This window comes from Hemicordylus capensis, chromosome 1 (genome assembly GCF_027244095.1).
Source record: "Hemicordylus capensis ecotype Gifberg chromosome 1, rHemCap1.1.pri, whole genome shotgun sequence".
In the NCBI taxonomy this organism is placed as follows: domain Eukaryota; kingdom Metazoa; phylum Chordata; class Lepidosauria; order Squamata; family Cordylidae; genus Hemicordylus; species Hemicordylus capensis.
Window position 1 is genome coordinate 318,250,788 of NC_069657.1, and position 72,089 is coordinate 318,322,876.

Consider the following 72,089-nt stretch of genomic DNA (forward strand, 5'->3'; position numbering starts at 1 on the left):
GTGAAGTCTTTTGAATATTCAAAAGAGTTATTAATATATTTTTATTTGTATATCTCTGACTTAGTTGCTGTAATGATGTGCAAGATAAATTAGAACCCCATAAATTAGAAACATCGGGAGATGGTTAATTCGTCTCATACAGGAGGGGTTTGTTCCATCAGCCCTGAAAGAGGTGGTGGTCTACCCTCTCCTGAAGAAGCCTTCTCTTGACCCTGACAATCTGGATAACTACCATCCGATTTCCAATCTTCTTTTTCATGGTAAGGTTTTGGAGAAGCTGGTTTGTGCTCAGTTGATGAGAGTCCTGGAGGAAATTGATTTTATAGACCCTTGCCAGTTGGGTTTCAGGCCGCAGCACTGCACTGAAACGGCATTGGGTGACCTTTATTGTAACCATGATATGAGAAGCACATCTCTCTTGGTTCTTCTTGATCTCTTAGCAGCTTTTGATACCATCAACCATGCTATCCTTCTGGAATGCCTAGGTGGGCTGGGCCTTGGGGGCACTGTTATTCAGTGGTTCCGGTCTTATCTCACTGGGTGATTTCAGTCTGTGTCGATTGAGGGTGAGTGTTCTGCACCCTGGCTCTTTTCTTGTGGGGTTCCAGAGGGCTCAGTCCTTGCTCCTATTCTCTTTAACATGGAGCTGCTGGGCCTGGTCATCCATCGGTTGGGGGTAAGTTTTCATCAGTATCATAAATGCTGATGATACTCAGCTTTATATCTCTGATCCTGGCTAAACAGATGATGCCGTTCATGTGCTGGCTCAGTGCCTAGAGGCTGTCAGGACCTGGATGGGTCAAAACAAGCTCAGGCTTAATCCCTCCAAGACTGAGCTGCTCTTGTTCAGTTTGCAATCTGGCCAATTGCCATGTGTGAGTTTATCTCTTGACAGGGTTGTGCTTCCCTTGAGAGAGATGGTTCATCAGCTGGGAGTCCTTCTGGACTCGTGGCTTCTGCTGGAACAGCAGGTGGAGGCCGTGGTCAGGGATGCCTTTGCCCAGCTTCGGCTGGTTTGCCAGTTATGGCCTTTTCTCGACCGGCAGGCCATGGCAATAGTAACGCATGCCTTTGTTACCTCTCGCTTGGATTACTGTAACGTGCTCTACCTAGGCTTGCCTTTGAAAATGTTTCGGAAACTTCAACTAGTCCAGAATGAAGTGGCCCACCCTCATGCATGGCTGTAGATTTGATAGCGTTACACCTCTTTACAGTCACTGCACTGGTTGCCTGTTCACTTCTGGGTCCAATTTAAAGTGCTGGTTCTCACCTACAAAACCCTCATGGCCTTAGCACCTGTATATCGCTGGGATCGCTGCTCTCAGCCAGTTGCATCCCATCCTGTGAGGTCTGCTTCATTGGTCCTCCTTAGTGTCCCGGGCCCTGGTGTAGTGTGTGGTGCCTGGGCCCATTAGTGGCTTTCAAGGCCCTTCTCAAGACCTACCTTTTTCGCCAGGCTTTTGCCCTTTCATTTTTTAAAAAATTATTGCTATTGCTATTGTTCACCACCCAGAGTCTTTGGAGGTGGTGGTATACAATACATTTTAAATAAATACATACTTACATAAATACTACTACTTAGCACCCATCCTGTGTTTTTACTGCTTTTGAACACATTTACTGAAGAGTAAATCTTATAGAGACTTAATGCAGTGCACAAGTGTTCAAAGTACTTTACATAGTGTGGGAATCCACACTCCCCTGGCAGGGTGAAGGGATGGAGAGAGTGGAAGACCATCTTGGGAGGTCACTTCTTCAGTCCTCCCTCTATTCAGCAAAGCCAGCAATCGAGGATGAAAGGGAGTGGGGGGGCTATTTTTACCTAAACTCCTGGATTTTTTCCTGTGGCTGTTGGTTGCTTCTGCCCTTCTCTCTGTGCTACCTCACAACCTTCTCCCTCTGTGCTACCTCACAACCTTCAACCTCTGTGACCTCAGAATTTGGGATCCTGTCTCACAAAATCCCAAGCTCTTATGAGACCCCAGTCTGCTCCTTCTTCCCTCACCCCTCTTCTGACTCACCAAGCATTTGCTCGGCCCAATACCCATTCTTGTGTCCTCCCATACTCTTCCTCACTCCTGGGTAAGCCATTGTCTCTATCTGCCATGGCCAAGCCTGACACTCAGATTCTCTTATAAAATCCTTATGACAAGCGTGTGAGGTAGGTCAGTATTACTATCAGGAGTCTATCTGAGGGTAAACAAGAGAAAATTCACTGCAGAAGTCAGATTTATTCTCCAGTATGTGAAGCAATACTACTGCTTAGAAGCAGCAAAAACACTAGATAGATGGTAAGTGTTATTAGGTTCTAATTTATCTTACATTACATCACTACAACAACCAAGCCACAAAGAACTGGGATTTCCTTATTTGTAACTCTGTCTCTAAGCCACTAAGCCAATGCTTTTTAAAATGCAATAAATATTGTGTTCCAAAATATATTTTCACTGATATTCTATTTTCGCTTTGAAATTGAATTGTATAGTCTTTAAAGGTATGGTCATTTAAGGTTAACTGATTAACCATATGAGTTTTAGTTGATTGATAAATTAATTACTTTGTCTAAATTGACATGTGAACAAAAACAGAGTGCTGAAGCAAAAGTCATCTTGAGCTCCTTCTTACCAAGCCCTATTGGAACAGTAATGCTGAAATCCACTGTTGGCCTTAAATCGGAGAGGGTTAATAATTGTCCTTGTCCTGTTGAGTCTCCTCAAGCCCGGAGAGAATCAGATGGCTGCATACTCCTTGGCGTCTTTCTACCATCTTCCTAATATAGCACAGCACAGTCACGCATAGCATAGTATCAGCTTTGTGTGAGAGGTTTCCATCCTCTTTCAAGAGTTCCAGATTATAGGTCCTACTATGAGTGAAGCTGTGAAGGTAGCTACTGCCATAGCTACCTTGCTGTGGCTCATCTTGAGCCTTCCACTTGCTTTCTTCTGTGAAGCAGCCTTGTGTGCCAACAGCTAACATAATGTTTTCCTATTTGCTGTCATTTTCTTGGCCAGCAGCCAGCCCTCAGACAGATTAGATTATGCATATGTGTATCATATGAGGCATTTTATATCTTAGAACAGGTGTATGAAAGAGAACATCTTAGAACAGGTGTATGAAAGAGAAGAGAAATTCTTCTTTTAACATGGTGGTTGTCACCTGCAATTTTTGTTTTTCTATTTAAAAGAGTGGGTAACATCCAAGCAGCGAACCACACGTGGGAGAATGTTGCACTAGTGCAAAGATGTTATGCTAAGCTAGCTAGTTGTGCTATATCAGGCATTTGTGTTCCAGACCAGTGTTGTGTAACTGCAAGCATGCCTCATTTGTTTTAATGGAATTTTTTGTGCAAAAGCTCTATAGCACTACAGCACAATTCTGCATTTTTCCTGCAGCTAAGCCATCCTCTTGTGCTAAAACAACTTTGCTCATTCCGTGTGTGTGTGTGTTGCTCTGGATCTCACCCAATATTTTAAAAATAAAAATCCAGTTGATATTAGTTAATCTTTTTTTAATCAACTAATCAACTGATTAATTGATTAAATGTTGCAGTTATTTCTCCCTGCCCCTGTTTCATTTTGGACTGGAAATATTGCTCACATGATTAAGTCCTGTATCAGTATTTTACTGAGCAGCTTCAGTAGGCAGTTTTAAAGAAAGTACTACCAGGTTTGGAGAAGCTTTCATAAACTTAACCTCCTTCCAAAATGAAACTCTATTATAATCCTTTAAAAATTGGGATCAAATGCATAGGCCAGCCAGTGCTTCAGCAGACAGTCCAACCAAATCATGGGGAATTCTAATAGTAATATTCCTGACATATTTACATGAACTAAGACAGAAAGACTGAGAGTTCACAATGAAACTCAAATCATTTTCACTAGACATTGGAAGTTCAATACTATACCTACTCAGGAAGTATAGATTAATAAGTACCAGTAGGAGGCAGAAATAAAAAAGTTTACACTACAATCAAGAGATGGAAGAGATGAGTTTTACGTCCATTACCAATAATTACACAAACCTGGTAAGATCTTTAAATGATAGTTTTTGTCAGTCTTGCAACAATACATGAAATCTATTTGCATCATATTATGACTGTTTATAGAAATTAAAATTTAAAAGATGGAGAACATGCTTATGTGAATAAGTAAATGGTCTACCTGGAGCTATGATGTGACTGACAAAGTTACAGCCATCCAAAAGCATGCATTTTGTTAATCAAAGGGCCTTCCATTGTCATCAGGCAGCTTAGAAACAAAACTCACTATGTATTTAATTGAATTTCCAAAAAAGTTAATGAAGTAGCAGGCTTCTCAGTCACAGCAGAAGACAAAGGGACAGCCAATTCAGATGCTAAATCAATAAAAGCAGACATGATTCATCTATGTTGCCCAGAGCTGCTGTTTTGTCTGCAAAAAGGAAATGATCCAAATAATGATAAAATGGATCCAGGCTTACATATCCTGTCAGTGTCCTCTCTGGGAATGGGCTAAACTCTAAGGCTGCACAAGATATGGTACAGCCCATTGGCACTGTCTTGTCAAAATAAAAATTGCCTTGAAGGTAGAAGCTAAGCAAATAAAAATGCTCCCCCACACCCCATTCTATTCCTTGGGTAAACAAATTAATTTAGCCAGCAAAGTCCCTGGTCCAAAGTTTCTAATCATGCCCAATGCAAAATCAAAAGACACATAATGAGCCAAACAAAGCACATAAGAGATGGCATCATTAATAAAAGCTCCCCGTAGCGTTTGCAAAGAAAGACCAGCAGCCATTTTAGAAGTACACAAACTGAAAAAGACGCCTTCCAGGAGAGACAGTACTTTCTTTATTCAACTCTACCTCCTAATATGGTAAACCTTTAACCCTTTAAGTGCTATGCCCTATAATGCCATATTCCTCTTTGGGTATATCAAATGTTGAATTCGGCAAAACTCATCAGGGGGCTTTCTGGAAAAGTCTCAAAAATGGGGGAGTGGGAGAGCTCAACATCAGAATGCCCTCAGTCATAACTGTATGCACAGCAGACTCCAAAATGCCATTGAGATAAAGTTCTTAGACATAAACTGAACATTATCTCATTTTTAAAGGTTTTAGAGGTTCTCATGACCAGCCGTACTAGGTAGGACAAGGCAATTCCAGGGAGGGCTGGTCATCTGCAGCCCCGAGATTGTCCCCAATCTCGCCGCTCCTCCACTGGGCAGCCCTGCTTGGCAACCCAGGCTAAAGGTGAGGCAGGAGGACAAGTGCACACACCCTCTCTCACTTACTGGTTGTTTGGAGCTCCACACAGCTGCTCCTGGTCTGCTGGCAGCCATTTTTATCATAGCACTGGGGAAAAGGAAAGGCCAGGAAGTGCGAAGCTCTCCCATTGCACTGCGCTGCTTGCATGGTGCATTGTGGAATATCTGGCGGCCCTGTCTTGCTTGCCCTCTCCCGATTGCTGTTGCCGTTGGTCTTGTCATATGAGTGCACAGTCGGCGTAGCCCAACGGAAGCTCCAATTGTGTGGGAGGGAGCAGGTAGTTTCCTGCCTCCCCCTGCCCTGGTTTGGTCAAGAGAATGACCTCTATATTTAACAATTATAAGTATTTTAATTGACTTAAGAAATAAAGGTAAAATGAATACAGAATAAAACATTTTCTTCTTTTAAAAGAAATGATAAAGCCGTTTTACCAAATCACTTAGAAAATATTTAATATCTAATTCTTGGGCGGTCGACAAGAATCTGAGATTTGCACTGTAAAATTTAATGCAGATAGTAGCCATTTGCAGCAGCCTGATCAAATCCAGGATTCCTCTCTTCATTTCTTGATAGATGGGAGAGTTTAGGACCCATAATGAAAATAGGGCTTTATCTGATATTGTACTTCCAAGTCTCTACAAGCCAATGTCTGTATTGCCTGTTAATTAAAGCTATAACACCCCTATGCTCCAAAACTAAGAGAGGAAAGATCTCCGTACTAGTCCCAATTTTCAATTGTTCAGTCGGTTTGTATCATTCTTAGAAGAGTGACTTACCCTGGATTCAGATCTTATGCGTGTAGTTTGTGATGATCTTCCAGGTTAAATTTAGGATGTGGTTATTGTTCAAGTTATGCAATTATTCTGATTCTTTTGTGTCCAATCTGACCTGAATAACTTTCTTTCAGGGGAAGGGCAGAAGAACTAGCTAGATGAACATACTCACACAGGCAAGGTGGACAGGGCTGAATGTACATCAAGTATGCAGTAAAATGCACAATAAAGTGTGGCTATCTGTCAGCACTGCATAAATCAATGGGATCCATATTCTGATGTGCATTGGAATGGTTATTAGCATAACTAGTTAAGATGTATGTGCCAGCCTGCATAATATCCATGAGTTTGCATCACTGCTTTATTTAGAGAGAAAGCAAACAGGAAGCCTGAACACCCAGAACTTACTCAGAAAGGCAAAGATATACCAGACACTACACAGATTTTCTGTGGATTTGTGAGAACATAGACTATCAAAGCTGAAACTGCAGTGAAAATTAAGAGACAGGTTTTGTACTAATAATGAATGTAGCAAGTTGCTGCTGAAAAATTTCTTCCCTGCACAGGAGTTCCAAACTGTTGTCTAAAGTTTGTAAGAAGCAACCACATTGATGGGATGGTTGATGTGGTAAATGTATACCATTGGCCTAGGCAAAGTTGAGTGTTAGGGCTGAAACTTGCAAAATAATATGCCTGATCCATGTGGATATTTTTTCAAAACAAGAAAGGATTATGCTTCATAATATTTTTTATTATGAATTTAAATTTTTTAAGGGACATTAAAAATGAGATACTTTATCTGGTTGCAAGGATTTGCAAACACATGAACATACTTTCTTTAGGAACTGATATAAACTGCTGTATCTCAGCCATTTTTTGATGGATCAGCACTGAATTTGGAGGGGTGGTGTCTCTTTTCATGTAGTTGATGTCTGCCATGTTGGTCAGGATGATTTGACAGATGGTTTTGATTGTTTGACCAATAAAATGTCAGGGCTTATAATGGCAGAAAGTTGGAACAACTCATCTTAACTACTGTGCCAGGATAATTTGGCATGACAGTCTGCTATTCAAAGGAAAAGGAAGTTGTCCAAAGGAGTGAGTGCAAGCTCTATGCATAACGCAGCTTTTTGAATCCTGGTCCAGCCTATAAAAAGCAAATTAAACTTATTTAAAAGCAAATAAATTTATAACTTGTGAAGGCAAAATCATGCCATCTGTAAAAGATGTTTAAGGGTGGTAGAACATACAACAGAAAATAAACGGTGTCCCGATCTCTACAGACAGCCCTGATGCCCTGAAATACCCTGTGGACCAAATTGTTCTTCGATGCCAGGAGCAACAGAAGGGTCTTACAAACAGAAGACCTTCAAGGTGAACTGGGAAGAATGGGACTGAGGGTGAAATATGATGATACATTAAAAGAAACATAATTTTCCCTTGGGAAATGACTCACAGTACTCAGAATAAGGAAGCTTTCCCTAATTAAATACAACAGTATATGTCTTTTGGCATTAAGGGGGAAAAGCTCTCAGACTCGGAGACTCCTTCGGTGGACTCATTTCTTTGACAGCCTTTGGCCTTGACTTTCTCTCCTCAGACATCCATTTCCAGCATCTCCTGCCAAACTGTCTTCTCTTCCTTCCTCTAGTTTATTTATCCTGTGCTTCTTTTGCCTGCCCTTTCTAACATTTCCTTTCCTTCCTGCTGTCAACTTGACAAACCCCTCACTCGGATCCTTCTCTTTGTTCCCCCGTATCCTTTTCTCAGCTTTTCTCAGCTTGCCTTCTCCTCCTTTGAAGCTGACATTGCCACTGAAAGTGATGCAGTGACTTAGGCCTAGGTATTGATACATATAAGCATCACATCAGTGCAGTAGCTGTATATATGCATAAAGATTCCTACCAAGCAAAAGGAATATTTCATTTCCTAACAAGAAATCACTGAAAAATCATTTCATGATTTTGATCTCAATCCTGCACACAGTTAGGCTATTTAAGTCTGATTGGCTCCAGTGGCATTTAAATGGTTTAACTCTGTGTGTAGGATTTCAGATGAAGTCTATAATTCTCCTTGGACTGAATGCTCAGAGGGGTGGGAAAGAGAAGCAAGAAATAGCATTTGATGCAGAATAGCAAACAATTCCATATAAATAAAAACTCAAAATTCCACCAGTGCACAAATTAAATCTTACTCAGCCATTTTGTTGTCATTCTTGATCAGGAACTCAACGTTCCATTATAATATATGTAATGAAAACACTGTACTTTTGTAACAGGCTGTTAGTATTCCACCAAGATTGACTAAATGAGCTAAAATTGGATGTCTTTGCTACATTTTATTTTCCAAGAAGTAGAGATGGGGTGGGGGAAAGGAGATTAGCAAGCTAGAGAGTCATGCTAGACATACGACTTCAAAATCATATTGTAGATTTGACCACATATTTGACACCTCATATACAAAACAAATTGCTTGACATATTGTACGTGCAGTTTTTCAGCCTTTTTTGCAAGGTTGTCACATGTGCAAACTCTAAAATGAGACTGAACAAGCCCTCAGCCCGAGGGCTCCAGAGTAGGCATGTGCCTTTCATTTTTGAAAGAATGGAAAGGGATACTAAAGGGACCCATTCATATCCATTTCCATTTATTTAATAACGAACATACCATGGAACAAATGACAATGACTGCAAGTTCTGTTTTTGGAAACATTAACTACCATTTGTTTCTGTTTAATAAAATAAAAGTGTTTCTCTTCTAGCAAGCACCTCACAACCCGCTGCTTACAGCAGCCATTTTACTCACACTGCCCCATGACAACACTGAATCACAGAGCACATAGGTTTAAAAAATGGCCTCTGCAGGAAGGAGGCTGCATGGTGGAGCTCCAGAACTTCTTGTTAGATGTAACAGAAACACAGTGGAACACAGAACAACACCAGCAGAATGCACAGTATGCACAATGGTTTCCTCCTCCATGAGCTTTCTGAAAATTCCATGAGCAGTTCCATGAGCTTTCTGAAAATTGCTTGCTGAGAGTTGGCAGACCCTCAGCAATGCTATGGGCTGCAGCACAGGCAACTGCAGAGAGGGGAGAGAGCTGAAAACTGGGTTGAGCTCAGCTTTCTCTCCTCCCTCTGCAGCCTCCCATGTTTCAGTGATGGTGTTGCTGAGGTCCCTTGACTCTTGACAAGGCTGACTCTTGACAGGGGTAATGGTTGTGTGGAGTTATGTTAGCCACTTTCTTTCCTTCTTTCCTTCTTTCTTTCTTTCTTTCTTTCTTTCTTTCTTTCTTTCTTTCTTTCTGCTTTAAAATGGAAAGGAAAATAAAAGAAAAGAATGAAATGAAATGAAATGAATATAAAACAAAAATTAAAGCAAAGTGAATTAAAACAATCTAAATATGAAAGCTGATTAAAATTAAAACAATTTTCTTCCACATGCCTTCGCTATGAAGCTGCATCTTCCTAATACTGACACTGTGGGAGAGGAGGGCAGGGGTAGCAGGGAGAAGGCCTGATGTATTCTGGGAGGAATTTAGCAATCTTGGAGGCCTCGAGAGTCTGGGATGTACTGGTACATTGTACCTATTTGTAAAGAAGGTAGACAATAGAGACAAAGTGAGTCCCATAGATGTTGAGTGAGGCATAGGTTGTAGGAAGGCCTTGGACATTCTTGTACAAGTGTGGTGTGGCCAGGATGACTGGAAATTAGCTGGTTGAGCCGGCTCGGTTTGAAGGTTCAAGCTCAAATTGAACTGGGCCCATATAGAATGAGGCCTATCCAAGTTTGAGCGTAGTTGAGCCAAGTTCGAACCAAGCTGGCTTGAAGGTGGCTCAATGGCTCGAGCTGCCATTTCGTGCAGGGTAAGTGGCTGTAGCCGTTTTGTGACACTATGTGTCACTTTCACAGATTGGCTGTCCAGCCTCTGCCCTGATTGGCCAGCAGTGTCTGCTGCTGTGGTTGGCTTGCCAATTGTGCCACTCAGATTGTTTTTGTGGCAACTGTGACCCCATTGGCCAGGGCACTCAGTGGGCACTCAGGTTACTTTTTGGGAATGTATGTGTATTGTAGATTCTCAGTTGTGATTCAACTTTTTAACATAGGGAATTTCTATGAAGAAGTTACACCACAACCAAGAATCTACACACAGTATTGATTCTTGGTTGTTAAATAACTTCTTCATAAGGGTTCCCTATGAAAAAAGTAAAATCACAACAGAAAATCTACAATACATAAACATTACTAAAAAATAACCTGAAATAATACTGCCTTGTGGGTTGGGTGGTAGTTGACACCCACCCATGTGGTCCTTCCACCAAACCCACTTTGGAGTACCTAGGTGCTACCCATGATGAATAATGGAGCCACTTCAAATCCCCATTATTCCCTATGGCAGAAAAAAGCCCTAAAACCTCAAAAAATCCTTAAAAATTACCTGAGTGCCCTACTGCATTGAAGGTTGGGTGGCACCCATAGGGGCGTACCACTAATCCCCATTATTGCCTATGGTTGAGCCTTTAGAACTGGCTCAAGCATGATTTGAGCTTGAGCCAAACCATGGGTCGGCTTGACCAAACCAGTACTCGAGCTTGGGCACCTGGTTTGAATCTGGTTCTAACTTGAATTGAACCGGGAAAACTGGTTTTGTGCACATCTCTACTGGAAATCATGGAAGCTGTATTTGTCATTTTGCTACCTCAGATGTACTGTAAATGGGCAGGAGCATCTTGGTTATGGATCCTGCTACCATCATTACTCACCTCCAGTAAATCATGCAAAGCAGTGACATTACTGTGTGTGTATGCTAGTGATTTGTCTATTTCAGTCCGTGTTGTATTCCATATAATTAGAGGACATTGCAGTGTACTCTAAAGTGTGTAGGTCTCCATGCACACCTAATTTCTTTATTTTAAAGCATTTACTCTTCTGTTTGAAAAGCACCCAGAACAGCATACAACAAGAAATAAGATTAAGGGCAACCAACTTTGTAGCAGGTGAAAAAGTCATTTATACTAAGTCTGAGGAAGTGATGACAAACTCCAGGGAATTTGGAATAATTTCTTAGGACTGATATGCAGTGTAACAGATATCATATGTTGAGATGAGAACTTTATGGAATTGGCAGATATCCAATGCCATAAATACTGGCAGATATCCACCCAGATATCCGCCCAGATATACTGGCAAATACTGGCAGATACTGGCAGATATCCGCCCATGTAGGAGAGAGGCATGTGCAGACTATAAGCCACTGTAAAGCACGTTCATGCTGCTTCTAATCTTAGGGCTGCTGCATGATACTATGCATTGCAAAGATGCAGTTACAACACTACTCTCCCTGGAAATGATGAGAGTAGCATTGCAACTGCATTTTCGCAATGTTTAATTTTACTGTTTAATGCAACAGACCAAGAATCAGAAGCAGCATGAGTGTGCTTTACAGTAGCTCTCAATCTGCCCATGTGCCTCTCTCATGTGCCTAAGTGGGTATCTGCATGGTATGTAAGTGGGTATCTGCATGGTATGTGGGTATCTGCATGGTATGTAAGCCACCATCGTAGACTTCTTTATCTGCAAGGTGGGGTATGAAAAAGGGAAATCAGAATAGAATCATCTATGTTATTACAAGAGCCCCCCCCCCAACAATGTGCTCATGTGTTAGATGAGAGCTTAAATTTGATATATTGTTTAAGGAGACAATTTTTAAAAGGTGAACGAGTAGGGGAAAGTAATGTTTTATTTATTTTTCCTCCATAAAGTTGAGTGGCCTGTGCGATGCTCAGGGAGATTTTTCTGCGTCAAAGAGCCCTTCTGGAGCAAGAGGAGAGCAACAAAAATGTCTGTGCTCTTGTGGACTTAGGAAGCATCGAGGTTAGCACTGCATGCATGCAAATGTGCATCTTTAGGATGTCAGGCATTTTTTTTAAATACTGTATTATGGAAATAAATATTGAATAAATTGTTAAACAAAAAGGAACAACCAACACAGCAAAATAATCCTGATGATGTAATTTGGAACCTGACGGTGTACCTGGGAATACATGAGGACTTCACTGGTTCTAATCTTTTTTTAAGGATGATTTTTTAATATATCTAAGAATCCTCTTTGTTTGTTTTTAAATATAGCATCTGGGACAGAGAATTGGGTCTGCATAGCAGTAGTCAGTCCAGATGTGTTGCACAAGGTACACAGAAAAATACTACTAATAAACTTCTTGTTGTTGATACTGTCATACCACTATATGGATTGGACTGTATACCCACTGCATATTAGACAACAATGTACAAACAAATGAGTTATCACCTTGGTCTTTGATAGCTTTTCACCAAGATGATACTCTGAGTATTGTGTGTATGTGTGTGTGTGTGTATACACACACACACACACACAGAGAGAGAGAGAGGACATCTGCATTAATGCCAAGAGTTCATTGTGATTCAAGTTATTAAAACAGCTGATGAATAAATTAATAAGGATTTACTATTTGTTACAGAGCTATTGAAACCCTTGAGGACTTAATATTTGAAAACTCCTGGGTGGTTGCTTCTTGTCAAAACTTTTGAATTAAAGGTATTAAATATAAACATTTGTTAACTCCTGCAAGGTTTACATTCCACATCTCTCTTATAAATGACATTCCTAACTCTTACTGCCCCTGTGGGACTTATTTAATTTAGCAGTTGCTTCAGAAGTACTTCATAAAAAACAATTATTGAATTAATTGTGATATTTCTAGCCTAACATTCATTTATGACATCCTCACCACCTGCAATCCGTTTTCCCAATTCCCTTACAGAGACAAAATTGAATAATTTCAGATTTGATTATGCTGTATATTATATGGTTATAGTAAAAATTCTGGCATTCATAACGTTCAGATCTTAGTCTATAGCATCCTGAGAATATATCATTTATTCTTTTCCAAGGTCTCACATTCTCCTAGATTTCTTTCACTTTCATTCTCGTAAGCATCTTTCAGTACTAACTTTAAATCTCTGTCCCCACCTTTGTTGTCATTATTGCATTTTTAACATTATTTTCTCACTCATAAATATTAGGATATTTATCATATATTGTGCATTATATCATGTATTGTGCAGCAGGCACAATACATGATATATAAGGAGTGTGTCATCGCAGGTCCAATGCTAACCCCATAGGGTATGATATGAGTAGCATCAGAAGTGTAATGATACACTCCTTCATAGCCACAGAGCAGCTTTGACATTGCAAGCAGTATGGGCAGGCTGCAGCGGAGTAGCTTGGAAGCAGCAAGCGTGCCCCTCTCTTTGATCGGTGGCTCGCTGCACTATATGTGAGCCACAGAAACAAGGATTAAACCACTGTTATCAGCATAGTTTCTGTGTAAAAACACATTATTCATAAAATTTGTATCCTTCTTCCACAGAACTAGAAGCGGCATACCCCTTTTTACCTTTGCAGCAACCCTGTGAGGTAGTAGTTAGGCTGAGAGCTAGCGATTGGCCATAGGTCATTCAGGAAGCTTGTGGCAAAGCAGGGCTTTGAAGCACATCTCTCCAGTGTTCACTCTAACTCTTAGATCGTGCACCCGACCATAATTGCTGGCAAGGGTGGAGGGCTGGGTCCTTACTAACTGGTTCTGCCTCTCATGCGGCACACAAGTCATGCCACAGTGAGCAGCAGAGCAGGGAACCATAGGAGGAAATCCTCTGACATCCCTCAATGCATCACACCTAGCTTGGGTTAGGCTGCTTGTGTGAATAGGCTTATTTATCACAGGCTAATCTATTGCAGGGAAGGTACCTAACAGCACAGTGGGAAATGGACTTTCCTAGCAAGCATGAGGTTGCTGGTACGAATCCCTGCTGGTACCTATATTGGGCAGCAGCGATATAGGAAGATGCTGAGAGGCATCATCTCATACTGCATAGGAGATGACAATGGTAAGCCCCTCTTGTATTCTACCAAAGACTACCACAGGACTCTGTGGACACCAGGAGTCGACACTGACTCGACTGCACACTTTACTTTAATCTATTGCAGGACTTAGACTAGACTAGACATGAATAGCAAGGGAAGTTCTAGGAGGCAGGATATCTTTCTCTGTATGCCACCTAATGGCACAGAGGAGAAGTAAATTGCATAGGGAGCAAGAGTTTGCTGGTTCGAATCCCAGCTGGTTTGTTTCCCAGACTATGGAAAACACCTATATCAGGGAGCAGTGATATAGGAAGATGCTGAAAGGCTTCATCTCATACTGTGTGGGAGACGGCAATGGTAAACCTCTCCTGTATTCTACCAAAGACAACCACAGGGCTCTGTGGTCGCCAGGAGTCAATGGTGCAACTTTACTTTATGCAAAGAAATAACCTGAATATTAAACCCTGCATGTGTTAAGACTATTCCACAGCCTCTTAACACTATACCCTTTCACCAGGGTAGTGGGAAAATGTGACAGTAAGACTTCCTGATTTCATGGGGAACATTGGAACCATTCCTCCCTCATGAAAACTGAATGTTCAGTTGCCAGGATGCACATTGCCAGTGGGTGCAATTACACATACACTCCCCCCCCAGACTGCAGGGTCTATCTGATTTTAAAACAACTATAATTTTTGATCTGTATGTGCAAAACTATCCATATGCTCCAATCAATATAAGTATAGCAGTTTATTGTTAGTTCCATTAACAACATGTGACATATAATCTACATTTTGAGTTAACCAGTCCCCATGTTTACTTTTAAGATGAATGCATATATAGTCATACACACAAAAATCTGTACATGTGTGCTATGTAACATGTGAATAGCTCTCATGTCTTTCAGCAAACCTGCATTTCCAAGCACTTATTTGTATACGTATAAAAGTTATAAGCAGTGTTTTATCCATCCTTGTGATTCAGTACATACTGTACTGTAACTAGTTTCATATAGGAGCTCACGTACAATGCATTGTTGCAGACATCACAGCCACATCCACAGAAATTCCAGGCTGACACTACTATGCAGCAGCCTATGGGAAGGTGTAAATCTGCACATACAGGCTACCACTGCTAAGTTCCCAGAGAGTCTGGTTGCACTTCCACATTGTGATCAACTGGGTTATAAAATTTAATGAAGTCATCAATTTATCAGTCATTGTGGCCATGAAGTTTATCAAATGCAGGGCCTTTTCTGACAACCTATTTCTGCTGGGATCCTATCCTATAAGATGTCCTGTATGGACAGCACTAATCGTTCAGATCTAACCTTCTGTTTCCCCTACAGTAGTTGGAAGAAGGTGTTTACAATTTATTTGCAAACATATACAGCTGAAGCTCTTTATTCACAAGGGACTACAAGTCACATTTCTGGTATAGAAATCATATTTTGATTGTTATTTACGTGTGTTGCCTCCCAACTTTGATTTTGTCTGAGTGTATGTAACCTTCTTTCTAAAATGAAGTGTCACCTCCCACATTACTATTCAATCAGATAGCATACTCTATTCAGCAGCACTTTGCTCAAACAACAGACAGGTGAAGGCATCAAATTAGCAGCAGTGGAATTTAGCATTCAGTTGTGCTTAAAGATGCCGGATACTCGGTCCTTAAATTTGGCTTTTAAAAAGCCAAATCTGGCAACAGAGGTCCTTAGCATGGCAAATAGACTAAGAATAAAGGACTGACAATAGAGAAGGTAAAACAGGGCTGCTTCCCCGCCCCCTGCCCCTGTGCATACCTGATACTACATTACCACAAGGATTTATCATATGCTAAAGCTCAATACATTATATAGGCAGCTTAACAAATGAAAAAAAAAAAGCACATTAGAATACCACTAAAATGTTCTTCAGAAGTTTTAAAAAGGGAGGACACTCTATGTTAGTAGGTTGTTTTAGATGCAGGGGACATTTCTGAAAGTCAAGTACACAGATTCACAGTGCTTATTGTCTGCAAGCTGCTTGGAAATGTGACAATGTCCTTATTAACCCTATAGTCTAAACGGCAGACCAAGGGACAGCAGAGTTAGTCTGGATAGCATAGTCCCTAAAGGACATCTGCAATACAAAATTTCAGGGGTAGTCGATACCTCTCTTTTCGAGCTTCTAGCTTAGTATTTTAATGTCAAATCATCCAGTTATCTAAATACAACTTCTTTCTAATTATACAGGAGGGGCAGGGAAGTGCAATAAATATATTCAAATCTGAGACATCTTGTTGTTTTTACACCCTAAGGGGATAGAACATGATGTATACTATTAATACATGAAAATGGCAGTTGATTATAGAGTATGGATGCCATTTGGGGGGGGGGAATGTAGCATCTTGTCAAATGCCGCTCAGAACAGTGTTTTCAAGAAGCAAAGAGTGAACAGCAGAAGTGTAGAAGTGGAATGGCCATTAGGCAGAGGTTGGGGAAGAGCGGGAAAGGAACTGAAGCAGAAAATTAAATGGCCAGATACTGATGTTAAATAATAGCTATGGGTCACCCTGAATCCTACTGGCATGGAAGGGAGCGCACATTAACATTCCTTAGTTGTGATCCATTTTTGATATGCCAGGTATTTTTCACAGTGCTCTTAGTTGAAGTAGATGGCTACAGCCGTTTAAAGTCACTTTGTTGATTATCTAATTTCATTTCATATCCTTTGTGAAATTTTGGATACTCCACCCTCCTTCCATTAATCCTTCTTAAAAAAATGGGGCCCCCTCTGGGCCCCTCTCTCATCAGGATCTAATTATTATTGCCATCTATTCTGGTTTGGCTGCTGAGGCCTAGCAATCTAAGATGGCCACATGGGAAATCAGTGCTGCTGAGATATGTGTTAAAGTTGCCAGATTCATGTCTGGTGGGAGGCTCTTTTTTCCTGCTTTCATTAGCTCTTTTACTTCTTTTTTTGTTTGTTTATTGTTAGTTGTTTCCCTGAAAGCAAAAGGTGGAAAAGATTACAGACAAATCCAAAAGGACTGCTCGCAGTGGGAGACTTGAATAGGACTTGCCATGATTTGAAGAACAGGGTTTCAAGCAATTTTGCTACCTTCTCTGTTCCTAATGACAATATGCCCAATGAAACCATTGCTTGCAATCAAGAATCTTACACTCTCAAAGGGCTGCCTTTGCTGGCAATACAGGGACAGGTTTTTTTAAAAAGACAAAATCCTCTTTCTTCCAAGAAAGAGGAAGAGGAAACGCTGATGTTCACCTGGCCCTGTCTTGGGTGTGGTAGATTGGCTTCACCCTTCCCTAGACACAGAGTGGGGAAAGGGCCAGCCATGATTGGCTGGGAGGTGGCAAAGAGGCGGAGTTGAGCAACACATGTTGTGTCAGTTCTGCTCCACCTACCATTCGGCCTGGAAACTGTATCTATCCCACCCACCCTAGAGTGTAGTGCAGCTTTGATGGGCATCCTTTTGGGGGCCCGGAAGTATTTTTTTGGCTCTCCGTGGATTGGCAGAGTTGGGGAGTCTTCCTTGCCTACTTTGCTGTATTCCTCTTAGTTAGTCAGGTCCCTCTGGTCACAACTGGCAGGCGCAGTGTGGGTTTCTTGACATTTAGGCTAAATGTTTGATGGGCACCATTAGGTACTCATAGGAAATAATAGGAGTCCCAGCCTAGACCTAAATACTTCACAGCTCAGGGAGTCCTGACTGGGGCGTCTTAACTGGGAAAGTTTGTTGGCCTCAAAGAATTACTGGCCTCAAAGGCTTTACAACTGGGGGCTGGTAATGTTTCCAACCTGCACTTTGACTGGCTCAGATGAGTGGCCTCTGACCTTATGGCTGAGATGTCACTCTGAGCCAGGTTGCATTTGCCCAAATAAATTAAGCAAGAGGGGGCCTTGACCCTAGTTTGGACCCATGCTGCTGGAGGATGGAGTGTCAATCCCCATGCTTGTATTTTTGTTACTAATTCAATAAAGCTGTGGCCCTTTCCTTCCTCTTTCCCTCTTCATGTCTTTATTGGGGCAAAGTCAGTTCTTCTGGGGTAACCACCAGCTCTCTTTCCTTGCAATTTTTTTGCTTATTTTTCATATAGTAGTGATAGAATAGAGGAAATAAATTCAACATAAAGAAATACATGAAATGCAAGAAATAAAGAAATATTCATCATACAGAATAGATTAGGGGAATCTTGTGACAGAACTGAATATGGGAAGCAGGCTTTAGTCCTATTCAAAGAAGAATTTTGTTCAACTTGAAAGCTTGCTTCTGTGTCTTCTTTTATTATCTTACCAACCTTTTATTATCCTGCCAAGATTTGGGTTTAATAAAAACGATTAGCAGAACCATCATGAACCTTTCTAATTCTGCATAGCAGCCAAACTTATCTAAAAGGCAAAATATATCCACTGTAAAGTGTCCCTGTTTTTATTTGTTGTTTTTAAAAAGGTTGAAACAACTTTAATAATTTGTTTTCTTATTTTCCCCACCACCTCTAAACTTCAGTTTTTACTTATCAGCATGCCCTTTGTACCATGGAGTACTGCCTTGCAGAATACGGAATGCTGACCAGCTGCAGTTTTGGGTGCTTTACTGTTCTCTTCAGAACTTCTGCCTTTTTAATTTTATTTTCTTTCCATCCCAATGAGAGAGAGATGGTGGAAGCAGAATGCAAATGAGAACTGCCAAGTGAAGAAAACTCAGTTTGTCATTTGTCACTGCCAAGATTCATCAGTAATGTGGTATCATGAGAGAGAGGGAGAGCGAAAGAAGACAATTTTACTTGAACATTTAAGCATTATATTGAAGTGAGATTTGGATAAATTCCCCCAAAGAAAACTAATGCTTACTTTGATAGTTGCTGTGAAGCAAAGACATGTAGACAGGGAGGCATCATTCATCTTCTTACTCTGGAGATTTCTTTCAGTAGCTTGCTTGACATTTTAAATTTCCACTTCACTTTGCATACCTGCTCATAACATTCTATTGAGCAAAACAGATGGGACCATGCAGTCGAGAGCTTTCACCAGGAAGCTCTCCTGAACATGGTAGTGCTCTTGCACAGCTCCCACTCCTTTCGGTAGGGCTTATGCAGTAAATGTTCCTAGTGGATTGTGTCCAAGGTTAGTAGGAGGAACTCTCATGAAACCTTTTGTCTCAGTAGATGATCCACTAATTTAATCATCTCCTTCCCCATCGAAGAATAATAGCTAAAAACTACTTCAGTTTATTTAATACCTAAGAAAGGTAGGTACAAATGAGTTGGGTAAGAAAGAAATATAATAGGCAAATAAGGCCTGAGTCCAGGGGTGTAACTATAATCGGGCAAGTGGAGACAGTTGTCTGGGGGCCCACTGCCTTGGGTCCCTCCCCAGAGGCAAGTCACATGACTGACTCCCCCAGCCATGCACCCACCCAGGCTTCCTTCAGTTGTATTCATCCTCTGAAACTGATGTGAGTGTTAAGACCTGGAGCTACCAGAACAGCATGTCTTTCTCTAGTACCATTAAATGACTTGTATCATCCACAGTTTACAAAACCTTCAGTGGAGGTGGGGGCGCATTTTAAAATATTGTATCTGGGCCCACTCCAACCTTGCTACGCCCCTGCCTGAGTCACTTTGGCACTTGAGCCAGAAAGTCCCAATGGTGCTCCTAAATCCTCATGGTGGTACAAGTATAACAAATTATAGTGCTATTAGTGGTAGCCACATATGTACAGCCTGAGGTGAGTTGCTTGTTCTGCTTAGGGGGTGGGACTTCCCCTGACATACAGAATGAAAAGACAAGACAATAAAAAGAGGAGACAAAGAGGTGGTGAAAAGGTCAGCATTATGTCCCTCATTGGGTGCTGAAATGATTGAGACACTGCCTTTGCTGGGGGTACCCTCTACTATCAAACTATCTTATCTGACAAATGGCCCATAATAGCAATTACTTGAACTACTCGGATTCTGAAGGAATTACTTTCAAGCAAATATGTTTTGGATTGGGTTGCCAGAGTTTTAAGCTTGTTTAAATATAACAGAGACTGCCCAAGATATGTTAGTGCTTAAGTTTAAAATCCAAGTAGGTCTTTCTACCCCACACCCTGATACAAATAGAATTAAAAACACACGAAATAATTGTCCATTTGTTGCCTTTTAGTGATATGCCAAAATCTGCTGCCTGAGGTGGGGTCAGCTCTGAACTTCAGATTTAATGGATTTGTGGATTATAAAGCTGAGGCCGTGTTGAAATACTGCTTAATATACAAGTACAAGTTATTAATACTGAATATTGCTTTTGGCATTGCAACCATAATTTAATAACACAAATTTAAAGATTGTTTCCAACTGTCTGTTGACTGATGCCACTCTGTCTGCCTATTTGGTGCCACATTGTTGATGTATAAACAACTATTGGATATTTTATTAGATTTTAATTCCCTAATAAATATAGTTCTGACTTTGCTTCTGCGGTGTCCAAAGGCATTTTTTGAATATTCTTTTATAGCGAACATGCTATGTTTATCATCATGCTTTTTTTTTACAGAATTTAGAAATGGAAGCCATATTTTCTTTGGTCTTTCTCTTTCCTATATTTTCTTATTTCTGAAACAAAGCAGGCATCTCACTTAAGTCACTAAAGGATAGTTTAGCAGACTCTCACATGGATTACATAGGCCCCACACCAGATCAGCAACTTCAGTATAATTCTATTTGCATAGGGACTAAACATTCATACAATTGGTTGGTAGTGGCATATGTTGGATGAAAGGATCATTCACACTCAGATTAACTGATGGTCATCTTGCTAACCATTGACTGCAATGGGGACAATGCAAATGCAGGGAGCGGCATTGTGGCAGCAAGCTCCACCCCTGGTTTATGCATGCTTATTAGAAAGGATGCAGGAAGCCCTGTACAGCTTGACAGACATTTTCCACAGCAAAGGGTTTTTCTGAAAAGACACTGTTAGAAATGAATATACTTTGCAAGGTTTAGCCCTTGGAGTGGCAGGAAAATGGAGTAGCAGGAAAACGGAGCAGGGGTTCAGGGAGAGGGAAAGTTTAAGGAGCAACTTCTCACTTTTTTTTTCTTTTTTAGGGGGATGAAAGACACTTCATGGGGAGGAGATATGGGTTATTATCTCTCCCTGCACCCTTGCCTACAGCCTTTGGACTCAGACAGTATAATAAGTAACTAAGTAAATAAATAAATAAATTCAGTAACATGAAGGGGGAGCTTCTCAAATGCTTAAGGGAGGAAATTTGCACCCCAGATCTGGAGCAAAGGGGGCAAAAGGCAGATAGCAGATAACCCCTGCTAACTTGGCAAAGAGGCACATTTTAATGTGGTGATTCTCTTTATTTAGCAGGGGGAGAGTAACTGGCCCTATCCACCCGCAGCACCATATCTCCATTGGCTGTTGCTGGTGTATATCTTATGTTTCATTTTAGATTGTGAGCCCTTTGGGGACAGGGATCCATCTTACTTACTTACTTATTTCTCTGTGTAAACTGCCCTGAGCCATTTTTGGAAGGGTGGTATAGAAATCGAATGAATGAATGAATGATACAATAATGGTTTCTTTAGCAACAACTGTCAGATTCAGCAATAAGTTGCTCAAATTCAGGATCTGCAGCAGACCTGGACCTATACATCTGGATGTGTATTAGAACTGAAATTTCTGCAAAGAGAAGTTTGAAAGATGATTTCACAGAGAAACTTAAATCACACAGGGATTTTAACAGGGGTGCAGTTCTGCCACTAAGCATTTGAGGTATTTCCCTTCTCATTTTGCTGAATGTTCTCGAAAACATATTTTCTCCCCCACCCCCAAATTGTCTTCCAGTGCTCCAAATTAAATGAGTAGTTGCTCCTCAGGTTTTTCCTACACCCCTGAATGTCAGAGTTCTTCCTAAAGAGAAATATTGTAGAATTTTCTCAGATGGCTTCTCCATATCCTTGAGCACTCCAGAATCTCCTAATCCTCAGGACCAGGAGGATTCCAGCCTATAATGTTACTTAGTATTCTTTCTTGAACTAGTTACAGTTCCCTTAGTTAGGTGTGCCAAACAAGTACAAGTTAGATTGCAAATTATGAATTTGATGCATTCCTGGAAACTCTTAGAACCTATACAACTTTATTTCAGTGGGGGTTAAATTTAAGTAAGACGCAGTACAGTTATTCCTGTGCATACATACTCAGGAGTAAACTCCCTATGTTCAATGGAACTTACTCCTAAGGAAGAGTGCACAGGATTGCAGTTTTAAAGATATGATTCTCATATCCCTCTTTGAAATACCTATGAAATACCCATCTTAAATGCAATGATAATATCTATCTATCTGTCTATCTATCATTTTTATATAGTGCCTGATAGTGTAGAGATGTGTATCTCTAGGCGGTGTACACACTTGAAAAGACAACAAATCTGTTTCTGGGCAAAATACAAGGTGTTGGTTGTAACCTATAAAGCCCTAAACAGCTTGGGCCCTGGGTATTTAGGAGAACGTTTTCTTCCTTATGAACCCCACCGCCCATTGAGATCATCAGGAGAGGTCCGTCTGCATTTGCCACCGGCTCATCTGGTGGCCTTCTCAGTTGCTGCCCTGAGGCCTTGGAATGCACACCCTAGTGAAATAAGAGCCTCCCCATCAATGACAACTTTTAAAAAGTCTTTAAAGACGCATCTGTTTACCCGGACTTTTAACTGATACTGTTTTGATGGTTTTAATGTTGTTTTTAGAATATTGTTTTAAAAAATTTAAATTGTAGTGTTTTAAACTTCTTGTTTTTGTTTTTAACTAATGTTTTACTTTTGTTTTTATCTTCTTGTAAACTGCCCAGAGATGTAAGTTTTGGGCAGTATAAAAATATGTTAACTAAATAAATAAATAAATAAATAAAAATATAGAACATAAAAACAATGGAAGACAACTTCACAGAATAAAAACAGTTAAAACTATTTCACAGGATAAAAACAATCAAACAATTAAAAACAATTAAAAATTGATGAATAACTAACGATGACTGAAATGTATGGGCAACACTTACTTTAAATAATAAAGGAATAAATAGATCAATAAATAATGGCCTGAGTAAATTGCCAGAGAAAATGCTTTCTCACATCGCCAAGGCGATGTGACTCACTCAGAGGCTGCCTCAGAACTAAGCCACATTTAGCCATCATGACTAGTAGCCATTGCTAGACTTGATCTCCATTAAGTAACCATTGATATGTCCCTCTACCTCACCAGTGTCCAGAAATGACTTCGGGGCAGTGGGGTGCGGGGGAGGTGGGTGCTGGTGGTGGACACTACTCCAGAAATGTTTCCTGCTACCCCTTCTGCTACCTCATACATAGCTTTATTAACCACAGCAAATGAATAATTAAGCAATCACAGAGGCTATTCACACAATCAAAAACTGTGTTCAACCTGGGTTTGGGAGCTGTAAGGTCAAGTTGTGCTGTTAAGTCGGTGTCGACTCCTGGCGACCACAGAGCCATGTGGTTTTCTCTGGTAGAATACAGGAGGGATTTACCATTGCTGTCTCCTGCGCAGTATGAGATGAGATGATGCCTTTTAGCATCTTCCTATATTGCTGCTGCCCGATATACAGTAGTTGTTTCCCATAGTGTGAGAAACATACCAGCAGGGATTTGACCCAGCAACTTTTTGCTCCCTAGGCAAGTTAGTTCCCCGCTGTTGCCATTAGGTGGCTTTGGGAGCTGTATGTGCTCCCAATTTTTGGTTGTGTGGAAGCAAGGTTAGAGGAAAACCTGGGTAGAAGTGACTGTGTGGAAGCAAGGTAGGAGGAAAAGCTACCCAGTTTTTCCTTCTACCTTGTTTCCACGCAACCAAAAATTGGGAACACACACAGCTCCAAACCCAGGTTGAAGATAGTTTTTGATTGTGTGAATGGCCTCACGGAATATTCATGTCTATTAAGGTCCTCTTTTCCTTAACATGTAACCCAGCAAACAGAAGCTAGCTGATGGAGAGTGGCCATAGCTTTCTAGCCAGCAGACCTGTGATCAGATCTTCATAGCTTCTGCTCAGGAACAGCAGCAAAAACCCCTTTGCTCCTCCATTTATGGTCTTTGCCACCCCACAGTCCCTTTCACCCTTCCCAAATGAACTTGTACATTTTGCATGGCAGTATTTGTATAGATAATAACACTATAATAAGACTCCTGTGGCTGTGAATTGCATCCTTTTAGGAGTGCCCCAGGATTTGAAAAATATTTAAGTAATCACAGTTTTGGACTTATCATTTGATAATGCTCAGGAATTGGTGACCCCAGGGACTAATTCCAAGCATTACCAGAAAATGACATTGCTTGTGTCAGTGAGAGTGTCTTGGTGAATGTAAACTGTAATACAAAAGCATTTGCCAGCAATCTGGCCATCTGCTGCTTCCTGCCATTATTATTTAAGGGGGATTGGGAGGGGGGAGAGGGAGGGAGGGAGGGAGGAAGAGAAGGCAGCTGCTTTCAAAATAAGAATTCAGTGTGCTAAAACCTGAAGAAAATGACTATGTCTACTCACGAGCAGATAAGCCTTTAAAAATATATATAGATCATCCTCTCAAGACAATTGTAAGAAGAAATTGAAAATCAAAGTTCAACTTTCATGTAGTAAATTGTTCTTGGGCCCGTTGAGATGAACACAGCCCACAGCAGCCCCTATACATGATAATGTCAGGGCTGCAGTGAGAATGCACCTGCCCCAATGTCACTCAAGGATGTCTGACACAACCCTCTGTGAGGGATTATAATCTGAATCATCCTTCTACACACTCTACAAAACCCTGTGCAGCCGTGACATGTAGGGACTGCTGCAGCTTGCTGTTCTTCTGAATTGCCCCCTTGAATATAGGGACTACATGACATAAAGTTGTGCCACAGAGTTGTTAGTATTAATAAAAAGAGTCCAGCCTGTAGTGCCCACTCATCTTCATTCTGCTGCATTGGAACTTTGGCAGTAGAAAGCAAGACACATATCCCAGACAAGAATCTATTTCTGTACTAGAAAAATCTAGAAATACCAGAAAAACACTGGTGTCATGACTGGTCTATTCTTTCTTTCTTTCTTTCTTTCTTTCTTTCTTTCTTTCTTTCTTTCTTTCTTTCTTTCTCTCTCTCTCTCTCTCTCTCTCTCTCTCTGTAAACCTCTTTGGAAACTTTGGTTGAAAAGCGGTATATAAATATTTGTTGTTGTTGTTGACATGTGGCAAGGTCTTTTGTGGGCATGCAGTAGGATTCCTGTCTGGACAACTAAGACAGCTACTCTCAGAGGTGATAGGCAGCTTTTGTTTTTTGAAATGTAAACAGCAGGGGGAGCGGTCCTGCAGAAACTAACAACTTGAAAAAACAGCAACCTTTTTATGCTGGATACGCAGAGGCGTAACTATAGGGGGGGCAGGGGGGGCACGTGCCCCGGGCACCATCTTTTCTGGTCACGTGGGGGGCGCCGCCATGACCAATTTTTAATTTTTTTAAAAAATTTTTTGTTAATACAAATGTTTCCTGCTCAGTGCAGCAGCGCTGCAGCAGTCAAGGGAGCACGTTGGTGCCCCCTTCCCCACGAGCGGTCCCTTCCGCGCCGCCTGCGCCCCCCCCATTGCTTTGCTGGCGCCTGGCGGCCAGTCAGTGGCCTGGCTTGGCGGCGGGCGCTTGTGAGGAAAAACCTAAGTATAATGTAGTATGTTGGGGGGGCGGCGGGGGGGGCACGGTGGGGGGCGCCATTTCAGTGCTTGCCCCGGGTGCCGTTTTCCCTAGTTACGCCTCTGTGGATACGTGATGTCATAGCACTATATCGCAATGATTAAATTCAAAACAAGGCGTCAGAAATGTGAATGGCACCCTACTGCAGGCATAGGGACTGCGCTGTCACAACACAGGAAGTGTGGAAGCAGACTTCAGAGATCCACCGTGACCCCATTGCAGGGTGTAATCTGGAAAGCGCCTATGTCAGCCAACGTTTATATTTTGGAGTAGATATTGGAACCCATATCTAGATCAACGTTTTACAAGAAATTCATTACAAAATGCTTGGCAAATTCCAGAGCAGTAGCTGTGTAAGTCTGTTGCAGAGAAAAGGGGATCTTGTGACATCTTAATCACTTGCAGATTTATTGTAGCATAAGCATGTGCTACAATAAATCTGTTGGACTTTAAGATCAACAGACAACACTCTTTGTTATTTTACAATACATTTGGAAAGTCATTCATGGCCCATTTGGAAATGAAACTGACTATAACTAGATTCTTGTCCCTAGACACTTGAGCAGTATAATGTATGAAGGTTCACAACAGTTTCTTTCAGTTGTTCCCTGGTGACTTTAATATCAAAGTATTTACTTGTTCATTGGAGACCCACCATATATGGGCTCCTTGCAGTGGCATTTGAAGTAATGATTAGAATGTCATTGCTTTTCAATACTTCATTGCCATCCTGACAGTGTTTGAAATCTTTTTCTTTAACTTTTTAATTGAAGTGACTGCACCCCCCCCCCGCAAGGGTGTTTAATTTGTTGCTATTTGAATGGGATGGGTCCCTGAAACTGCATTTGCTTGGAATACATCCTTTTCAGCCTTTACTTACTTGCCTGCCAAGTGTAACCTTCCTATCTCTCAGATGTAAAAGAAAACTCTCCATTCTGTGCATGTGTAAACTCTGAGGGCAGAACGCCTAACAGTATGGGAGACAGCTAGATAAAAATGCAATTCTGTTTGTGAGCAGCAGAACAGATGTTCTGTGTCAACACGCAGAGAACTTTGAACATGAAATAATATGTTCTGTCTCCTATCACCTCAGTTATTAAAGTTCTGAACTCAAAATTTTAAACATGACATGAGCTCAGTGTAGTTCGCAAGCTTGAAGCCCTGTCACAGGAAGAAACAAAAGCCACCCATGTGAGGGAGAGGGAAAGCAGGAACCAAAAGCCATCCATGTGGGTTGAGGGAGCAGGATCATGCCCACTAGCTGCCTAGCCTCTACACATTCCTCCAAAATTCTGAAGAGTGCCTACCTACATATGCACACAGGCTCTGTTCAGACCTTTGGATAGTGGGGATATTAACAATCCAGCTCCATTCTCTCACTCATTTGCATTGATATATCATGTGAAGAAAAGAAAGGAAGATCTAAATTTGGTAAATGAATGGCAAAATCCAAACAGAAATATTCTCAAGGATAGCCTACATTTCAAGCAGTGTTTAAAATGTTTTTGTGGAGGAATAAGACAGGCTGTACTCTGTGCTGAGCAGTGATGAGACCAGATCCCTAGATTTCAAGGTCATAATTGACCTAAAAATCAGCCAGTCTTTATTATGGTCATAGACCAGCATAAAGTATAAGGGTGATTACATGTTAAAAGTGAGAACAGATAAAAAGTGATTACATATGGGACAGGACTAAAGGTATGTGATAATAGTAAAAATACTAAAAATAGTAGAAAGTACACCAGAAGCATGAGCGCATAAAAACCTGAAAAGTAATAAAAGTCATAAAAGTGCATAAAAGGCATAAAAAGGGGAGCATAAAAATGGACGTAAAAAGATTAAAAGACATGAGAAGCCAGAAACACATAAAAGCCTAAGTAATAAAACTGGAAAACAGTCAGACTATAAGGAGCAGTGAGAGAGAGAGAGAGAGAGAGAGAGAGAGAGAGAGAGAGAGAGAGAGAGTAAGTCTTTCTATTGAATCAGTATTGAGTGAGCAAAGTGTAGAGCTCACTGAGTCTTAACAGATTAAGGCTACCATCCACTGACTAATGCTGGTCGCTGCCACACAGAACCTAGCAACGCTATACGTGATGGCAGGCTTAAAGTCAGAAAGCAGCAAGGAGCTGTAGAATTGGCTCAAACGTCCCGGTTATTTGCATAGCAATGGAAGGATGAGGGAGGCACAGAGGTCTCTATAGAACAAACAGTGGAGGAGGACATGCTTGGTAGTTTCAATCTGCCCTGAGCCACAGAGGCATAGTCACTCTGCAAATGGAGTCCTTCTATAATGGCCTTCTAGCACTTCTGAAGGGAGGCCATGACAGAGAGCCAGAGTGAACGCCCTTCTGTGCTTTAGAACCTCCATTTGGGTGAGGTATGCTGCTGGAGAGGCAGAATATCTAAGCCCATCAATGATATGAAAATTTGGGACTTGCTGAGATCAGTTTGGCGATCAATGTCTATAATGTGCTGCTTGATGGTGGCTTTTGCCTGGTCATAACCCATACTAAACAAGGTCAAAGGGGAAAGAACCAGGGTAGCTATTTTTGTCTCAATTGTCCTAATCCAGCTAAATTGATCATCATCATGTAGGATTAGGGGGGCAAGACCAATTAGGCAAAAGGACAGTCTGAGCCAGTAGTAATGGGTGGCCATCCACACCCTAGCCTCCAGCTTGATCAGGCCTCTCTCCAGGCGCAGAGTGGGACTGGAGACATATCTGGGTACTTGGAGCGCTGCTGTGGGAATTTAGATTGTACAAGTTCCAGAGTCGCAAAGCTGGGGAAGGGGCCCAGTTGGGCACCATGGAGGAGCTGAGCTAGTGGCTTGGCTGAGAACAGTTCAAGAGCTGCGGATACATAATGGCTTCCTCTCATCCACATAAATTTGAGAATGGCAGAGGAGCTTCTCTGAGCATTTCAAGCCACATGTTCCCCATGAGCTTTCCTAGAGCTGCCAGAATGAAAAACTATCCCCAAGTATTTGAAGCGTGAAACTTGCTCCATCTTATGCCCCTCAATCTGCCAAGAGTTGATCTTGGGCCTTCTGGCAAAGGCCATGGTTTTAGTTGTGATAGTTGATTCCCAGGCAGTGCTCCCTGCAGTGCAGTGTCAGGGTGCCAAGTTCTCTTCTAAGGCCAGTGGGGGTCCTTGGGATGATTGCTGCATTATCCGCATATAACAGGATGGCAATGTGTCTCCCAGTGAGCTTTGGAGGGTGGAAATCTGGATTGCTGAGCTGGCCCACCATAGAGTTAATGTAAAAGTTGAAGAGGAATGGGGCCAAAATGCTACCTTGCTTGACTCCCTTCTGAGTTGTCACAGCTCTTGTGAGATGGCCTTGGGGGATACATCTCACCTTAAGTGATGTGTCTACATGCAGGGTGTGGAGAAGATATAGCAGGTGGCGGTCAATGGAGGAGGCTTCCAACTTCTCCCATAGTTTGACACGTGAGATGGAACTGAATGCTGCCTTAAGATCAGTGAAGGCGGCATAAAGAGAGGTCACACTGCTGGAAGAGTATTTCTCTATGAGGTGCTATAGAACTAGGCAATGATCCATAGTGGAGCACCTTTCCCTGAAGCCCGCTTGTTCCTCAGCAAGAAGATTTTCCTGTTCCAGCCAATCCCTAAATTTGCCATATAGGTGTCTCGCATAAAGTTTACTAATAGCACTCAGCAAACTAATGGGTCTGTAAGTTGAGGGGTCATCCTTCATGCCCTTTTAAAATATGGGGACAATGATCACTACCCCCCCTACTCCTTGGGAATTTGGCCATTCATGTCAATATAGGTGAAGAGCAATGCCAGAATAAGGGCCCACCAGTCCAGATTTTTTTTTAATAGCCTCTAGCGGAATAAGGTCCTCCCCTGGAGCCTTCCCCAGTCTTAACTGGGAGACTAGATTGTGGATCTCCAAAGTTGACACTGGAACCCATGCCGGAGTATCCTCAATGGCACAGGCAGGGCTTTCACATTCAGCAGCAAGGTCTTTGTATAGGTCAGGAACACAGGAAGCTGCCATATAGTGAGTCAGACCATTGGTCTATCTAGCTCAGTATTGTCTACACAGACTGGCAGTGGCTTCTCCAAGGTTGCAGGCAGGAATCTCTCTCAGCCCTATCTTGGAGAAGCCAGGGAGGAAACTTGGAACCTTCTGCTCTTCTCAGAGCAGCTCCATCCCCTGAGGGGAATATCTTACAGTGCTCACACTTCTAGTCTCCCTTTCATATGCAACCAGGGTGTAACCTGCGTAGCTAAGGGGACAAGTTATGCTTGCTACCACAAGACCAGCTCTCCTCTCATGAAAGTATTTCTCCCAGATCCCTGGGTGAATGTGACAATCCAAGTGGTTCAGACCATAGCTGGGAGAGTGCTTTTTTAAGATGCGAAAACATGAGAATCTCTGTCTCTAACGGCCTTAATGAGACCCATCCAGGCATCTTTCATGGCATCTTTTTTCTTACAACCCAGCAGGAGTTTATACTGTCTATTCTGCTGAAGGAGTTTCTGTGCAGCCAATAGTCCAGAACCAGATGTATAGACTTGATAGGTAGTGGCAAGTGCTTTTTTAACACAGTCCTTGTCAAACCGCTGCTTGGAGGCCTGCTGGTGGACCTAACAAAATCTGAATTTGTTACTCCTAGTTATATTTAAATTAACCCTGGTGCTGGATTTTGAAGTCCATGTAGAATTTCTGAGATGGGGAAAAACTTCAGTACATCCATGCATCTAAGATGGGACCAGTTAGAAAACTAGTGACATAGGAGCAGTCATCTCCTTTCTTCAAAATATACATTTAGACAAGAAAGGGAGAGGGAGGTGTTATTAGACTTGCTTTAAAAGTGCAGATAATAGGCATAGCATAATTTTGTTGCAAGCATGCATTGCTATTATGATGAGTATAACTTGCTTCACTGAAAAGCCTTCCAGTATCTTGGGAACACATCCATGATGCCAATAACCTCATGTCACCCCAAAGGCCTCTGAGCATGCAAAATGAAACCTGTTGTGGGCAAGCGTGCACTAGGCCTAGTCTCAGGATATTTCTGGACTGGACTAGGATTATGCTGGAATTTGGTGGGTTCCATGTCCCATCTGGAAATTGCTGCCTCTATTGCCTCTACCGAAATCAAAGGCTCTGGCCTGGATTCCAGTTTGGGTATTTTGGTACCATCAATATAGGTATCATCTATATAGAGAATTACTATCAAGACCAATCAAATTGGCTATGAATGTCACTGAGCACTGTATCTATTTTAATGGGCATTTGTTTACATATTTATTATGCACTGAGCAGGAAGTTGCAGGGTGATTTGTTACTCATTAAAAAGCAGTCTTACACCCTGTGCCTAATGAACCATTGGCACATAATCTATTCACAGACAATTTAGAAGAGCAAGGACAGCTGCACTAATATCCTCCTTAACTTCAGTTGGTTTTCTTACATAGCATATGAGACACACTTCCCCCAAACATGCACGCACCACACTATATACCACACCACACAACATAAACTCGAATATTCCCAGGACTATGGGACTTGTAAGCGAAGTCTTAAAATATAGGTGCTGAGATCTGCAGGATTGTGCAAGTTGGCATACCCTCCAACAGAACTTATCTAATAGGTTAATATCCTTTGTTTCCCCCACTTTCTTTTCAGATTGGTAACATTAATTGACTGAACCAAATAATGTGTTAACTGCCAACTGAACCTATTTTGTAGACATTAATAATATTTGCTTTATCTCATAGCTTTGCTAGCATGTCCTGAGTTTTTAAATTTTGAAATAGCAAATCTGCCCTTTTCAAGGATTGTCACAGTTAGTGAAACAGGTAAAACTGATAAAAGAAGCTCCTAGCCAAAGTCATCACGTAAGCATCCAGGTATAGTCCAAGAGCATCCTCATGCTTCATCCTTCATCCTTCAGATGAGTACAATCCAATTCAGGACACACTTACACCTCCACTAAGAACAGTGCCCCACCCTCTGCAATCAACAGCCAAGTTTCAACCCTAGCCCCAACTTTGCCCTGGGTCTGGACCAATACATCTGGACCAATGCCTGGACCAATACTTGTGGTCATATTTTTTTACCTTTTTTTCTTTCCTGTTTGACCATCCCTGTGTTGTGCTGCTACTTGTGCAGTACATATTCACAAAGAACAATACAGAAAACATCACCACATTCACACATAACGGAAACCGTAGTTAAACCGGACAGAGGTTGGATTTCTTGAATGTCCGAATGCATGGAACCTCTGTCCTGTTCAAAAAACGATCCGAGGTTTCCCTCCACAAACTCCAATTTGAACTAGGGATGTGCCTGAAAGTGATCTGGCGCTGGCAGGGGTGGTACTTACACCCTCCCCCACCCTTAAAGTACCAACCCCCAGTGCCGAAACACCAACCCCCACCCCAGCCAAAATGTTTCAGAGGCCTTTATAATGGCCTCTGAAACGTTTCAGGCTCAAGCCTAATTTGAACCCTTGGGTTGTTGTGAATTTCACTGCTCCTACCTGAGGTTTGCGTTTTGGCAGTGTTACATCCAAATGCTGCACTGGAGGAAGCCTCCTCTGAGACCAGAGCGGAGAGAAGGAAGCTTCTCCTTCCCTCCATTCCAATTGGCTGCCGTGGCTGTCCTTCATGTGAAGGAGGATGTTGAGTGGCCAGTTCCCACAACTGTGCAGCCAGTTCCCCCTCCTCTCTGCAGTGAGAAATATTTATTGTCACAATGCTCTTAAAACTCTTCTGTATATTTTTGGTACAAGGGTGGTGGTTACACTAATAGCTCCACTGACCTTAAGCCTGTCTCTCCAAGCCATTTATAAAGTGCGTATTCATAAAGGTTTTCTCATGTCAGGGAGCTGAAGTGTAATTCCAAATATTTTGTAGAGAGATACAGAGTTCATGCTGAAGCAGCTCTGAATTTATTCCCAGGACTGATCTCTCCCAAAGCTTTGCAGCTAGACATTTTTAGTGGTATGTACTATAAATATTTGCATTCAGGCAGTGAAAAGGTGAGGTATTTACAAAATGTACACAACATATATACGTAAGGATGGATTTTTGTTTGGTTTCAGTTTAGCTGAGGAAAGCATTATATCTATAAAACCATACAAAAAGTGTCAGCTTGGTGTTCTGGAGCAATGGAAATTGAAAATTGAATGTGAGAAATTTTGGGGGAAAGGACTGATTTTTTTATTTTAAAGCACCAGAATGCCCCTTTTCATCTCAATGTGCATCATGTTGCATTTGGTTATGTTAAATTTCACCTACTATGCAGTGCAGACCTGAATAATTGTTCCACAATATCTAGTTGAACATCCAACACCCATCCATCAACCCTTTTTTCAGAGATTCAGAATTCATATTCTTAAACCTGATTGCAGTACATTTATCTTAGCAGGGGCACAGCAAGGTTGGAGTGTGCCTTGGGACAAACAGTTAAGAAGGGCCACTCAGGCCTCCCCTGCCCCTGCCGCCTGCTTCAGAGAGGTGGGAAGAGAAAGCAAAGAGCAAGGGGGCTGGCAGACAGGAAGTGCCTTCCCTGCCTCTTGAGGGACATACCCGCATTTGAACCAGCCCAGATGCCAGTCCACGGAACTGGTTCAGCACTCCAGAAAAGGAGTGCCGGACTGGTTCTGTGCACATCCCTACTTGGGAACAAAGAATTACAGTAGTTACCAAGTCCTGTGTATCTTGTCCATAGTGTTCCCCTAAGCCATTCTCTAGAAGCCTTTCATCTCTCGTGCCAATATCTCCTTGTGCATTTCTTAGCTTGGTAGTTGTAAACATGATGGACGGTAACAAATAATGGAACTTTGAAGTCATCATGGTGTATCATGACAATAAGCCTGCCATGCAAGCCTATTGCATTATTAAACTTTTGATGAAAATTATTTTTTGCACAGCAGGTGCCTTTGTAAATGAAATAACTCAGCTGATTTAATTTTCTCTTCAAACCCCTAAAGGCAGCCGTGCACATTATTGACTAATGACCTGAAACACTTATGTTAAAAAAAGTATTTTTAAGGCTGCATTTTGGGTCACACAGCTAATAGAAACACCTGAACTTTTTTTTTTTAATGACTTGAATCATGTAATTTATAAATTGCCAAACTACTTTTTCATAATTTCCTTCTTTTTGAAAGGCTTCCAGTGATCACATGCATAGTGGGTTCTTTTGTTCATTGGTCTGAGGTATTTTTTTTTTTTTAAACTCCTTTCATATCAGTTTGGAAATGTTAACAGTACAAATGGTACCTTTATAATTGTATCAAACTGATCATGCTTTAAAACATAATTTTCATTTAACTCTTAGTTTTCTTGAAGCAAATGAAAAGGATGGAACAACTATGATCCCTGAACAAGTCTCTCTGCTACTGCCTGGCATAGTAAAAATAAATAAATAAAAATTTTTAAAAATCACTCACTGATTTGTAAAGGCCAAATATATGTTACTAATTAAATCTGAAATATTTTTCTATTGCCATCTAAGAGTAAAGATTAAAGTATATGTTTCTGTTTTGTTTTGTCTAGAACATCTAAGAGTGCAATCAGATGAGTCTAGCAGACCCAAGTCATCTTATAAGCATAGTTGCCCACTAGGAGGGTGCAACTAGGGCAGTTCACAGTTCAGTTGGAGTTTGGACTGACCTCCGTGGTTCCACAAACTGGTTTGGTCCAGTCCGGCCCAACCAGGAACCAGTTCTGCAGTTGGAGGGCCAGTGAGGGCAGCGCCAGGCGAGTGGTGAGTGGCACCTTTAAAAGAAAACAAGCATGTCCTTACCGGTGTTACTGACACCTAGGCCATCTTCCTGCTGTGGCGGCACTCCCCTCAGCAGCCTGCACACGGCGCTGGCACTCTGAGCATGGTGTTGTATGTTTAGATAAACAAATTGCAAAAGAAACTGGTAAAACTCTAAAAGAAATGTGTTCCACATCATTTTGATCTGCTAGGCTTGAAAGTTGGCAATAGGGGTGTGTGTGGACCATATTTTCTGGGTCAGTCCAAATTTGGACAGACCCGCACTTCTGGAACCAGTTCAGTCCAATCCGACCCAACTGTGAGGGCTTGTGAAGGCAGCACCGGGGGCGGGACAGCGATGAACAGCACCTTTAAAAGTCTATAAGTACATCCTTACCAGTGTTACTGCCACTCCAGGCAGCTTCCTGCTATGGCAGCGCTTCCTCCAGCAGCCCGCGCATGGCAGCAATGCCAGCATTCACCTGGCCTCCGTGCATGTACAGAGACCAGGTTAGTGCTGGTGCTGTTCCACTACCACACATGGGTTCCTGCAGCAGGAAAGGACATGCTTATTTCCTTTGAAAGGTGCCGCTTACCACCGGCACCACCCTCACTGGTCCTTGAACCACCAAACCAGTTCAAAGTTGGGCTGGGCCAGACTGAACTGGTTTGTGGAATTGCAGGTCCATCCAAATTCAAACTGACCCATGAAACACAATCCGCACAAACCCCTGTTGCCAACTTCCCACCCTAGGAGATCAAAATGATGTGGAACACATTTCTGACTATTAGAGTTTTACCAGATTCTTTTCATACTTATGTACAGTATCTAAATACACATAAGAATTATTTCTTCAGCTTACATTTACAAAAAGAATTTTTGTAATTAAGAATGACCGAAAAAACCTTGTAGGGATACAAAAAGACTATGCAGAGATGTTGATGTGCAGCAGGCTTGTGACTCAAAGCAATAGTCATATTTGTATACCATTTTGTGAACATCAAGGCCATGAAAGCGCTGGATGAAATTGCTCCCAAGCGTCCTCTTAAGGTTTGTGGATCCTGGCTCCCTTGGTTTTCTGCGGAGCTTAGAGAGATGAAGCAGACCAAAAGAAGCTTGGTACGTCGGAGGAAAACTGATGCCGAAGATGACCGAATGTGATTACTTGCTCATATTCAGGAATATTCTAGGACTATAAGAGTGGCAAAATCTCACGATTTCTCCACTCTCATTGTATCAACTGACTCTTGTCCAGTGGCCTTATTCAGGATTACCTGCTCCCTTCTTAGGAGAGTGGATCTGGTAGATGTTCAATCTGGCTGCTGTGATCAATTTGCTTGATAAAGTCACCCACCTTCGACTAGAGTTGGATTCTACTTCTATAGGATCTGATCAGATAGAGGAGATTCCGCCTTGTGATGTTACATGAGACACCTCTGAGTTGGTCGAGGATATGGATACAGTTATTTCAGGTATGGGTGCTCCAACATGTTTCTTGGACCCTTGCCTCTCCTGGCTGGGTAGAACAGCTGGTGGGAATGTTAACTCTTGACTATGGGAGTTGGTTAACTCATCGTTATGTGAGGATTTTGTGCCAGCAGCCCTTAAAGAGGTGATAATTCTCCATCGCTTGAAGAAACCCTCCCTGGACCCTGAGGTCCTTGACAACTATAGGCCGATCTCCAACCTCCCTTTTTTAGCGAAGGTGTTAGAGAGGGTTGTATGTGCCCAACTCGAGAGAGTCTTGGAAGAAACTAGCTACCTCAGTTCTTACCAGTTGGGTTTCAGGTCTTGGCATAGCATGGAGACAGCACTGGTCGCTCTGGTAGATGACCTTCTTCGGGACCTTGATGAGGGTAGCATCCCTCTCTTGGTCCTTTTAGATCTCTCAGTGGCTTTTGACACTATAGATCATGCTATCCTTCTCGACCGCCTGCATGGGTTGGGTATTGGGGGCACTGTTTTATAGTGGTTCCGTTCTTAACTTAGCGGGCTTGTCCAGTCGGTATGCATTGAGGACAGGTGCTCTGACCCATGGCCACTCCTTTATGGAGTTCCCCAGGGTTCAGTTCTTGCCCCTGTCCTTTTAAACATCTATATGAAGCGGCTTGGTCAGGTCATTTCCCAGTTTGGGGTGAGATTTCATCAATACGCTGATGATACTCAGCTGTATATTGCCATCCCAGACCATTCTGGGGATGCTGTTTCTGTGATTACTCGATGTCTGGAAGCTGTTAAGGTCTGGATGACTCAAAACAAGCTCAGACTAAATCCCACTAAGACTGAGCTACTTTTATTCAGCCCTTGTACCGGCCAACAGTTGGTGTGAACCTTTTTTTAGATGAGGTGGTGCTGCCCTCAAAGGAGCTTGTTCATGATTTGGGGGTTCTTTTGGACTTGCGCCTCCTGCTTGAACAGCAGGTGGAGGCTACGGCTAGAAGTGCTTTTGCCTAGCTTCGTCTGGTTCACCAAATATGTCCTTACCTTGATCAGCAGGCACTAATGACAGTGACCCATGCCCTTGTATCTCCCACTTAGATTATTGTAAGACGCTTTATCTAGGGTTACCTTTGAAAATGATTGGGAAGCAGCAATGGGTCCAGAATGCAGCAGCTTGCATACTCATGGGTGCCAGAAAATATGACAGGGTAACACCTCTCCTGCAGTTGCTGCACTGGTTACCCATTCACTTCCAAATTCAATTTAAAGTCCTGGTTCTTACCTTTAGGTAACCTTGTGCTTTGTAGGTCCTCTGATGTAATGGAGGAAAGCATGGTAACTACAAATTTGGGATGGCTACTAAAGTCAGTTGACATTTGTGATCTTCTGTATTTACTATTTTGCTATAACAGTGAAAGCTAACTATTTTAAAAATGTGTGCCACAAGTCCATTTCAAAGTATGAACAAATGCCATTCTTGTAAACTGCCTGGAGCTAAGAGATGGGGTGGTATAAAATACAATCAATCAGTTCTAGTATTCATTATAGCACATAGGCAGCCAACTGCATGTTTTCCCTCTAGCCCAGGGCTACTCAGCTTTAGCCCTTCTGCAGATGTTGGCCTACAACTCCCATCATCCCTAACTATTGTCCATTGTGGCTAGGGATGCTGGGAGTGGTAGTCTAAAAACAGGTGGAGGTCTACAGTTGAAGAGCTCTGCTCTAGCCTACTGAATCAGGAAAATTGAGATCAGCAAGGATGGGTAGCTTCCTCTGTGCTGTAAGCAGCCTTGTGGCTCCAGACACATCTTCTGCTGCCTGTGTCACTTTTTCAACAACATAGGCTTTGGCTTAGCCACCTATGAGCTATATGCTCAGTTAAGCACCGCTATTTTAATCAGACTATAAGCTATTTTTGCTGTTAAATCATCATCATCATCATCATCATCCCCCAGTGAGGCACTACCTTGGCGTGGTTGTGGGGCTTGCGTGCTTTGAGAAAGGTGAGAGCTATGCCAGAGGTCCAGCCATACTGGACAGGTCTCACCAGAGGAGCCAGACAAAGAATGCCTCTCCCATCAACAATATGGTGAGACGTAACTTTAATAAATCTATACCGGATCAGTTGTCGCCCGGCTCAACAAGGACCCTGCCAGGTGCTGGAGTCCCTGGACATCTGGTGGCAAGTGGGCAACAGGACTCAGGATCTTCAGTTGAGCAACCAGGGCTGAAGACAGTAAAGGTACTGGAAGAAACGTCGCTTAACCGAAAAAAATATACGAAAAATGCCAACAAGGAAATAATGATCTGCTATTACAAGTCTAGTCCAACTAGAAGAGGTTATTTAAAAAGAATGTACCAAATTTGGAAAGAGAAGCATCCAGATACAGAAATAACAGAACAAAAGCTAGCAGACCAGAGAAGATTCATAATAAGAAATAAAGTATTAACAGGAGTTGAGCTGGAAGAACTGCAAAGAGCAACACAGGCTCAAGACATGGAAGAAGAATTATCACCAACTGAAGCAGTTGCTCAAGCGCAGGTGGAGGAGGTGTTAGAAATAGAGGATGCCACTGTTGCTGAACTGTTTCAAAATCAAAACCAGGCAACCCCCCCCTTTGCCTTCACCTCAAAAACCCAAATGCCATTTAACAGAAAAGCAACAAGAACTAAAGCAAAAAATAACTGAGCACATGAACCAAACCACCACCAGGGTTCGACTTCCAGCTCTAAAAACAGTTGCCAAAAAACAACTTGCTCAGGTATTAAAATATGTCAATGCTGCACTTGCAGAAATAACAACCAACAATTTGCAAGAAACAAACCAACTAATGTACAGTGCAGCAACAATAACAACACAAGAGCTCAGATATAAGATCAATGAACCTGTCAAAAAAGAAAGTAGTACATCACCTAAATGGAAGATTAGATTAGAAAATAAAATCTCCAGGCTTAGATCAGATGCTAGTAAACTGAAAGATATGAAAGACAAGAAGCTGAAGAATGAAAACACCAAACAGTATCTAATCCAAAAATACCACCTCGATTCAAGGAAAATTAGAGAAGTCCTGGAAATAATAAAGCAGCAAATAACAGCAGTGTCAAAGAAGATTAGCAGATACGAAGCCAGAACTACACAACACAGGCAGAATCTCCAATTCCAGTCGAATCAGAGATGTTTCTACCAAAGCATAGAAGGAGAAACTGCAAGAAACATAGAAACACGAAATAAAGAAGAAACAGTGCAATTCTGGGGGAAATTATGGGACAATCCAATAGATTATAATAAAAAAGCAGGCTGGATGAAAGAGGTCAAAAAATGTAACCAACAAATGCAAGATCTAATAATAACACCAGAATTAATAAGTGAAAGAGCAAAGAAAATTAAAAATTGGACTGCTCCAGGCAACGATGAACTGCATGGCTTTTGTCTTAAACACCTAACAAGCCTTCATAAACAACTATCAAAACAGTTCAATCACATTTTGCAAGGAGGTGATATTGAACAATGGCTAACAACTGGGAAAACTCATCTCATCATGAAAGACCCAGCAAAAGGTGCAGTTCCAAGTAATTATACACCGATAACCTGGCTGCCAACCATGTTCAAAGTATTAACTGGAATAATAGCAGATGAAGTGATGCAACACTTATTAACTAACAAACAGCTTCCAGTTGAACAGAAAGGAAATTGCCCGAACACCAGAGGCACAAAAGACCAGCTGGTGATTGACAAAATGATTTTAGAAAATTGCAAGAGAAGAAAAACCAATCTAAGTGTTGCATGGATTGACTACAAGAAAGCCTTTGATTCATTGCCTCACACATGGATACTAAAATGTTTAGAAACAACTGGTGTCAGCAAAAACATTCAGATATTTATAAAAAAAGCAATGAGCATGTGGAGTACACAGTTAACTATCAATGGCGAGACACTTGGACAGGTTAGCATTAGAAGAGGCATTTTCCAAGGGGACTCACTATCCCCTCTGTTGTTTGTATTCGCCATGACCCCACTTTCAGAAATACTAAACGAAACAGGCCTCGGATACCAAACATCTAAAACATCAAGTCAAATCAACCATCTGCTGTACATGGACGATCTGAAGTTGTATGGAAATTCCCCGTCAGAAATCGAATCACTGCTAAACACTGTCCGTATATTCAGTAGCGATATAGCAATGGAGTTTGGACTAGACAAGTGTGCTGCATTAATAATGAAGAGAGGGAAAATAACAAAAAAAGAAGGAATAGAACTGCCCAATGGAAGCAAGATCAAGAACCTGGAAGAGAAAGAACCTTAAAAATACTTGGGCATTCTCCAGGCTGATAACATTGCACACACTGAAGTGAAAATAAAAATGGGAAGTGAATACATCAGGAGAGTTAGAAAAATCCTCAAGTCCAAACTCAATGGCGGGAACACCATACAAGCCATAAACACCTGGGCTAGTTCGTAAGACCAGGAAAATCATGGCCATCAATCATGCTCTGCACCCCCACAGTGATGTTGATAGGCTATACCTCCGAAACTATTCAACACCAATGAAACAAAGCAGGCCTACAAGAAAGAACAAGTCAAGAACCGAGCAGAAAAATGGAAAAATCAGCCACAGCATGGTCAATATTTACACAATATAAGTGGAAAATCAGACATCACCAAGACCTGGCAATGGCTTAAGAATGGCAACTTGAAGAAAGAAACAGAGCGTTTAATACTGGCTGCACAAGAACAGGCACTAAGAACAAATGCAATAAGAGCAAAAGTCGAAAAATCCACCACAAACAGCAAGTGCCGCCTTTGTAAAGAAGCAGTTGAAACAGTGGACCACCTAATCAGCTGTTGTAAAAAGATCGCACAGACTGACTACAAACAAAGGCATGACATAGTAGCAGGGATGATACACTGGAACGTCTGCAAAAAATAAAAGCTACCTGTAGCCAAACATTGGTGGGACCATAAAATTGAAAAAGTTGAAGAAAATGAAGAAGTAAAATTATTATGGGACTTCCGACTACAAACAGACAAACATTTGCCACACAATACACCAGATATAACTGTAATCGAGAAGAAAGAAAAACAAGTGAAAATAATCGACATAGCAATACCAGGGGATAGCAGAATAAAAGAAAAAGAAATAGAAAAAAAATCACCAAATACAAAGATCTACAAATTGAAATTGAAAGGCTGTGGCAGAAAAAGACCAAAATAATCCCAGTGGTAATTGGCACCCTGGGTGCAGTCCCAAAAGAGCACCTCAACAGCATAGGGGCCACAGAAATCACCATCAGCCAATTACAAAAAGCAGCTTTACTGGAAACAGCCTATATTTTGCAACGATATCTATAATAACCAACAGTATTGATGATAAAATTCAGCCATCCCAGGTCCTTGGGAAGGACTCGATGTCTGGATAAAACAAACCAGTCAATAGCACCTGTCTGACTGTGTAAACAAGAAATAATAATTATAATAATTCACTAATTAAAGTCTCTCCCCTTTCTGACTTATAGGAACATAGCAATTATTAGAGAGGCTAATTAAGGTCCAGGTATTCACTAATCTTCCAGCTGGGATCAACTGAAGCAATAAAATAGCCTGGGCCTTTAAGCAATAAACTGTTACTTAAAGTTGCCAAGAATGCTTCCTGAACTGAACTTTCTGAATTGAACTTACTTGTGAGTAGACAATACAAGAAGATTTTGACCATGAGGTAGGACATTGATAACTATTATAGTGCTATATATAACAAACAAATGGATCATAGAACAAATCAATCCAGAATTTTCACTCAAGGCACAAATGACCAGGCTCAAACTATCATTCAGACATATTATGCAAAAATCCTGCTTCTTTTACTAGTCCATAATGCTGGGAAAAGTTGAAGGAAAGAGAAAAAGAGAATGGCCAGCAGCAAATTGTATGGATTTGATTACAACAACAATGAATGTACCACTGAGAGACCTTAAAGGCCAAGTTGAAGACAGATCATCCTGGAGAGAATCTATTTATATGGTCGCTAAGACTTGACATCAACTTGATGACAGTTAATAAATCAATCAGTCCAATCAATCAATAGTGCTATATTAATTATGTGTGGGATTTCTGTTTGAATTTTGCTTGCTGCTAATTCCAGTGAAGCAATGCCTTAGCACCATGCCACCTAATGGTGCAGCATGAAAGTAACTTGCTTAGGGAGCAAGAGGTTGCTGGTTCAAATCCCCGCTGGTATGCTTCCCAGAATATGGGAAACACTGATATTGGGCAGTAGCGATATAGGAAGCTGCTGAAAGGCATCATCTCATACTGTGTGGGAGATGGTAATGGTAAACCTCTCCTGTATTCTATCAAAGACAACTTTACTTTAATGCCTTAGCAGCATTCAGACCTCTAGTGTGCAAACCCTATTGGCAGGGAATGCTGCTTAGATCAATGTCAGCACAGCACTCTTGTGCAAAATATAAGGGCCTAGATCCATGAATATGTTACTGCTTACACTTTCTCTGGGGCCCTTTGGGAAAAATTCAGCCCACCTAGTAACCAGCAACCCTCTGATGGGTGGGGCCTTCTCCTCAGCTTTATGGTGATACCACCGCAAGCAGTAGAAAAATCAGCATTCTTAGCCGGTAGGTGTCAGCTGCCATATTGTTTGTTTCCCCACAATGCAATGCACTCTTGCATACACAGCTGGGAAGCAAATATGATAGATGAGAGTACTCAGTGGCAGACATTTGCATTATTTTAGAGAGCTGTTATCTGCTGACTATTGCTTTTGATACCAAGCAAGCAGCAGAAACAACAGGTTCCTAGGCAGTCCCTATTTCAGGGGAACGAATATGGCAGGTGCCTCCCAACTAGAGCTATCACTGTTACCTACCAGATAGGAAGCTCACCGCTGCCACCAAGGTAAGAGGAGGGGGCTATCCACCCACTTCCACCCACTTAGAAGGGCACCACGGATAACACCTTGTTCAAGGTACTATCAGACCATGAGCTGACCTTCATGTTGTTGTACTCATCTTTTGGGTGACTGAACAGTCGGTGTTAAGAATGGTATAAGATTTCATGTTTGAAAAAGGGGAAGGCTTGACTTATGAGAAATGAATAAGGGTGCAGGTAAGTGAGAAAATGATGTGTAGCTGGAGGCAGTATTTGCTGTGTGTTTGTGTATACATCTGACTGGGGATCTGATTAAAAATACTTTGCTCAGTCTGAACAGGTTAGGACTTTGTGGTGGAGTAGGAGGAAATGAGGCTTGTCACACCTAGTATCTTCCTCTTGCCTCAGGCTGTTTGATTCATTTTTATCAAGGGCAAGGACGGAAGGAAAGGAAATGACTGCAATGCCCCATCTTGTCTGTAACAATGTATGTTCTTGTATCGAGCCTTTTTGCATTCTATTTGATGAATATAACTTAGCCAAGGACTGCCAAATGCCACTCTTTTATATATGTTGCAGTATTACCTTGGGGTGTTGTTCATATTGCTTTTCTTGCATTTTCTTAGCTCATGAAAAACTAGAGCCTTCACATTACCAAGAGGAGCTCACCCCCTGAGACAAATTTGGCTTTCACTTTATGAACAGGCAGTGATATGGAAGTCTCTTCTGGCAGACTGGTCAACAGGCTCTTTCACACAGTCAGATCTTTTCTCATATTTCCATTAAGGCTTTGTTCGATCAAATATGTGGTCCTGTGTGATGCTTCATGCTGCATACAGAATGGTTCATTATGTGAACTAGATGGAAAGTTTGCATGCCATTAGATGAAGGGTTTATGCACTAGGGGTGTGCATTTTGGAATTTTCTTGTTTCGATTTGTATCCGAATCGAAACATCCCCGTTTTGTTTTGTACCCAAATTTTCTGAATCCAATCAGCCCTGTTTTGTTTTGTAGCCAAATTTTCTGAATCCGAATCCGAATCGATTTGGATTTTTAAAAAGAGTCCCAGGGCAAAAAGAGTGGGTGGGGTGGTAGTGTCCAATGGGTGGAAGCTACCACCCAAATTTCAAAGGAATTAGGCAAAGAGCTGATTTTTTGGTGAATTTTTTTTACATTTACACATCTTTAAGAATTTTTCCATAGGGAATAATGGGGATTCCAGCAAATGTATCGCTTCAAATCAAGGGGAAAGGGATGACCCAGAGCAGAGTGTGGTGGGTGGTAGTGCCCAATGGGGGCAAGGAAACTTCCAGAATTATTTCAAAGGAATTGGGCAAAGGGCTGATCTTTTGTGATTTGTTGAAGTTTATGTGTCTTTAAGATTTCTCCCATAGAGAATAATGGAGGTTTCAGTAGCCCCATAATTCCACTTGGGGGGCACTGGGGTTGCCCAGAGCGAGGGGTTGTGTAGTGCACATAGGGTGCCAACCACCGCCATACCCACAAGCCTGTGGGGTACTGGGTTTTGTTGTTTCCGAGGTGTTCATTGTAGATTCTCTGGTAGCATATGAGATTTTCAGTGAAAAACAAGAATCCATTCTCATATGCTACCAGAAAATCTACACTCAGAACACCACAGAAACAGCAGAACCCAGCACCCCATGGGTTAGCAACCCTTCCCCTGGCCAATGTGGTGTCAGTAAAGAGTGGGAAGAAGCAAAAGAGCCAATGGGGAACAAGGAGGGAATTGTCAGCAGGTCAACCCATGATTTAGGTCACTGATCAGAAGTCTGGAAGGGTGGGTTCAAAGAGAATTCAATGAGATGTCAAACACAAAATGGAGACTGACTCAGAGATCATCACAAAATGGAGGTCCGAAACAACAAAACGTTTGTAGCCGAAACAGGGACATTTTGTTTTGTATACAAAACTTTTGGATCTGGAAAATGGGTGTTTTGTTTTGTCTACAAAACACCCGAAACAGGCTGTTTGGGTACAAAACGTTTCGTATCCGAAACGTTTCGCACATCCCTATTATGCACCATGAGTAGCTACCACTAGAACTGTCTGCTGGTAAAGATGTTCCATGTAGCAAGATGGTCTGTGCACTCTGGATACCATATGGGTTACTCGGAGCCTTTTCCAATTGGCCTCCCCATGATGACTATAATATGTAGATTAGTTCTTATTTGTAACTAAAAAGGTTTCTACTCATAGCTATTTGATACGTTTCTATGTTTCCAGTCGTGGCTCCCTAAAGTCTGGGAATTCCTGTTAGAGGGAATAGTGCTTTGCTTTATGTGCCGATGGCTAAATTGCTGTGCACACAGGATAGGGCCTTCTCTGTTGTCGCCCCCAGGCTCTGGAATGCTCTCCCAGTGAATGTCCACTCTTTGACATCTGTGGCTGCTTTTAAAAAGCAACTAAGACCTTTTTATTTGTTCAGGTTTTTATACCTTAGGCGTTGCCAGGCCTCTCAGCACTCCTGCTTCTGGTTTATTTTTTATGGTGGAGATATATATATATATCGATAGATAGATATAGATATACAGATATATACACACATACACACAGCATGTGTGTGTGTGTGTGTGTGTGTGTGTGTGTGTGTAAAAGAGTATAAAACAGACCCTGTGCTTGCTAAATGCATTAGTTACAATGTTTTGAAGTACTTGAAACTTCATTAAAAGGTCCCTTAAATTGCAATGCTAAGATCACTTAAGGACCATTGATATTTTTATTAAATGAAGGTGGAGATGCACCTAGTGAAGAGTTCTTATCTCCCCATTTTTAATCCAATATCACTATTGACATTTAAAGGCACAATCGAGGTCACTTTTTTTAAAAAAAATCATTCACACAGACCTCTAGGTGTTGCTATACTTGCAGGTTACATGGAATAATATGAGTTTTTATGTCCTAATGTGTAGAAGTTTAATAGTTGCAGTGATCTGAAGGGTGATGGTGGCATCACTGAGAATAATGATAAATGTATTGAGGAGTTGATGGATGCACTTAAGCTGGAGGAGGTTAATGATGGTGCTCCTAACAGATTGATGTGGGAGTGATAAATTAAAGGTGACTTGCAAAGGTAAAGAACTAAATTCCATTAACTTTACCAATATGTGCTTGAATGTCCCCAGTACCATGGCTGAGCTAAAAGGTGAATTCACTAAATTGTTACTTGAAGGGCAACTTTATTATTCTTGGGCCATGCCCTGTAACATTAGTTTTCTACTTTTGTTGTCTACATATAGCTACAATATGATTTCAAGAAAGAAATTACAATAACTCAGATCCAATAGTGCTACTTGTGGTAGTTCTAAGGTGGACGTCTTATTAGCAGCCATGCTGTCAACACATCATTACTGCAAAATCTCAGGCTCGAGCTCTCTGCTGTCAGTGGAAGAACTTCAGATTTTATTGAAGCATACCTGGTGGGCATTCTGTGCATAGATGGTAGATGGCAACAAGCCAAAGCAACCATCTGATCTCGGAAGATCTCAGAAAGGCAAAGTCAGTGCTCTGTCAAACAATCTGACCCTCTTCTGCAGGGATTTCAACTGAATTCTTAAGCAAGTGCTCTCTCAAATGAATCTTACCCTTTTCTGCAGGGTTGTGTATATAAACTACAGAAATTAATATTCTGACAAGCAAAGAAGTCAGTGTTTTATCACATAATACTATCCTTTCTGCAGGGATATGAAGCAAGTGTTCTCTTAAACAAATCAGACCCTATTTTCCTTAAGGGAAATCCATGCACTCTAAGAAAGAGAGTGAGACCTTCCATGTCCAGGCTCCCTTCAGAGAGATGACATCTCTTGGAGCTCATCTTAACAAAGCAAAGTTTTTTGAAATCTCTGTCTGAAGACTTCTTTGGAGAAGTCCCAGTCAGTGCTGTGGGATGCAACGAAACATACATAGAATTAGGCTTTTGGAAACATTATGAGGCTATTCTCATGACCAGCAAAAATCGGGCTAGGAGAGCCTAGCCCGATTTTTGCTGCTCGTGTAAACCACTGGACTTGCAGGCGAGCCCAGTGGTTTACAAGCAGCTAACTCAGTTGAGAAGCTCTCCCCTTAGCCCAGGTTAGCGGAGCAAGCACTCCACTAACCAGGGTTAACGGATCGTGTGCTGCTGTGGTGCGGCTCCATGCCTTGACAACTCATGAGGAAACCTCCGACCAGGAGGCTAAAAAGCAGCCTCCTGGCTCGGGGGTGTCTCCAGCATGCTCTGCGCACTTGCGCGGGGCATGCTGGAACTTCCGGGGGCCTCACAGCCCCCAAGATCCCAAGCCCCCGCCGGCTCTGTGACAGAGCTGGCAGTTGTGTGGGCGGCCGATCCGGCTGCCCAGGCAGGGCTTGCTAATCGTCTGCAGGGAGAGCAGGCTTAGCCCGCTCTCCCCACAAACCCTTTCAAAGCAGGTCTCACTGATCATGAGAACCACCTCTATGTATGCATGAATAAGTAGAGAAGGAAGGAAGGGTCAGCTTGAGTGCCTGCACTGCATGAGGCCAGCCCCCCTGATGGCTGGGGCATCCCCATCCCCCACTGTGCAGGGTCATTGCCACTCTCTCCCTCAAGGCTCCTTAGAACTCCTCCTTGCCATACACCCTTCCCCATCTGACTAGTGAGGTTCTGTCACCTCAGCTTGCCTCACTGGCATGCTGCCCCTGAAGGAAGGTGATCTGCGGAAAGCTGCAGCTCTGGAAACATGATCAATACAGTATCCACTCCAGTCAGATACTCTAGGTATTGCCACAGATTTTGTAAGTGTACTTTGGACCCACTTCCAGAAAGAAAGAGAGAAGAAACGTTCAACTGGGTGATATTTGAGCCACAACTAACAGAGATTTTTAGAGGCGGCGTTGTTATTATTATTATTATTAATAATAATAATTCAATTTCTATACTGCCCTTCCAAAATTGGCTTAGGGTGGTTTAGACAGAGAAATAACAAATAAATTAGATGGATCCCTGTCCCCCAAAGGGCTCACAATCTAAAAAGAAACATAAGATAGATACCAGCAACAGTCACTGGAGGTACTGTTGGGGCCAGTTACAGTCCTCCTGCGAAAGAAAGAGAATCGCCAAATTAAAAGGTGCCTCATTGCCAAGTTAGCAGTGGTTAATCTACTTGATGGGCTACTGTTGATCTACTTGATGAGTTCTACAGATGTCCCTAATTCCAAGGAAATCTGATAAAAACTGCTACAACTATGTGTTACCATAGTTGCCAGCACTGACATTCTGCAGGCTCCCAGAAGCCTCTCTACTCATGTCTGGGACTATAGGCTTGTAACTCCTACCCTTAACATGCTCAGGAGCCTTACGGGACCATTAGATCCCCATTTGTTGTCATGATTGGGACAGGTTACTTTAGCAGGCAATGGGACGATCACCCCCAGGTTCACAGCTACCAAGTGGATTGAAAGGAGATTAACCTCGCACCTTTCCCTCTGTTGGGAATGCCTAAGCAGACCCAAGTTAGCTTTCAAGTTAACTCCAGTTTCAAGGTCTTTCTTTCCGAAGAATGACACTTTACTTCCCCTGCCTCTGCAGTTGCCTCAAACAAGCTAACAGTAATCACTTCAGCAGGAAAGCCAGATAAGGCACTGTGGATGCAACTCCCTTTCTCATCACAAAACAGCTAATGGGCAATAGGAACTCAGAGGTGAACTCATTAAAATTACCGATTGGTTTACCCGGTCTGTCAGATATGATCCTTGCACATCCATTTAGTCCATCTACATACAAGTTATTCTTGACCATTCATGCCATTGTGTTTTACTCAAGCACAGTAAACAAAGACAATGAATCCTCTTGAGATCCACCGGAATTTCCCTCCCCAGGAAGAAGGAGAGGCTGGTATTTTGCCTCAGAGCCCATTTTGGGCTATAACTGACCCTGGTTTTATGAACCAGTGTGCTCCATTTGGTCTCTGTACAGTGGAGTCACCCACTGTCTGGGCGATAGACTGGACATCAGCCATAACACCAGGCTGTGTCTTGCTCTTCACACCATTCTTGCTCTCAGCCTCCAGATCCTTCTTCACTGGCTTGTTCTCACTGAATTGAGAAGCTAGCTACATGGGAATAGACACCTTTAAAAAAATTATTCCTGCTGCCTAACCACCGAGCTGCTTTTGGTTCTCTCCTGATGCCTGGTTCCATCCCCTTTATTTTGAACTTCAAACTTTCATTTCCCTAGGACCAGAACTTTGCACAAAAATTATTCTGATGTGGGACTGCTCCATCCCAGCTCACTAATCCCCCACACAAAGCCTGAACACATTTAGGGGTGTTTGCCAATTGCTCCAAAGCAGTTCCATTAACATCTACTAGCTACCTACTACTCTGTGGGGCAGGCTATTTGGGCAGAGGTAGCCTTAGTCAAGCAATCAGCTGTCCACCTACTAATGAATAAGTCCAAACTGGTTTTAAACTCAGTAACAGTCACCTAATTGCTCCCATATCCTCATTGCTAAACCACAACATCCTCCTATGTTGAGGGAGGGTTGTGTATCATCTTCCATTCTGGAGCCTCATGGATCTCAGTAGATAAGGCAGACAAATCAAAATGGTTTCATTCCACTAGTCCCAAAGCCCTGAGAAGATGATCCATGAAAATCCCCTCCAACGTCACCACTAATATCTCACTAGTTGTTGCTCTGTCCTTGCATTGCCCTTCTGCTCTAATCATAGGTACTGTCCATTAGGGGTGTGCATGAATCAGATTCTGCTATTCGATTTGAGCTTGAATCGAACTGCAGAATCATCAAATTGATTCATTGAAAACAATTGGCTTGGCCAGCTGTCTCGATGAATCACCCAAATTTGGGGTGGGTGGGTGATCTGAGCACCATTTTGAGGCCCAATTTGTTGGAAAAACAGGTCTAAAAATTGTGCTTCTTCTTGGGGAGAGCTGGTCTACCAACTGGGGTCATCAGGTAGACCATCCTTCTGCTCTGGACTTGGCGCATCAGCCCGCCTCAGAGGACTGGTCTGCCACACAGCCTGAGCCTTATTTGTGTCCCAGCTCTTAGTCAAAGTTAAGCGTGCAAGTGCACTCTTAACCCTGGTGCAATCATGTGTTTGCTCAGGCTGTTTGCAGCCCAGGCAGACACAGAGATGGGTGCCTAGAGTGCTCATTTGATGGGGGAATCCACCAATGCACTGTGCACGGTGCATTGTGGGAATCCTGGAGGCCGGGACGTATTGTCCTGGCCTCTTTCAAGCCACACAGTTCCTTGAGTGCCTCTCATGTGTGTAGCCGCGCTGCATGGCCAGGTGGGCAAGGAGATCAACTGAGGAGAAGGTAAATGCAGCACAGCCTTCCCCACCCTCCCCACCTCCCAGTCATGTGAATAGACTTATAGTGTCATAGGCAAGCTCTTTTGACTAAAAGAGAATGTCTTCTTCACCATGAGCCCCACAGCCTGTTAAGATCATCTGGAGAGGTTCGTCTGTGGTTGCCGCAATCCATTTGCCACCATTGGCTTTTCTTTGGCAGAGAGACATTGACGCAAACTACGATACTGGTATGGTGTCCTTACTGTGATTTTTTGATGTGTGATACCAATGCAAAAGACATCTCATACATTTCACATCCAACCTTAAGACTCATTTCCTGGCATCAGCTCATTGGAATTGAATTAGGTCTTGAATCAGTTTAAATCTAAGTGTTTCAACTTAACAGTATCTATATCTATATTGGGCTTCTTGGGCCTCACTGACTGACTGATTCAATCACTCACTGATATGAAACTCCCAGATCAAATCACAAAAGATAGAAACATTCCATTTTTGCAGGTAGGTTCCAGACCTTTCCCAGATTACCAAAACAATCCCAAACCTCAGGAAAATTCATTACTTTCCAAGAAAATTCAGGAAAACTCTCCCACTGGAAAGCATGAGGAATGATACCTCATAGAGCTAGAAAAAGACTAGAGTCACAATGATATAAGAAAGTCGTTTTACTACTATTATTATTTTACATTTATATCCCGCTCTTCCTCCAAGGAGCCCAGAGCAGTGTACTGCATACTTAGGTTTTTCCTCACAACAACCCTGTGAAGTAGATTAGGCTGAGAGAAGTGACTGGCCCAGAGTCACCCAGCTAATATCATGGCTGAATGGGGATTTGAACTTGGGTCTCCCCGGTCCTAGTCCAGTGTTTGTGTGTGTGTGTGTATAAAAAAATTCTCATATATAGTAATCATTGCAAAATGTAAAGAGCTTCTAAACTGCAAAATAGTTGACAGAAGCAAATTATTCTTGATTGCTTAAACAAGTAATCTATATTAGACATAAGTTCCTTTTGAATTAGGACTTACCTGATGTCCTGTAATAAATGACAGAAATCAAATCACTCCAGTTCATTTTTGATATGCTACTCAAGGCCAAACTAAACATTACATTAAACCTGTCATTAAGTTATTTTCTTAATGTCTAGTTTGTGTGTGTGTGTGTTTTCCCAACACACAGATATTGAAACTAATCAATATATTATTAATGCCTCCCCTTAGTCCTAAACATCTGTGCTGCTCTATCAGTCTTTTGCAGCAAAATCACATTATTGCTGTTTGAGCAAAGATCATGCTTTCAAATTCTGTGCTGGCATAGCATGACATAGCGAAGCACGGCAGAACAGTATAAGTATTTAGTTGTTGGCACAGCAGATCTTAAGATTGGAGACTAAATACAATATACAAAAATGCTGTACACTCGAAATCATGTTGTGTTGTCTCCAGTATGTAATTACATCATACTAAATGGGTTTTCTATCTTGAACGTGCTTCCCTGCTGTCAATGCTGACAATGCAAATCTTTTCTCTCTAGCAAATTAGTAAAGTCATAATAGTTGAAGTTTCTCCACTCAGCTATTTCTCTTTCTTCACCTCATTTTGTATTTTTCCTCCACAACCCGGTAGCCTCCCCATTTTTTTCATCTGCTCTCTTTCAACAGGTTATCATTAGTGCGAAGAATGAATTCTACATTCTAATTTCATGAGCACTACAATTTCTGGTACCACCAGGTAGACTGCTTTTTAAGCAGTCTTTTGTTTCCTTAAGCTGACTTCACACTATACTTCACTCATGACAATCCTGTTGTATAGTGAAGTCATGAACTTGCCTACAAATAATGATATTTCCCTGAATATAACTTAGGGAATTAAGCGGGTAAATGCTTGACCAACAAGCAGAAGGTTGCCGGTTTGAATCCCCACTGCTACTATGTCGGGCAGCAGCAATATAGGAAGATGCTGAAAGACACCATCTCATACTGAGCAAGAGGAGGCAATGGTAAACCCCTCTTGTATTCTACAAAAAGAAAACCACAGGGCTCTGTGGGCACCAGGAGTTGGAATCAACTTGACAGCACACTTTACCTTTACTTTAAGGGCTGACATCAGGAGCAGACAAGGAGGGCAGTGCCAGGGAGGCAGCAAGAGGCACCTTTAAGGGGGTAATAAGCAGGTGCTTGCCATTGTGTAAGCAGTACCTGCAAGCTGCATCACTCCGGGGCCATGGCATAGCCCTAGCTTCTGCGCATGCATGGAGCCTCTGCACTTGTGCAGAGACCAAGGCCATGCTGTGGCCCCACCAGATGCTGGGTGGAGTGACACAGTTTGTAGGTGCTGCTTACACAATGGTAAGCACCTGTTTATTACCTCCTTAAAGGTGCCTCTTGCCACTCCCAACCCCTGTGCTGTCCTCACTGACCTCTCCTGGCTGACATCCTGACAAAGGAAGCAGCAGCACTTGCATGTATAAATTCATGGAGGAGAGGTCTATCATTGGCGACTAGCTGGAGGGCTGTGAGCCACCTCCAGCCTCAAAGGCAGGAGGCCTCTGAGTACCAATTGCAGGGGAGTAGCAGCAGGAGAGAGGGCATGCCCTCAACTCCTGCCTGTGGCTTCCAGCGGCATCTGGTGGGCCATTGTGCGAAACAGGGTGCTGGACTACATGGGCCTTGGGCCGGATCCTGCAGGGCTGTTCTTATGTTCTAACAAAGTGTTGGTGCTGCGAAGGCACTGCTGCTGCATTCCAGGGCTAAAGCTCGGGAGTGGGATGATTTCCATCAATCTCTCCTGCCCCCAGAAGTGCTCTTTGTAACCTAGAAGTTGGTCCCAAGAACCAGGGGACATTGGTAGAAATCTCCACATCCCCTGTGTGAACAGGAGAACTTCATGAACATAAGAAACTGCATATACTTCTCCAAGGTTGCAGGCAGGAATCTCTCTCTCAGCCCTATTTGGAAATGTCAGGGAGGGAACTTGGAACTTTCCGCTCTTCCCAGAGCGGTTCCATCCCCTAAGGGGAATATTGCTCACACATCAAGTCTCCCATTCAAATGCAACCAGGGTGGACCCTGCTTAGCTAAGGGGACAAGTCATGCTTGCTACCACAAGACCAGCTCTCTTCTAAGGAATCACTAGTGTTTCCTTAGTCAGGATGTCAGCCACTGTTGTGTTATTACGTACATAGGCAGAATGGTCTTACGGGTGTGATCCAGCTGCAGTATATTAAAGCAAAACAGAGAGGTCTTGCTCTATTCATAATTTGGTGCACGGATTATAAGTGTTAGGTGCCTCCTTTTCATTCTACCAAATTCTAGAGATGCAACTCTATTCTAGTTCTGGATTTCTCCAGTGGAGAGACACTGAAAGCTTATGAATCTTTGTACTATTTTGTTTATATAAAAATAATAAGAACTGGAGCATTAGATGGAGTTAAAGTAATAAGAAACTACAAATTAGCTTACAAATTAGCTTACAAATTACAAAATCAGTTCCCAGAGCACCACAAGGAGCTTCTGCTCTCTACTCCAGACCCTCCAAAACTGACTGTATCTGTCTCACCTAGAAACTCCACAAACTGACTGAAGCTACTGATTCTTTTTACTCGCCACCAGTAGCCCAGACACCATTGAATAAAGGGAAGCAAAAACCTGGGGCCACAGATATCCAGTAGGGTTGTGCACGAAGTTGCTTCGGCACCAGCAGGGGTGGTCCTTTAATGGCAGGGGAGGGTGCACTCACCTCTCCTGCCGCATTCCCCCCACGGGTGCTCCGTTATCTTTAAGCCCCTTGGGGCGGCAGCGTTCCTCCCTGCCACCCCGTTTTCGTCATTGGCTGGAAGTAGCAAGTGTGCATGCGCACGTCGCGTGTGCACGTCGCGTGTGTGTGCATGCATGGCAGACGGGCGCTCGTGCGCTTGCTACTTCCCGCCGATGATGAAAATGGGGCGGCAGGGAGGAACACTGCCGCCCTGAGGGGCTTAGAAATAATGGAGCACTGGTGGGGGAAATGTGGCAGGAGGGGCGAGTGCACCCTCCCCCACCCTTAAAAGACTACCCCCGCCGGTGCCGAAGCACCGAAACGGCCCCCGGAGCCGAAACGTTTCAGAGGCCTTCATAATGGCCTCCGAAACATTTCGGGCACAAGCCTAATGTCCAGAGCAGTTGCAGTGGGGACTCCCGCTCCCTCACCCACACTATGTGCTTGCCACTCTCTCAGGCCGAGCACCGGCACACTGCCCCTTCCCAATGAGAACATGTGGCTCCTTTAAGGCAGGCCTGTTCTTACACTGGCATGAGGCAGTGCAGTCATGTCATCAGATGGTGCAGCTCAGCCCTGACAGGTAGGCCTGCCTGGAAAAGGTACTGTTGGTGGCGGGTGAGTGGTTGGGTGGCAGCAGCGGGTGGGCAGTGGGGGGCAGGGTCACAAATGCAGGCAGCAGGGGGAGCCACCTTCAACCTTTCTACACTCTTGCTCACCCCCCCCCCCACACACCCTGACTGGGTGGGAGAAAGAAGGAGAAACCTCTTTATACTTTATCATCAGCCCCTTCCATTAGGTGGAGGGAAAGTGCCACCTTACAGGACTCTTATGACTCCTAAACTGATCTCACAATTAATAGTTCACCTTAAGAAATATTGAGGTCATGCCCACAACCTTGCTGGGGTGGGCTGTGGGGAAGGAAGGAGCTCGCCTGCCTTCCCCAACAGACGAGTATCTGTCATCCTCCCTCTGCTGCACCGCGTGCCCACATGAGCAGTGATGCGACAGAGGTAGATGCTGGGAGCGGGAGGACTTCCCTGCTCCCGCATCCCAGGGTGCCCCAGGCCACACGTATGGCGGCTGCTCTCATTAGAGCAGCCGCTGCACTCAGCGCAGCCATTCCTCCCCCTCCCCCGGCTCGCTGCCGGAAATGGCGGTGGGCTGGGGGGAAGGTGGTTAACTCGATGGTGATCGCCCAGATGATCGCCAGCCAAAGTTAAACAAACCATAGTTTCTCTTAACCTCAGCTAAACGGCAGGTTAAAATCTCGGGCTTGGCATGGGGGCAGCACCGAGATCAGGCTCGATGCCAGCCCTTCACACATGTTGCCTAGCCCAGGCTGGGCTGCCCTATGCTGCGTTAGGCTGTGTGTGTGAATGCCCTTATTGACTGACATGTTGAACTGAAGAGTAGGCCAGCTAGCATTCATGACTGCAAAACCGTTACACTGGGGCTTAATGGTGAAGACTTCTGCCACCATTTTGAGTCTACTGAGCAACCCTTGAGATGGAGTTTAAGTTGCTTTTGTTGCCCTGACCTAACTCTCCAGCCATCACCAATATTTCACTCCTAACTACTCTTGAATGGTCAAAGCTGGGGCTAGAGTTCGCTTATGTGAAAAACATGCCCCCCGCCTTGGGAAGCTTGAGATCTGTATGCTAATAATGTATCCCACTACCTCAGTGCACTGTAAACAGGCCATTATCCAGAGGTAAGTTCTTTTTAGAGGTATTTTTTTAAAAAAAATCAATGGAATCAGGTACACACACTGGAACTTAGAGTGTCAAATCTTTTAGCTCACCTAGCATTTTAATGTGAACCATTATAGCTAATTCAAGTCTCCATCTTTGAAAATGACATGAATATTTCACAGGGAGTCATGCTCCAATCTAAATACCATGTTTATTGTCTTAGATATTGCAAGAAGAAGAAGAAGAAGAACCAATAAAGGGTGAGTTAGACTGAATGTATTAAGCTGTGAGCTTCTTAAAGGAAATGCAAATCAACACTGCTAATCCCATGATTTTCATATGCACACACTTTTAAACTGTCTGATCCTGAAAAGAGTTTACACAGCAAGTAGCATTACAATTTTTAAAAGAGCGTTTCATTTGTAGGGATAAGAGCTGTAGGGTTGTAATGTGTGAGTATGCAGTTATGGTGATTATCCGTAACCTATCTGTTTGATATGCTGGTAAATCTTCTCTGTGTAATCAAGATGTGCAGTCACACCAGATATTTGCGTGCTTGGGCGCATTGTGGACAGAGGTAGGCAAATATTGTAAAACCCCATTCACAAACTTGCCAGTGGATTATAAACAAGGTTCCATTTCTGATGCTGCATATCTGAACAAGCTCATGAGATATGTGCAGCTCTGCACTTGAGTGAAGAAGAAGATTGTGTACTCCTGGGTATAAATTAGCAAAGTAGACATGGTCATAGAGCATTGCCAATGAAAGAATGGAATGGAAATAAATCTTAAACTAAAAACTATTTTAAAAGCTGAAGATGTAAAGCAATGCAGAAAGGGTTAAATTAACGTTCCGAATGGAACTGAGTGTTACAGTGTTAATATTGGCTATATGTATACCATAGTACAATTTACCATCCAGTTGCTTCTAAATCCAGGAAATTCAAGTGATGAATTCACCAGTTGCCCATGGGTTTAGTATGGACTTAATAGGAGGACTCGGTGAAGACTGGACAGGGTCCACAGGCTGTCTCACTTTGAGTCTCACTTTGGATAAGAAAGGGAAAGACAATCCTCCTATGCTGGCATTGCTTTGGCCAGTATACTCCCTAAAGTAGAGCTTTTGCCCAAAGGCATCTTGGGAGCAATCCCCAAAGGGCAATTGGCAATTTGTATTATCATCTGCGATGATTAAATGTGGCAGGGAGACCAATTTTTGGTTGGTTAATGACAGAAAAGTGCAAGTGGAAAAACAAAATAGAAAATCCCACTCACCGAGGGCTAGAAATTGGGACTTCAACTTGTTGCATATAAAACCTGTTCCAAATAAATCCAACTACAATGGAGTACAACCCATTTTCTCACATTTGACAGCAGCTAACGTAAGGATCATCACGTCACCTAACTGATATAAGTAGCCAGTGCTTCTCACTGGATAAAAGAGCTGGTGCAAAAAAGTGATTAGGCTGCAATTGGAGAGACCCAGGTTCAAATCTCCGCTCAGCCCTGAAACGTACTGGGTAATTTGGGGCCAGTCATCTACTCTCGGCCTAACCCACTTCACAGGGTTGTTGTGCAGTTGGACGGGGAAGAACCATGTATGCCACCCTATCTCCTTAGAGGAAGGATGGGATTTTTAAAATGCAATAAGGAAAGCTGGAGCAAACAACATGATCTCTGAACAACTTGTACTACATTTCCAGGTTACAGGTCCACAGATTTTGTGGTATGTAGAAAGTAGTGATTAATATTTATTTATTTATTTTTAACATTTTATATCCCGCTCTTCCTCCAAGGAGCCCAGAGCGGTGTACTACATACTTAAGTTTATCCTCACAACAACCCTGTGAAGTAGGTTAGGCTGAGAGAGAAGTGACTGGCCCAGAGTCACCCAGCAAGTATAATGGCTGAACGGGGATTTGAACTTGGGTTTTCCCACTCCTAGTCTAGCACTCTAACCTCTATACCACGCTGGCTGGTATATATATTGTACTGTATATGTATATTGTGTGTGTGTGTGTGTGTGTGTGTGTGTGTGTAGTATTGTATATGTATATATACAAAATATGTATTGTATATGTATATACTCTCTCTCTCTCTCTAGTATATATGTATATATATAGCTTGAATTGTATATGTATTGTATACATATAATCCCCTATTTCAACACCTCTGAAATCCTCATCCTTTAATGTAACTTTGTCCTGTCTCTAATCACTTACCTAGTCACTATTGGCATCCATGAAGTCAAGGCATAATGAAGAATACAGGTTCTCAGGTACAAGCTGACCAAACTGTTCAACTTTAACCCGGTTTCTACTTAATCATGCCCTGGAACCCAACTACAATAATGTCATTTCCATAAAAGTCTTAAGTCTTTTAGGAAGTTTATACCTGTACAAAACAGCTTGACTTAGATGAGAATATAATGGAGAAAATATTTTGGCTATTGATGGAACAAGTGCTCCCATCAGAACTCAAAAAACTTGAATTGCGAATATTGCATCTGTCAACAACATTTCATTTCAAGGAATTAATCAAGCTGACTGTTCAGAGTTTTTTGGGGGGAATGTTCATTATTTCAGCAATTAATTTTTAAAACTGGAAATGTTGCAAGTCACCAGCATCCATAAAAATTGATTTATTGTGCAATTTATTTCATGCTACTGGAAGTAGACTGCAGATTTTATACACCCTGCTCTCACCTTCTAAGCACACAACTCATGCCAATTATTATATTTAAGTAAATAATTTTAGCTGACATGCTTTAATCCTCTTTGAAAAGTGTCATTTGCATTTGAATAGGTGGAATTGACCATTGAAGAAAATGAAAATGAAAAATGTATCATGAAATGTAAATGCAAACTGAAAAAATTCTACTAATCTATATAGAAGGTTGTTGTATTATGGTTGCCTGTGGCTTTAAGGACAATAAGATATCCCAGTGTGGTAGTTATTGAGGAATATCCTAAATGCTAACCATATGATAGTGTTGCTTTTCTAAGCCCCATCTCTCACAAACCACAAATGCAATCCAACCCCATCCTGCGCAGAATGCACCTTGAATGATCTGATGGCACGATGTTCCAGGAAGAAAAAGATGGCTTGAAGCTAATTAATAGGAAGAACAAGAGCAATTGAAGTGCTGTTGCTTCTGCTACCACTACCCACAAAAGTGTGTCATTTGCAGTTAAACCAAGCAAGGTAAGCTTGAAAATTCCATGATAGTTTTGCACGGTCCCTATGAACATATTCTGATGTGTCCATCCCCAGTGGTGAGCCAAAACATGTCAGAAAGCATTTTAAACACATATTGAAATATCTTGATTGATACAAAAACTATGATCTTTTCCCAGATAATGAATAGTACAGTTAGCCTTCCCTTTTGGGAAGACATATTTGATATATGGGCATGTTCTAAGGCAGGGGTTCACAATGCGTGGTATTGTAGGTGTTGCTGAACTACATCTCCCATCATTCCCAGCTACAATTTATTGATGGGAGGAGTTGTTGAGCAACATCTGGAGTACCAGAGGTTGAGAACTCCTGTTCTAAGGGATGCACCTCTTGATTAAGCCAAAATAAGTTCCTGCAAAATTGAGCCTTTACAAGATCTAGGAAAAAGAATAAAGAAAAACCGACAATGAGGATTCTTTTATGCTGAAGCTTAAGCTCTGTTCAGATGTTATGGTGCATGGGTGCACATATCTGGTCTACTTGTATACCGTTAAGTGTGAATGTTCCCACAAAATGCCTTTGTCTTAGTGGAACTGTCCCATGTTATGAGCTTAGCTACAGAATAGGGATATGCACAAAATGGATTTTCCATTTTTTGTTTCAAGCTTGAAACAAAACACAAACAGTCAAAACATTTTGTGAAAAACTGTAGTCAAGCCAGCTGTTTTGACGAAACAAGCTTGAAGTGTTTCAAGCATTTTGCCCATAGGGAGCAATGGGGGAAACTTGAAGCAATGGGGCAATGGGGGAAAATGGAGCAATGGGGGAAACTTGTTCCCTAGGCATAGCTCCTAGGGACTCCAAAGTGGGTTGGGTGCTACCGTACCTACCAGCCAACCCTCAAAAGAAATGGGCAAGTGGGTGATTTTTAACAAATGGTTAAAACTTTTCTCCAAACCCCCATAGTATCCTATGGTGGTTCTGGGGAAAGTTTAAAAATTTACTGCCAATCACAGTGCCTGTGCTGCAGTAACATCATTGGCACAAGTTGCTCTCCCACACACGATTATAACTTTTTTCGTTACTTCCTAGCATTACAACAGCTGCCACAGCAGCACTCTTACTTAGCAGCAACCATAGCCATAAGCTCAACGAGAGCAACTTCATCCACATTGTAAGGGTATTCACACATGCAGCCTAACCCAACCTGGGTTAGACTGCATGTGTGAAGTGATCGGACCAAGGTTGCTCCCGGTGCTGCACCCACACCAAGCCCCACTTTTAAACCGAGGTTAATGAAACCTATGGTTCTCTTAGCTCTGGCTGGCAATCATCTGGGTGATCAGAATCAGAATCATTTTATTTGTGGCCATAAGCCAACGTCTGGGTGATCGCTACAGGGTAAAATGGCTTCACCCCAGCTCCCCACCATTTCTGGCAGTGTGCCAGGGGGAAGGAGTGGCCATACCGAGAGTGGCAGTTGCTCTAACTAGAGTGGCCACTGTGCTCATGCCTTGGGGCACCCTGTGATGCGGGAGGGGGTAAGCTTTCCCATTCCCAGAGTTTCCTTTTGCTGCTGCTTGTGTGGGCATGTGGCACAGCGGAAGAGTGGATGGCGGCCACTCATCTACTGGGGAAGGCAGGCAAGCTCCTACCTTCCTCACAGCCCTCCCTCCCGGAGTGGGGTTGTGTGCATGACCTCTTTGAGTACACCTGGCAATGCAGACTGCAGAGCAGAGCAGTGAGTGAAGCACAAGTTAGTCTCAAGGCCAGACACAGATCTATCTCACAAACAAACCAAACCACAACTCCAGTAAGGCAGGCACCCAAGTTCTGCCTTTGTCAATCTGAGATCTAGCAAAACCAAATAATTATAGCAGCAACAGCACAGCATATTATACTCAGTGCTGAGAAAAGAAAACCACAAAACCAAACATTCCTTCCTCCTCTCCTGATGTATCCTCTTCTTCAAGAGTATAAGGGCTCTCTCTGCCTCCCTTCAAATACATTTTGAAATTCCCTCCTTTTGTGTTTCCTCCTCCCTCCCCGCAGCCAATGGGGGCACAGTTACTCATGATGACACTTGATTTGTATGATAACAAGCCAATCAAGGAGCAAGGAGATCACAAGCCAACCAAGAAGCCAGTGCCAGAAAACCAATCAGCAAGGGGAAAACAGGCCTCAAAAATGGTGCTCGAAACATTGAAAGTTTTTGATCGAAACAGGGTTGCTCTGCTCTGAGCTTGAAACAGGCCCTTTATTTTAAAAGTGTTCTGTTTCGAGTTCAAAACACTTAAAATGGCTCATTTTGATGTTTAAATGTTCTGCACATCCCTACTCCAGGACTATGCTATCCTAAGCATGGTGTATTTTTGTCTGCAGTGTAAACAGTGCAATCACCTTGCAGTGGGTCTGAAGCCACCTCTAAAATCAAAGATGTCTCAATTGAGAGAGACTTTGTACGCAGTAAAGGCAGATAACCAAATGGACCACTTGTTGTCAATAGGTTTACACTTGAGTTTTTCCTGGTCCCATTTCTGCTCCCCCTCTTTAACCACTGGCTCTGGATCTCTAAAGAGCAGTTGGAAGACATCCACAAATTCACCCCTCCAAGTGCACTTCTTAACTGAAGGCAATAGATGATCCTCTAAGGGGAGGGATGTGCTGCCTGGTGGGTAGGGCTCCTGGAACGGCACTGGCCCCACTGAGGCCGAAACAATGGGTGACTGCACCCCAGGCCATCCTGCAGTACTCGCCCTCTGCCACACTTGATTGCAAGCCCCATAGGGCCAAACATAGCCATAAATGCCTGGATGCCACCCATAGGGGATAACCGGGGCACCATAAGCAGGCATGCCCTGTGGCCAAAAACCTTGCAGAGACTCATCCAGTACAGCATCTCCACTCTCACGGCCCTCACCTCTAGGTGAGCCTGGTTCAGGCATGACTCCATCTTTGTCCTCCATCAGGTCCACAGAAGTTGGTCCAGGCCCAGGCTTCTGAGCTTCCAATGCAGCCAGTCTGTCAGATAACACCTGAATTAACTTAGCTTTCTTCGCACCCCTCATGAGCTTCTTGGGCCCAGCGGGAACCCCAGAAGCCCCCCCCCATACCTTCTCATCCAGAGGAGCCGTGGCCTCGCAGAGGGCATTGGCACATCGTATGGAGGCCCAAAAAGGCCGAAAATACTAAGATACCCAGCCGCGGTGGTGATGAGGAAGGCCGGCGGGGGGGGGGGAACCCACGCGGACACCCCCCCTCGTGGCCTCAGCAAGCCCCCCGAAGGGGCTAAAGGTATTTAAATTATACTTTAATTTTTAAAAAGAAAACAAAAAATTTGCAGACTGGCCCGGAACCGGACCAGAGTGGGGGTTCCGATGGGGACCGGACCTAACTGGCCCAGTTCGGTTTGAGGCCAATCTGGCCTCGAACTGAACCAGGCCAGTCGGTTCCATGCACACCCCTAAGAGTACCCATCTCATGGGGGTATCCCCCAATGTGCCACACTCATCACATGGTGCATTGTGGGATACCTGGAGGCTGGAACAATGAGTCCCATCCTAGAATGATTGGCTCTGCAGATCAGTAAAGGGAACATAAGTGAAGCGCAGCCTTCCCCACCCGCCTGCCCAGTCATGTGAATGTCCTCAAGGTTTTGAAAAGCAAACTTTTGAATTATAAAATAAACGTCTTTCTATATCTCTCTGGTATATGGTACCTTTAAAAACCACTTTTGAAATGGTCCCAATGATAAAATTTCCAGTGGACTTTGGTGACTTGTTAGCAACTGCTTTGGGATGGTACTCACACTTGCTAGCTTGTTGGTATGAACAAGAGGTTATCAGTTGTATCTATTTTTGGATTCCATTGTGTAACACCTGGTGTACTGTAAGACACTGAGTTCTCAAAGCTGACCAGTTATGCCTGTTTTGAAATTCATTGAGAAAGGCAAAAGGCTTGCCATGCAATTCTGTATCAATGTCCTGAGAAGTTAATTCTATTGGCTATCTACCAGACTAAAGAAGCACCTGCGCTCCAGGAGAAGTGCCAGGATAGAACCTGTGCTTCTGAAAAGTTCCAGACTAACACCACACTGGTGCTTGTGAAGGAAATGAATTCTGATTCCCTTCCCTTCCCTCAAAAGGGAAACTCTGAGTCGCCTTAAAATATTTCCTTGAGAGCAGTACCATTCTCAGGTACTGTATGTATTTTTGTGCTTCTGGAGCAAGGGTTCGGTTGTCAAAATGTGTGCCCCCACTACATGAGTAGTGGAGCTGATGAAGTCGAACTCTTCAGAAACACTTCAGATTTGGCAGCAAAGAGATGGGAGCTCCCTTCTCTTGAAGTTTAAAATCCATCTCCACAGTGATGCGAAAAGGTGAGGTGGTGTGTATCCTCCATCATGCAGTACCCTCACTTTCCCATCACTGGAGCAATGGGTCTTAAACTTCAGATTCAGCTGTGAAGAGGGGCGAATTCCTTTATCTTCACTTGCAACACTGAAGTAGAAGATCCATCACCATGGCAATGGGAAAGGGGACGGGTGCACCAGGGATCTGCTGTCAGTGCGCTCACTCCACCTCCCTCATGAATCTGCCCCCACTTTCTAAGCACTACAGCCATGGTTTTTCAATTTCAAATTTAGTAGCAAGGGAGGAAGGAGACCCCTTTTTCCTGCCCTTGCTGCTGAACATGCAGTTTAAAACCCATCCCCCTGGTGATGGGGGAGGTCATCTAGGAATGGCAGACAGGTGAATGAGACCCTGGCCATAGGGGGTGGATGGGATCCCCCATGCACTTGCCACCCCATTGCAGAAGCACTGTCTGACACCATCACCTCTCCTAGCTACATTGCCGACCTTCCCCTGAATCCAACATCTCTTCTGCTTCCCTTTAAAAATGCAATAAGTTGCATGCAAAGATTTCCTTCCATCTATAGAAAGAGATTCTTCCAAAGGAATGCGTCCCTTCCAATAGAAGAAGCTCCTTTACTTGGAAGCTGTCTATAGAATTGTAGAGCATATGCGTTTTCTGCATGAATCCTCCACAATATTTCTTCTCCTTCTTTCACAGTAATAACATAACACTTCTGAAAAACCAAAGTGTTCATATTAAAACACTTTCTCAGACTATTTATGTATCTCAGCTTCAAGGCTTTTATATAACCTATGATTGGCCATTCAAAGACACCAAAAAACACCTGTAGGGGGTTTAGGGATTAAATAATAAGTGCTGAGTCCCCTATTGGGACATTGCACTTATCATTATCATCTTGGTAGCAAAAATATTTAAACTGGTAATGATTTTATGATACCTGCTGTGTGAGATTTCGGCTTCAATGTAACATTTAATAAAGCATTATCAGTAATGTTCAGCAGAGCTGTATTGATAAGAGCTGTCCTTAGAAGATGTTGGAGAGCTTAGCTATCGTGGTCAGGTGACTCAAATACTGGAAATAATGCAATTTTTAAAAACCCAACAAGATACATGATGAAGAGGTTGACCAGCCAAACCCTCTGATGGGTGTGGGCCCCTGGGCTGGCGGCTAACTCCTGGAACCAGTCCTAACTACACACACACACACACACACACTATTCACATACCTATGCAAAACCAGGCTAAGGGACCCCAGCCTGGTTTTCCATGCGTGTGTGAGCCACCGGGATTGCGCCCGATCCCAGCGGCACCACAGCGGCAAACCTGCTGAAGAAGCAACGGAAGCTTTCTTGATCATCTGTCAGCCGTGGCTGCTTGCCGCTATGGCTGCCAGACTGCAGGGAGCCTGGAGAGGGAGGGAGAATCCCCATGATGCACTGCACACTTCTGTGGTGCATTATGGTATTTCTGGGGGCCAGGATGACACATCCCGGCCCCTGACCCTCCCCGCTGCCTGGGTGCACAGGGAATTGTCTGGGCACTTGGGGACATAGGAATGTAGGATGCTGCCATATACTGAGTCAGACGATAGGTCCATCTAGCTCAGTATTGTCTACCCAAACTGGCAGCAGCTTCTCCGAGGTTGCAGGCAGGAGTCCCTAGCCATGGCTCCCAGACGACAAGCAAGAGTGTCCTAAAATCATTTGCAAACAGATAGCTAGTGAGCTAGGCAAGACTTTCAGGGAAACTCACTCACATTTCTTAAAAGAGTGTGTGGTAGCCAAAAGAATGTGGCAGAGAGTAAGTAAGTTGTTAGAGTGGCCTGATTTAGAAAAACAGACTTGGGAAGAACTAACCTTGGGTTTGAGTGATAGAACTTCTTTTTGAGGTCCCAGAAAGAAACCTTCAAGGAAGTGGGACGGAACGGGTGCCCTCATACTAGGGAATTGGAACGTTCCCCTTCTCGTAATCAAGTTAGTAAACCTGTATGTCATTTATGCAATGCTCCTGCATAGGAATAGGGAGGGAAGACGCGACCAAGAGGTTCACGTGGATGAGACAGTAAATTTCTTCTGGAAAAGTTTGTATGGTTATGTGCAAAAAGACAAGTGTATCTCTTCTAAACAGCAAATGGGACAAATAGTGGAAATGGACGTTGGACGTAACCCCCCCAATTACCTTATGTGCCTTGTAATCCCCCATCCCCGAGTTACAGTACTACCTGCATATACTTTATAACCCTGTGGGTTACCAAATCCTTGTTTGTAAATCTTTGTAGATATATGATGTATCTTGTTTACACAGTCAGACAGGTGTTATTGACTGGTTTGTTTTATCCAGACATCGAGTCCTTCCCAAGGACCTGGGATGCGAGAATTTTATTGTCAATTGTTATAGATATCGTCGCAGAATATAGGCTGTTCCCAGTAAAGCTGCTTTTTGTAATTGGCTGATGGTGATTTCTGTGGCCCCTATGGTGTTGAGGTGCTCTTTAAGGTCTTTTGGAACTGCACCCAGGGCGCCAATTACCACTGGGATTATTTTGGTATTTTTCTGCCACAGCCTTTCAATCTCAATTTGTAGATCTTTGTATTTTGTGATTTTTTCTAATTCTTTTTCTTCTATTCTGCTATCCCCTGGTATTGCTATGTTGATTATTTTAACTTGTTTTGCTTTCTTCTTGACTACAGTTATATCTGGTGTATTGTGTGGCAGATGTTTGTCTGTTTGTAGTCGGAAGTCCCATAATATTTTAACATCTTCATTTTCTACCACTTTTTCAATTTTATGGTCCCACCAGTTTTTGGCTACAGGTAGCTTGTATTTTTTGCAGATGTTCCAGTATAATATGATGTATTATTATTATTATTAATTCAATTTCTATACCGCCCTTCCAAAAATGGCTCAGGGCAGTTTACAAAGAGAAATAACAAACAAATAAGATGGCTCCCTGTCCCCAAAAGGCTCACATTCTAAAAAGAAACATAAGACACACACCAGCAACAGTCACTGGAAGTACTGTGCTGGGGTGGATAGGGCCAGTTACAAACAACCACTTTGTATATAATTGTGCTTTCATAAAGTACTGTATGCTGTGGTAGTTTGTTGGTTCAATAAAAAAATCTGGTCCTAAAAAAATCTTGTCCTATCTTGGAGATGCCAAGGAGGGAACTTGGAACCTTCTGTTCTTCCCAGAGCGGCTCCATCCTCTGAAGGGAATAACTTACGGTGCTCACATGTAGTCTCCCTCCCATTCATATGCAACCGGGGTGGACCCTGCTTAGCTAAGGGGACAAGTCATGCTTGCTACCACAAGCCCAGCTCTTCTCTCCCAAGGAGAACATGCCCAGCACAGGAAGAGTGGTGGTCTGCAGGGAAGGTAAGTCTAACCTGCCTTACCCACAGCCCACTCTGGAGCCCTTCTCACTAGTCGTGAGAAAGGTCTTATTTTTTCTTAGAAAGTGAAACTAAGGTAGTAATCAACTCAGGTCTTAATGTGATGCATATAAATTAATGCAGAGTGTCCCTGACTGCAGCAGCAGAGAACCTGGAACTTACAGAAGGAATGCAAATTTACCCTAAATACAGGGCTGGATTAAGGTAGTGCGAGGCCTGTAGCATATGTTATGAAGGGGCCCCAAATTTAAAAAATGAACCTAAATATTGAAACATAAAATTATGGTTGAACTAGTATGTGTAAGCCCGTTGTAATAACGGGCTCTAGTGGGGGGGCGGTTCCCGCTGCCACCTCACCCGCCTCGGGCGCACTCCTTGGGCCGACACCTCCACCGCCGCCTCGGGCGCTCTCTCCACCCGCCGTTTCTTGTGGCGGCAGCCGCCACCATCGGAGCCAGTCGCCCCGCCACGGCCACCGCCTCCTTGGCCCGCACTCCTTTGGCCAAGGCCGCGGCTTCGCCGCCGCCTCGGCCGCACTCTCCGCCCGCCGCTTCTGCTCCTTCTGGTCTCCCGTGGCGGCGGCCGCCGCCATCGGGGCCAGTCGCCCACCGGCGGCCGGGTCCAACATGGCCGCCCATCTCTGCGCATGCCCAGAACGGGTGAAAAAGACACGGGCGGCACGGACGCACGCCCAAGGCTTTTATGGATAAGGATGGTGTATGGTTGAAAGTATATCATTTTTAGACACTTCCCCATCATTGAATACAATTGTTAGCATTATTTATGCCTTGACATTGCAAGCAAAGAAAACCACGTTGTATCAGCCCAGAGGCCAATGCTTTTTGTGCCATGAAACGATCTTGGCAAACATAAGACAGTGGCAGGGGGAGAGCAGGTAAAACCGTGGGTGAGACATCCTGGTTTGACCCATGGTAAGCAGAGCACTAATCTAATGGGCAGAAAAAAGTTTGCAATTAATAACTCAAAATTGATCTTTGCTTTGCAAACAACTTTGCAAAATGCCCCCCACCCCTCTTTCGTGATCAATAATCCGCACGCAGACAGGAGTTACCGCGGCAGGAGCTGGAGGGCTCATCCCACTTCTTAGCAATGCACGCTCTTTACGTTTCCCCACGCATACCCGGCGTGCCAGCAGCAGCCCCAGCTCTTCAGATTCGTTTTGGGGGTGGTTAGTGGATTCGGTTCAGCACACAGGCAGCAGCACACCCTGTGGGAAATGGCGGCGGGTGGTGGTGGCGGCGGCGGGTAGATAGTCAGTGACACACTCTCTTCATGAGCATACACAGAAGTGTGGTGTTGCACGTGCGCGCGCGAGAAAGCCCACGGAGCAGCTATGGGCGACAAGCAAGTGTGCGTCGGTCGTTGTTGTCGTCGTCACTGAATAATATAGGAGGCTGTTCGGGCCCCACAGGCATGAGGAGGGAGGGGCTGTGTGCAGGGCAGGTTGCCTGCACCTATCAACCCCACAAGAAGCAGCACGTGGGTGACGGGCAGGCAGGCAGCCAGCCAATTGGAATTGGGCAGTGGCCAACTTGGGACTCGGGAGAGAATGGGCGGCAGCACCAGGCAGCGAGGAGAGAGGCTGCACAAGTAGTAGGGAGCAGAAAGAAAAGGGGCAGTTCAAGCCAGATGTGCGGGGCCCTAAAAAACATGGGGCCCATAGCAAATGTTACATTTGCTACTATGTTAATCCGGCATAGCCTAAATATATTACATGGAAATCAAGTAGCAGGGCTAGAAAAGTCCCTTCTTTGCTACCTTAGAGAAGTGCTGCAATAGTATTCAGTGGCCTGATTCAATTTAATGATCTGATTGAAAGTTATAGCAGTTTGACCAAATCCTGACAAATAATCATTTTTAAAAACTTTTAACCTTCAGATGTATTTGTCTATTGCTATAAAATAATATCCTGTATTACTTATTTGACCAATTTAATCCAAGACTGTTATATATATTGTAGATGGTGCTTCTATAATAACACTTATATTGAATCAATTAGTTTTTTGTTTGTGTGTGGGTATTAAAGAGGTGTGGAAGTTTCCCTTTTGTTATGAACAGTCTATAACGTATCAGAACTAGAGGTATCAGACTCAGAAGTATGGTGAAATATAGGCCTGTGTCTCACTCCATTTTATATCAAGAAATGAAATGATACCTGAACTCTGGCACCCAGGTCAACTGCTCTGGGAGCAGGAGGAATAGCATTGTGTTGCTAAAATGGGTACGCAAGAAACAAAGGCTTTGGCCTGAGCTTTCATATGCTAAAAATGTGACTCACTATGTCTGTGGAAGGGCTTGCCCGACCTGTTGAGTTCCTCCTTCCATTGTCAGTGATGGCCCTGCAATGCCCAAGTGATTAGTTCAATTGCTGTCTATAGAAATTGAGCATAGCCAAATGGATACAGAGAAAATGCCTGTGGACTTTAAATTCTTACCTCACTACGGCGTCTGCCTAGCTAAAGGTATTGAATATCTCACGCACACATATGTTACTTTAAATATAATTACACACTAGATAAGAGGTACACAAGAAGTAAGAATGGCTGTCTCACACCAAATAGGATCAATTCCATTACTAACTCTGAATTTTAACACCTTTTGGGGAGATGCCATTGTGGCTCTCAGATGCAGATTTGCCTTGGGCAATGTCCCCCTCCCTCCCTCCCTCCCTGAGCACGCAGTTTACAGAAGATGAGAGTCAGAGATCTCTCTGGACTGGAAAATATCCTGACTAATTAAGACTTTGTTCAGAAGGTAGCAGCACATTATCACCTTTTGGACATCCAGGAAAAGAGGAGATCTTGAATAGATTCTATTCAAGGATCAAAGAGAAAATCACTATAAGAATGAGGCTTTTTGAGACAGAGAGTTAGCAATCTTTGCCTACAGCAAAGCTGCTCAAAAGATCCCAGAGTTTGCTGCTAAAGCTGCAGGGCTAAGCAGGAACTCTGTTCATGAACAGAAACTACAGCAATGCCTGAGTTCTGCTGCCCTAGCTGCCTGATCTGAAGCAACTGCACAGCTCCTGTCTCCGCCAGCACCTCACTCCTTCAACTGAAGTGATTCTTCTCTCTCCAGCCTCGGTTCCTGGTAAATATGCTGCTTGGAATCCCCTCATCCCTTCCTCTTTCCCTGCTCCCTTCTCCTCCCCCTTTCCCCCCACTAATCACCCCAAAACCATGCCAGCCAGCCTTTCTCAAATCCACCCCCCTCTTTTCTGCCTGTATCTGAAATGTATTAGAATCTAGGAAGATTTAATTACCCACACATAATTTAGTTAGGCACATGGTGAATATTGGTGCTGGTTAGGATGTTCTGTTTAAATACTGTTAGCAATATTGATAGAGTGTTCTGCTTTCTGCTTGCTAGATTATGCTGTTATACTCAATAAAGCCCATTGAATCTTGAGGACTGGTTTTGATTTTTTTTTTCCTTTGCATCCAGATCAAACATGGTCATCAATATAAAAGAACTTGAAGCCAGACCCAATTTTGTATACTAGCTAATGAGCATATTTGGTATACCAATCGGGCCTGGTCTGTAACACTTTTGTAAAGCTGAGTAGCAGTGTGTGTGTGTGTGTGTGGGGGGGAGATTCTGCCATTATAAGCCTCAAAGTTCTGTTGCTTATAAATATGTCAACTGTTGAGCTAATAACTTGAAGCTTAGTGTGCATGATCTACTTGATGAGTTCTATAGATGTGCTTAATTTCAAAGAGATTGAATAAAAATTGCCACAGCTACAGCAAGTTAAAAAGTGCAAAAATTGATGCATTGACCCATTTTTGCCCAAATTTTACCCAGGCATTTTATATATGTCTTTCAATTTTTGATGTTAATGACTGATGTAATCTGTTCAGGCTTGTCTGGGAGGGAAATCCTTTGTTGGTTTGGTGAAGTTTTGACCAACAGTTTAAAAGTTCTTAAAGCTTTCTGCCCTGTTAAAGCCTGACAGAGCCCTATAGTTGTCTTTGGTAGAATACAGGAGGGGTTTACCATTGCCGCCTCCTCCTTAGTATGAGATGATGCCTTTCAGCGTCTCCCTATATCACTGCTGCCCGATATAGGTGTTTCCCATAGTCTAGGAAACATACCAGTGGGAATTCGAACTGGCAACCTCTGGCTTGCTAATCAAGTCATCTCCCCATTGTGCCATTAGGTGGCTATGTTTATCTGTAGGCTTTAGCAAGACAAATAATAAGCAGGGTTTTTATTTGTTTTTACATATGCTGTTGTCAATGGGACACTTACTTATATTCTCCAGGCTTGTGATTGGATTCTGGAAATACTCGGAATTTGTCAATGTTGTCCATTTGAACAGATGAAGGAAGCTACATCTGGGCTGCTCAAAGGAATGTAAGTCCCCAAATCATGCTGCTCCTCACAGGAATTGTTTGTAGGTCTAAGCCGCTGTGCAGGTTACTCAGCATATGAGGAATGAGCCTAGGTGCAGCAAGGCTTGTACTTCAGTTCTGCCAATGGCACACTCCTGAGCTATTCTCATTGAGAGTTACCTGCTCTTGGCAGTAGGACATGACATCCTTAGGTCTTGGCCAAAGACTGGTGCACTGACATGAATTAAAAGTCCTTAAGAGTCAGTGTTCGCATATCAGCCCGGGGCAGAAGAGACTCCTGACCCTTTACAGAAATCCCAGAAGGAAAACCAAATGCTTGTTGTCCTGTCTCTGTCATTGTTTTACTGGTTATATATTTGCAACTGAGCATCTGAACTGCAAAATATTCCTTCTTATCATGAATAAAAGCTTGTATGAAATGTGAAGCCATGACAACATATTTATCTTTTGTTAGAAGGGTTTGGATGTATCCAAATGAAGCCAGTGCCTTACTCAATTAAGGTCATCATTACAAGCCTTAGAAGTGAAAAGAGTTAAAAACTCGCAGGGGAGCAATAATGGTAATGTGGCTTGAGTGATATTCATACGGCCCCAGCTGTCCATTTTATTCTAAGTGCTAAATGCCTTAATATACATAGACTATCATTTACATAGCAAGTGGCTGTGTGAGATGAATTATTTAACTTGTGACAAGTATCTGATATCAGCAGTACTGTACCTACTGATACCTAAGAAACTCTTTATTTGACCCTCAGTGTGTAAATTTGCATTAGAGAATTCATGATCTTTGGCTGTGTCACACTGAAGTTGTCTAAAGATACCCGTTAACAGAGCTCCTCTGGTTAGCTTGAATTTATTTAATTGGGCCACCTTTGGAGATACCAGTACCTGTACAGTGAGGAGATTGCTTCCTCCACCCCACTTCAATGAAAAAGTAGAGCCTGATTATGTATGGAAATATTACGCATATAATGTGAAAGAGGGGGTGAGAGCGAGACATGTCAAAGTTTTCATTAAAATATTATGCTTTAAAAAAAAAAAAAGCACATGAGGAAAAATAAAAAATGAGAGCAGGATATTCTGTCTCTTGAAGATCAGAGATATATAGCACCCGAGATCAACAAAGTAATAAAATTCAGACTGCTTTCCGCAGGCAGTAGGCGGCCTGATCTTGTACAGCCAGATGCATGTTTACATACTAAACAAGCAACGGAAGTCTGCTTGAATAAGAAACAGTATCATTTCAGCTTTCTGCGGTGTGCTATTTTATTCATCCCCACAGACTTCATATTA

The 72,089-nt window shown here is 42.9% G+C and overlaps 1 long non-coding RNA gene across 1 annotated transcript; it reads left to right on the forward strand.

Annotated features, from left to right (window-relative positions):
* Positions 1-21,015: 21,015 nt before the first annotated feature.
* Positions 21,016-58,633, forward strand: LOC128339892 (uncharacterized). The gene is made up of 3 exons (XR_008313302.1): positions 21,016-21,104; positions 55,694-55,730; positions 58,524-58,633. It is a non-coding gene; the product is annotated as an uncharacterized LOC128339892 (long non-coding RNA).
* Positions 58,634-72,089: the final 13,456 nt, after the last annotated feature.